The 72,089-nt window shown below is 39.9% G+C and overlaps 1 long non-coding RNA gene across 1 annotated transcript; it reads right to left on the reverse strand.

Annotated features, from left to right (window-relative positions):
* Positions 1–23,646: 23,646 nt before the first annotated feature.
* On the reverse strand, positions 23,647–31,040 carry LOC144031611 (uncharacterized). The gene is made up of 4 exons (XR_013287562.1): positions 30,827–31,040; positions 30,676–30,749; positions 30,517–30,583; positions 23,647–30,423 (listed from the first exon to the last, which is right to left on the reverse strand). It is a non-coding gene; the product is annotated as an uncharacterized LOC144031611 (long non-coding RNA).
* Positions 31,041–72,089: the final 41,049 nt, after the last annotated feature.

Below are 72,089 nucleotides of genomic sequence, written 5' to 3' on the forward strand. Positions count from 1 at the left end.
CACAGCCGAGTTGTAGACGATTAAAAAGGAAAATAAAATGCTAAAGGAAACGGTCTTAGATGTTCAATCCCGTAGTATGCGGGAAAATCTAATATTCTCAGGTATATCCGAAAATTCTCCAGATAATCCAGAGGGTGAGATAAAAAAATTCATGACATCATCGCTAAAGATCCCACAGGAGACGGTAAATAATATCTCTTTTCACCGTGTACACCGGCTCGGAGCTCGTAAGGGCAATAAGCCCCGTCCTATTATTGCTAAGTTCGAACATTTTAAACATAAAGAATTGGTAAAAAGTAAAGGACGGGAGCTCAAAGGGACATCTTTCGGGATGAATGATCAATTCCCAAGAGAGATAAACGAGCGGCGAAAAGTACTGTTTCCTATAATGAAACAAAATAGACAGGAGGGTAAACGGACTTCGATGGTCGTTGATAAATTATATATCGACGGCCAGCTATTCCGAAACCCAACCTCGACCCCTTGGCTGTTCTAACTGACAATTGGTAGAGCCGAGCATTGTGTGATTATTTGACGTATGTATGTGTATGTATATGTGTATATATGTATATATATGTATATGTATATGTATGTATATGTATATGTATGGATAATGGGTTACGAAATAGAATATGAATTTATATTATGCATAGGCTATATAGTAATAATAATAATAATAATAATAATATAAAAATATATTCTTTAAAAAAAAAATTAATAATAATAATAATAATCTCGCTTAGGTCACCATTTACTGGTGTATTGTTATGTTGAATCCCCCACAGATTTCCTTCACACTCACTTCCCCCCACGTTTCTTCACTATTATACTTATCTACTTGCTATCTCTCTCTTTATATAAATTATATAAATTGCCTAATTACTCTTTTGCTATCCTACAATATGTTAATATTAATAAGCAGCTTATATAGATGTATACATAAGACTGAGTCTATATTGCTTGTATGCAGAAATTAGTTCTGGTCTCCTGGAATGTGTGTGGCGCTCGCTCCCAGGCAAAAAGAATAAAAATTTTAGACCATCTCTCAAAATTTAAGGCAGATATTTGTCTCCTACAAGAAACCCACTTACAAAAATCAGAAGAAAAATTATTTATAGATAAAAATTTTAGTCAAGTTTACTCTGCCTCCTATAATAGTAGACAAAGAGGTGTCTCTATACTTATACATAAGAATTTATTCTTTACTCTAAATAATATAGTAACAGATTTAGAGGGCCGATATATTATTATCCAGGTAACTATATTTAATAAAGTATATACAATTGGTAATTTATATGCCCCAAATAATGATGACCCTGATTTTTTCCATGAATTTTTCTCTCGGTTACTCGATTTAGCAACAAATTCTACTATTATTATTGGAGGTGATTTTAACACGGTCTTGAACCCGTTAATAGATCGTTCTAATAATACGATATATACAAGGCGATTAGGATCCGCTAAAGTAATAGATGAATATATGGAGGATTTTGGCCTCAGCGATGGCTGGAGACTTCAAAACCCAACTAAGAAGGAATTTACTTTCTTCTCTGCTGTGCACCGATCATTCTCAAGAATTGATTTTTTCCTTACAAATAATTCTATTGTTGATAAAACTGCTATAAAAATACATTCTATAATTATAAGTGATCATGCACCAGTCTCCCTCACTCTACAAATTGACTCTACCTTTAAACCTCCCCCGATATGGCGTTTTAACATCTCATTACTGAAAGACGTAGAGTTTGATAAAATTATTAGAAGGGAGTGGGCAGATTTTTTGGAAATAAATGACTCTCCAAATATATCTCCATCTCTTCTCTGGGAAGCAGGGAAAGCGGTAATTAGAGGGAAAATTATATCATATTCAACTTATAAAAAGAAACAGGATCAAAAATTAGAAAAATACCTGGAAGATAAAATTAAACAACTAACGGATGAATATGTATTAAACCCAAATAATCAAATATGGATAGAACTACAGAATATAAAAATACAGTTAGATAACATGTTATCTAAAAAGACAGAGTTTATAATACAACAGTTGAGATATAATAATTTTGAACATAATAATAAATCAGGTAAATTCCTGGCAAATCAACTTCAACGGAATCGGGAAAAATCTCTTATAACGGCTATTAAAGATATAAATGGTGAATGCACACAATCACCAGAAGAAATTAACCATATTTTTTATAACTATTATCGAAATCTATACACAGAAATTAATAGACCTAACCCTGAATATATTGAGGAATTCCTAAACAGCTTAAATATACCTCAGTTATCTATTGAACATAAAGATATTCTCGATACCCCGCTTACTATAGATGAGTTGTATCGTGCTTTAGACAGTATGCCTAATGGCAGAGCACCTGGTCCAGACGGCTTTCCGGCTATATTTTTTAAACATTTCTGGTTAATGTTTGCTCCATTATTTCTAAGAGTAGTAACTGAAATTAAAAGTAAAGGTGATATACGTCAAGATATGAATATAGCAGCAATTAAACTTTTATTAAAGCCAGAAAAAGACCCTACCCTCCCGTCAAGTTACCGACCGATATCACTAATTAATACCGATATTAAAATTATCGCTAAGGCCTTGGCATCTCGATTAGAGACGGTAATCTCGACAATTATTCATAGTGATCAAACAGGTTTTATTAAAGGTCGTCATTCTACTAATAATATTAGGAGACTCTTTAACTTGATTAGTATGTCACAGCGGTATGATAAAAAGGCAGTTGTTATTTCGCTGGACGCAGAAAAAGCATTCGATAAAGTTAACTGGTCCTTCCTCTTTGCTGTCTTAAATAAATTCGGCTTCGGGGAGTCATTCATTCAATGGGTCTCAATATTATATGATTCTCCTAAAGCTACAGTTACTACTAATGGGATTACATCACAGAGTTTTACTTTACAAAGGGGAACAAGACAAGGGTGCCCAATTTCTCCTTTATTATTTGCTATATTTATTGAGCCGCTTGCATTAGCTATACGTCAGGATAGACGGATCCAAGGAATCCACTCCGGGACAATAGAACATAAAATTAATCTATATGCCGATGATATATTACTCTATTTAGAAGAACCTGCTATCTCGCTAGGGGAAGCATTTAAATTAATAACTAAATTCTCTCACTTATCAGATTACTCTATTAACTGGACAAAATCAACATTATTACCTATTACAGAAAATTCATGGAATCCTACAAGTCAGGATCCACACTACTCCTTTCCTACAGGTAATTTAAAATACTTAGGTGTTAAAATTTCACCTAAGTTAACTGAATTAACTTCTTTAAATTTTTCACCATTATTGGATAGTATCCGTAGTGACCTGGAGCGCTGGAATAATCTTCCGATCTCTTTAATAGGACGGATAGCTACTATAAAAATGAAAGTTTTACCAAAGATTAATTATTTATTTTCAATGATTCCATTTAAACCTACGTCTAACTGGTTCCAATCGCTGGACTCTGCTATCATAAAATTCTATTGGAATAAAAAAAAAGCCAAAATTAGTCTATCTACTCTTCAGGAAAGTAAATCTAAAGGAGGTTTAGAGGCACCAAACTTTATGTACTATTATTTAGCTAATCAACTACAATATCTTGTGCTATGGACACAACCCAACAGAGATACTAACTGTTGGTTGGAATTGGAGCAGAAGGATTGTAATAATCTTAGACTGTCAGATTTACTCTTTATTACAAAATCAATAAGACGACATAATTGTTTTAAAAACCCAATGATAGCCGCCACCCTGACTGCCTGGTGGAAGGCATTAGAAATTACAAACTCCCAATTGGCGCCCTGTGGGCTCTCTCCCATTTGGCATAACCCCGACTTTCAACTTAATAATCAGTCGTTCCATTTAAGCCTATGGGAGCAGAAAGGAATTACACACCTTCATCATCTTTTCTCAGATAATAAGTTTATATCGTATACAAACTTGGTCCAGAAATATGAAATAAAAAAGGGAAATTTCTTACATTATCTGCAAGTTAAAAATATGGTTAAGAAACAAATCCCAACACTTCAGGATACGCTCCAACTGCCTGTCTTAGCTAAAGATATTATAAAGCTTTCTCCAACAACAATAAAGAAAATATCAAAAATATATAAGTTATTTTTATACACAAATAAAACGTACTTACCGACTTTAAAATGGGAAAAAGACTTGTCTATAGTTCCGGAACCAGACTTTTGGACCCAAATCTGTGAAAATGTATTTAAAATGACCAAACAGACAAATTTGCAACTTATCCAATATAAGATACTTCATAGAACATATATTACACAATATATGATGAAAAAAATGGGACTCTCTGACTCCGACATTTGTCTCCAGTGCTCACAAAACACTGCCGATACTTATCTTCATGCTTTATGGTCATGTACTCCAGTGCTGCATTTCTGGACTAAAATCTTGGGAAAGCTCGCTGATATATTAAACTGTAGGCTTCCTTTATCTCCAAGATTGTGTTTACTAGGTGACTTAACAATAACTGAGCTACCATGTAAACAATCTCAATCTATATTTATAGCCCTTACTATTGCTAAAAAAATAATCCTTGTCAATTGGAAAAATAAACAATCTCTAAATATCGACCACTGGTTAAACTTACTAATAAATTATATCTCAATGGAAAAAATCTCTGCCTTAAATAAAAATCAAGTATCAAGATTTAAACAAATATGGTCTATGTACATAGAATATTTTAATCTCAATTTGGCAACTTAATCCTGCCAAGATTCTGCCTGTTAACGAGAGCCACCACATCGTTACAACTTCTGTTTTCGCTGCTCCTGTATTTGGTATTTTGTATCTGATTGTTTTTATTTTTATATAGTCAGGAACCTAGTTGCTGCTAGTGGGCTCGAGCATACCACACTATACGACACTATACTCAATAACTCCTTAAGATCTATTTCTAGTGGGCACTAAGCATCAACACTTGGTGTTACTGCATGCTAATTAGTCAATTTTCTTGACGCCGTCCCCTGTGGTCGGGCGGGGGTGGTTCTGCCCCCCCGTTGTCTGCTCGGTGGCGGTTGCGTCTTGGCCGCTCCCTGGGCCCCCTGTGGGGTGCGGTGTTGGGGTGCTTCCCCTGGTGCCCGGGGCGGTGCCGTCCCGGCGCGGTCCGCTGCTCCGTGCCCGGCGCCGCGGTTCGGGGTGGGTGGGCCTCCGGTGTGCCCCGTGGTTACCTCTCCCCTCCCCCTTCCTCCCCCCCGTCGCCTCTCCCTCCTCGCCTCCTCCCGCCCATCCTCCTCTGCCTCCCGGTCCCTTTTCCCTTGTCGCCCTCCCTCCTCCTCTCCCCCCCCGCCTCCTGCCCTGCAGCCGCCCTTTCGCCTTCTTGTCGTCTTCTCCCCGCTTCCCCCGCCCCCCCCCCCCCCCCTTCCCTGTCTGCCCTGCGGCCCCTCCCTCTCCCTCTCCCTGGGCCTGGGGCTCCCTCCCCGGCCCGGGCGTCGGGCTCCGGGGGCCGGGCGAGGGTTTGGGGCCTGCCCCACTCCGGTATAACTCCTGGCGCCCCGGGCGGGCTCCGGTGGCCGGTGGGCTGTCCGGTAGCCCTGCTGCGCTGGCTGTCCGCCCATTGTGGTGCCGGGTGGATGAGGTGGGGGGCGGGTGGGGGGGGGGGGGGGTGCTGGGGGGCGGGCGTGCCACCTACACCCGCCGGGTTGGGTGAGGCCCCGCTGGTCGCTCCTCTTACTCACTTCACTAGCTTGCACTATACACTTTGTAAATATACACATAGGGCACACAACACATTTCTTGGTGGGGTGGGGAAGGGTGGAAACACCGTCTTCACCCTTCAACTCCCCTCCAATTTTAATGCACCTCACGTCCAAGGGGAGGGGTGAGTTGGGGCGGGGAGCCATCAGAGGGGATGGACTGCAGTGCCTGGCAGCGCTGTGGTCCCCCCCATTTGTGTCCCTGCCCCACCACTTTGTCCCTCCAGTCCCTTTTTTAATGCACCACACATATACATATTCATTTTTTTGGGGGGGATACGGGTGTGTCGGAGTAGGGGAAATTTTTTCCCTCTGCTCCGACTCACCTGCTCCCAATTTTAATGCACCACACGCACACACTTGTATATACACTGGGTGGGGCCACATTCACGGTGTAAGGGTAGAGCTCGCCAGTCGGCGAGCTGGCGGACTCAGTAACAGGGTTAGGTGTCACTAGTACTCTGGCGTGACGACCGGGGCCTCTCCCCACCGGGCTCGGTGTTCTGGTGTTCCGCCTTCTCCCCTGGTGCTTCCTCCTCTGCTTCCCCCCTCCCGCCGCTGTGCAAATCTCGCGCGGCTGGAGGTGGGGTGGGCACATCTTCCCTCTCTGCGCTGCTGCCCGGTGCCGGTTTCCGGGGGGGGGGGTGGGGGGTTCTCGCGGGGGGCCGGGTTCGCGGGGGGGGGGGTGGCGGCCGTCGGGGGGGGGCGGCTTGTTTGGGGGGGGGTGGAGGTATGGGTGGGTGGGGGGTTGGGTGCTGGGGGTCGGGGTGTGTTCGGGGGTTTGGGGGTCGGGGGTGGTGGGGCCTGGGTCGTGGTGGATGGCGGGTTTGGGTGGGGTGCGGGGGGGTCGTGGGGGGATGGGGGCTGGGGACCGGTGGGGCGCTGTGGGGGCCCGCTGGGCCTCGTTCTGCGGCCTTGGGCTCGGGGGTGTGGGCCGGGGCTGGGGCGGGGGTGTTCCGGGTGTCTGGGTCGGCTCGCCGACCGGTGTCCGCTCGGGTGGCTTGGGGGTGGCCTTGGTGCTGCCGCGGCCTGGGGATTCCGGGGGGGGGGGGGGGGGGGGGGGGGGGTGCTCGCTTTGCTGGACCGCGGTTGACGGCTTCTTTCTTTGGTGGTGGTCCTTATGCATGCCAGATCCGTCGCACCAGCATCTACTGAAACTCAACAGAAGTACCCTCTCCCTCCCACAGCCCCTTGAATCAGTTGGTGCTGGTGTCTGTGGTTCTCACTTTGCTTTATCTATCCTTCCCTCCTTCCTCTCTTTAGTTTTTCCTCTGGTCACTTGAGATCTTAATTTATTAGAAGTATGAGGTTTCTGGGGTTGGCATAAGACTCCGGTTTTGTAACCACGCAGGAGGGGTCTTGTTGGTGCTGGACTTCACTTTGATGGATTGGATGTACTGGCTTCTATTGATCTCACTCTGCCTTATCGATCCTTCCCTCCTTCCTCTCTTTAGTTTTTCCTCTGGGCTCTTGAGATCTCGCTAAATTTGCTGGAATTTAGAGGCTTCCGGGGTTGGCGTAAGACTTTGATTTTGTAATCATGGGGAAGGCAGGAAGTGTTTGGTCGGTGCTGGATGTCACTTTGATTTACCTTTCTTTTCTCTTTATTTCTTTTTTTTTCTGACCTTTTCTCTGGTCTCCTGACCATTTAAATCTCACGACTCTGGCAAGATTCTGAAGTACCTGGTTAAGGCGAAGGGTAATGGGATATTTATAAGGTTTTAGGTGAATGAATGAGTATAAATTTATACGTATTTGCACGCACGCACACGCACGCACGCAAACGCACGCAAACGCACACACGCAAACGCACGCACGCACGCACGCAAACGCACGCACGCAAACGCACGCAAACGCACGCACACATACACACACACAAAAAAAACAAAAAAAAAAAAAAAAAAAAAAAAAGAGCAATGATGACGAGACGTTGAATCGGTAAGACTACCGAATGAACAATTCTGAGCTCTTCAAAAAAAAAAAAAAAAAAAAAAAAAAAAAAAAAAAAAAAAAATAGATGTCTTTAGGGCTGGACTCTCATCAAATGTGTGAAATTTTGAGAAGATAGGATCATCTCGGTCAAGTTAATGCAGCTTTTATTGTCACGAAAAATCTTCAGACTTTGCGTCACCGTAGCGGCCACGCCCTTTGGCGAAAAGTTACAATATTCGGTGTGGGGCATGATCAACATCTTAAGCCTTTTCTGACCAATTTTCAAATGGATCCCTTCAACAAGCTCAGCACAGTAGCTAAAAACGTAAAGTATGACATTTATTGTAACCACTAGGTGGCGCTATATGTATAACTGAATTTTATCATATAGATGTTTTCAGGCCGTGACTATTACGTTGCCTGAGAAGTTTGAGATTTTTTGGAGCTTGAACATGGGAGTTATTAAGCATTTGCTCTTTCTGGACAAATGAAATTTTAAAGGCAATATTTGATGCCCCGCCCCCGTCATATAGTATTTCAAAAAGGCAAGATGTTTTGCCCAGTTTTTCTCTCAGGTCTTGAGATGATAAATGCCAAGTTTGAAGTCAATTGGATGAAAAATGTTTGCAAAGGGGGAAAAAGCATGACCACAGTGAATGTGCCAAAATAGGCCAAAATTGGACATTAAAAAATTCATAGCTCACTTCCTGTACATTTTAGCTACATGGTCCCAATAGACTTTTTTGTGCGTCTCGGGGTGCTACACGTGCCTGCCAATTTTTGTTGCTCTAGCTCAAACGTGCCGGGCTTGGTTTTTATTTTTCTACGCTAGGGGGCGCTATCGAGTCGCATTGTTATGGCGACTTAATAATATCAAATTTTTCGCCGGGCCTGAGGAGTGTGCAAAGTTCGGTGAGTTTTCGTGAATGTTTAGGTACCCAAAATCGCGATCGTTTGCGGAGAATAAAGAAGAAGAAGAAGAAGAAGAAGAATAACTAGAGCTGCGAGCAGCTATAAAGGGCCCTCGCAGCCCGGGCCACGTTGGGGTCCTTGCACGTTGGGGTACTTGCACGTTGGGGTACTGGCACGTTGGGGTACTGGCATATTGGAAGCAAAATTTCTTTGAAAATGGCATAATAAACGTTTACATGTAGAATATTTTTTTTGCCAGTGTCTGTCAAGCTCAACGGATTTTGGTGATTGTTAAGACCTGCAAAAATCAGCGTCCTTATTTATTTTTAGGCAATGAGTTGCCCTGATTGGTATTTTTTTGTAAAAGTGTATATACACATCATCTCTCGTTGTACTCATTGCACAATGTTTACTTTTATTGTCCAAAGGGGCAATCAAAAATGAATAAAACAAAATGGAAACGTACATACGTTTGGATCGGTGTGAAGCCAGTGAACAATTTGAGTGGTGGAAACTAAAAGAATATTCATAAATGACTTAGTTATCACACTTAGAATGAGTGTACATTTTTTGTACAAAATACCGTATGTGGGGTATTTTTTTTATTTTTTTTATATAAGCCTCAACGGCTAGGTGGCGCTGTATTTATAACTGAATGTTGTCATAGAGATACCTTCAGGCCTTGATTATAAGCATACATGTCAAGTGTGGGATTTTTTTTGGAGCATGTACCGTGGAGTTATTAAGCATATCCTTCATTCACGATATTGCTTTTAATGTCCATAGAGGCTATCAAAAATAAATAAAAATATATATATGTTTGGATAAGTCTGATGCCAGTGAACATTTTGAGTGGTGGAAACTAAAAGAATATTCATAAATGACTTCGTTATCACACTTAGAATGAGTTTACATTTTTTGTACAAAATACCGTATGTGGGGTATTTTTTTTTCATGCCTCAAGGGCTAGGTGGCGCTGCATATATAACTGAATGTTGTCATAGAGATAACTTCAGGCCTTGACGATAAACATACATGTCAAGTTTGGGATTTTTTGGAGCATGTACCGGGGAGTTATCAAGCATATCCTTTTTCATTGCGAAACACAAATTTTGATGCCCCGCCCTCATCATATAGTATTTCGAAAAGTCAAAATTTTCCCCCCTGTCGTTGGCTCAGGTCTTGACATGGTCCAGGCCAAGTCTTAACTCAGTCGGATGAAACGTGTAGGAGAGGTGGGCAAAAGTCTGCCCCTGTGAATGTGCAAAAATCGTCAAAAATGGGACATTCAAAAATTCGTAGCTCACTTCCTGTTCATTTTAGCATATGGGTACAAGAGACTTTTTTGTAGGTCTTGGGCTCCCTCATACACCTGAAAATATTCGTCGTTCTTGCTTAAACGTACAACCGGGGCTGCTTCGTTAAAAATTTCGAGGGGGCGCTATTGAGTCATTTTTGTAAAAATAGCACAATCAACAATAAAATATTGCTCATTTTACCAGGCCAGATGTGTGTGCCAAGTTTCAGGAGTTTCTGTGCATGTTTAGACCCGCAAAACTGGCGTTGTTTTCTTGGCGAACAGCGCTTAGCCACGCCCACAGCAATTCGCGAAAACTCACAAACTTCGTGTTGTGACATCATGAAGGCCGAAACCCTCATCTGAGCAAATATGAGGTAGGTCCAGTTAACGTGTTTGGAGAAAAACGTAGAAGAAAATTCGTAAGAAAAAAAATTGCCACTAGGTGGCGCTATCAGTTAGATGAAATGTAAGTTAGTAGATGTCTTTAGAGCTGGACTCTCATCAAATGTGTGAAATTTTGAGAAGATAGGATCATCTCGGTCAAGTTAATGCAGCTTTTATTGTCACGAAAAATCTTCAGACTTTGCGTCACCGTAGCGGCCACGCCCTTTGGCGAAAAGTTACAATATTCGGTGTGGGGCATCATCAACATCTTAAGGCTTTTCTGACCAATTTTCAACTGGATCCCTTCAACGAGCTCAGCACAGTAGCTAAAAACGTAAAGTATGACATTTATTGTAACCACTAGGTGGCGCTATATGTATAACTGAATTTTGTCATATAGATGTTTTCAGGCCGTGACTATTACGTTGCCTGAGAAGTTTGAGATTTTTTGGAGCTTGTACATGGGAGTTATTCAGCATTTGCTCTTTCTGGACAAATGAAATTTTAAAGGCAATATTTGATGCCCCGCCCCCGTCATATAGTATTTCGAAAAGGCAAGACTTTTTGCCCAGCTGTTCTCTTAGGTCTTGAGATGATAAATACCAAGTTTGAAGTCAATGGGATGAAAAATGTTTGCATAGGGGGAAAAAGCATGACCACAGTGAATGTGCCAAAATAGGCCAAAATTGGACATTAAAAAATTCATAGCTCACTTCCTGTACATTTTAGCTACACGGTCCCAATAGACTTTTTTGTGCGTCTCGGGGTGCTACACGTGCCTGCCAATTTTCGTTGCTCTTGCTCAAACGTGCCGGGCTTGGTTTTTATTTTTCTATGCTAGGGGGCGCTATAGAGTCGCGTTGTTATAACGACTTCATAATATCAAATTTTTCGCCGGACCTGAGGAGTGTGCAAAGTTCGGTGAGTTTTCGTGAATATTTAGGTACCCAAAATCGCGATTGTTTGCGGAGAATAAAGAATAATAATAATAATAATAATAATAATAATAATAATAATAATAATCTTTACAAAAACAATAGGGACCTCGCAGCAGTCGCTGCTCGGGCCCTAATAATAATAATTTTTACAAAAACAATAGGGACCTCGCAGCGGTCGCTGCTCGGGCCCTAACTAGAGCTGCGAGCAGCTATAAAGGGCCCTCGCAGCCCGGGCCACGTTGGAGTCCTTGCACGTTGGGGTACTTGCACGTTAGGGTACTGGCACGTTGGGGTACTGGCACGTTGGGGTACTGGCATATTGGAAGCAAAATTTCTTTGAAAATGGCATAATAAACGTTTACATGTAGAATATTTTTTTTGCCAGTGTGTGTCAAGCTCAACGGGTTTTGGTGATTGTTAAGACCTGCAAAAATCAGCGTCCTTTTTTATTTTTAGGCAATGAGTTGCCCTGATTGATATTTTTTGTAAAAGTGTATATATACATCATCGCTCGTTGTACTCATTGCACAATGTTACTTTTATTGTCCAAAGGGGCAATCAAAAATGAATAAAACAAAATGGAAACGTACATACGTTTGGATCGGTGTGAAGCCAGTGAACAATTTGAGTGGTGGAAACTAAAAGAATATTCAGAAATGACTTAGTCATCACACTTAGAATGAGTTTAAATTTTTTTGTACAAAATACCGTATGTGTTTTTTTTTTTTTTATATAAGCCTCAAGGGCTAGGTGGCGCTGTATTTATAACTGAATGTTGTCATCGAGATACCTTCAGGCCTTGATTATAAGCATACATGTCAAGTGTGGGATTTTTTTTGGAGCATGTACCGTGGAGTTATTAAGCATATCCTTCATTCACGATATTGCTTTTAATGTCCACAGAGGCTATCAAAAATAAATAAAAATATATATATGTTTGGATAAGTCTGATGCCAGTGAACATTTTGAGTGGTGGAAACTAAAAGAATATTCATAAATGACTTAGTTATCACACTCAGAATGAGTTTACATTTTTTGTACAAAATACCGTATGTGGGGTATTTTTTTTTTATGCCTCAAGGGCTAGGTGGCGCTGCATATATAACTGAATGTTGTCATAGAGATAGCTTCAGGCCTTGACGATAAACATACATGTCAAGTTTGGGATTTTTTGGAGCATGTACCGGGGAGTTATTAAGCATATCCTTTTTCAGTGCGAAACACAAATTTTGATGCCCCGCCTTCATCATATAGTATTTCGAAAGGTCAAGATTTTTCCCCCTGTCGTTGGCTCAGGACTTGACATGGTCCAGGTCAAGTCTTAACTCAGTCAGACGAAACGTGTAGGAGAAGTGGGCAAAAGTCTGCCCCCTGTGAATGTGCAAAAATTGTCAAAAATGGGACATTCAAAAATTCGTAGCTCACTTCCTGTTCATTTTAGCATATGGGTCCAAGAGACTTTTTTGTAGGCCTTGGGCTCCCTCATACACCTAAAAATATTCGTCGTTCTTGCTTAAACGTACAACCGGGGCTGCTTCGTTAAAAACTTCTAGGGGGCGCTATTGAGTCATTTTTGTAAAAATAGCACAATCAACAATAAAATATTGCTAATTTTACCAGGCCAGATGTGTGTGCCAAGTTTCATGAGTTTCTGTGCATGTTTAGACCCTCAAAACTGGCGTTATTTTCTTGGCGAACAGCGCTTAGCCACACCCACAGCAATTCGCGAAAACTCACAAACTTCGTGTTGTGACATCATGAAGGCCGAAACCCTCATCTGAGCAAATATGAGGTAGGTCCAGTTAACGTGTTTGGAGAAAAACGTAGAAGAAAATTCGTAAGAAAAAAAATTGCCACTAGGTGGCGCTATCAGTTAGATGAAATATAAGTCAGTAGATGTCTTTAGGGCTGGACTCTCATCAAATGTGTGAAATTTTGAGAAGATAGGATCATCTCGGTCAAGTTAATGCAGCTTTTATTTTCACGAAAAATCTTCAGACTTTGTGTCACCGTAGCGGCCACGCCCTTTGGCGAAAAGTTACAATATTCGGTGTGGGGCATGATCAACATCTTAAGGCTTTTCTGACCAATTTTCAAATGGATCCCTTCAACAAGCTCAGCACAGTAGCTAAAAACGTAAAGTATGACATTTATTGTAACCACTAGGTGGCGCTATATGTATAACTGAATTTTATCATATAGATGTTTTCAGGCCGTGACTATTACGTTGCCTGAGAAGTTTGAGATTTTTTGGAGCTTGAACATGGGAGTTATTAAGCATTTGCTCTTTCTGGACAAATGAAATTTTAAAGGCAATATTTGATGCCCCGCCCCCGTCATATAGTATTTCAAAAAGGCAAGATGTTTTGCCCAGTTGTTCTCTCAGGTCTTGAGATGATAAATGCCAAGTTTGAAGTCAATTGGATGAAAAATGTTTGCAAAGGGGGAAAAAGCATGACCACAGTGAATGTGCCAAAATAGGCCAAAATTGGACATAAAAAAATTCATAGCTCACTTCCTGTACATTTTAGCTACATGGTCCCAATAGACTTTTTTGTGTGTCTCGGGGTGCTACACGTGCCTGCCAATTTTTGTTGCTCTAGCTCAAACGTGCCGGGCTTGGTTTTTATTTTTCTACGCTAGGGGGCGCTATCGAGTCGCATTGTTATGACGACTTAATAATATCAAATTTTTCGCCGGGCCTGAGGAGTGTGCAAAGTTCGGTGAGTTTTCGTGAATGTTTAGGTACCCAAAATCGCGATCGTTTGCGGAGAATAAAGAAGAAGAAGAAGAAGAAGAAGAAGAAGAAGAAGAAGAAGAAGAAGAAGAATAATAATAATTTTTACAAAAACAATAGGGACCTCGCAGCGGTCGCTGCTCGGGCCCTAATAATAATAATAATAATTTTTACAAAAACAATAGGGACCTCGCAGCGGTCGCTGCTCGGGCCCTAATAATAATAATAATAATAATAATAATAATAATAATAATAATAATTTTTACAAAAACAATAGGGACCTCGCAGCGGTCGCTGCTCGGGCCCTAATAATAATTTTTACAAAAACAATAGAGACTTCGCAGCGGTCGCTGCTCGGGCCCTAATAATAATAATAATAATAATAATAATAATAATAATAATAATAATAATTTTTACAAAAACAATAGGGACCTCGCAGCGGTCGCTGCTCGGGCCCTAATAATAATAAGAAGAAGAATTCCTACAAAAACAATAGGGCCTCGCAGCGGCACCGCCGCCGCCGCTGCTCGGGCCCTAATAATAATAATAATAATAATAATAATAATAATAATAATAATAATAATAATAATAATAATTCGAACGAAAAACAATAGGGACCTCGCAGCGGTCGCTGCTCGGGCCCTAATTATGGTGTTTTAAATTTGTTAAACAGAAACAAGAGGACTTCAGACATTTTGCAACTTGCCTTACATGCGCATGTACAGTTGCACTTTTCCTCAGCGCTCCATTGACGCAAACGCTCCCTGTCCTACCTCCTTTTTTTGTTCCACCTCCCGTAAACCAGTGCCGACGCAGTGCTCTTGGCAAAATAACACACGATGATCGGGTGGCGTCTTGTCAAGTTCAGGCTTGTAGTGTGACGACGCGCCCGGTCCACAACACAGAGTGAATTTATTGGCTAATTTGACAGCACGAATGTTGTGAAAGACAAAAAAAATCGTGTAGTTGCCCGTCCTGCTACCGATTAACTGTGGATGAGAACGCAAACTTGAATTTGCAAGTTATAGGAATCAATTTAATATACTTTCCTCGTGGCATTATGATAATGGTGGTAAAAAAAAATTGTAATTTCAATAAAAATGTTGATAATAACTCTATAATAATAATAAATTTTAATGGTTAATGCGGGTGTATGTGACACTGGTAGACCTCCATTGGTATAATTGGTATAATAACATTCCAGATACTTGTCCCAAGTGTGTGGAACATAGGGGTACATTACTGCATTGTATGTGGCAATGTCAGAAAATAGTATTGTTTTGGAAGGAAGTGAAAAATGTAATGGAAAAGATTATCCTTAAATCTGTACCAATGGATCCCAAGTTGTTTTTGTTCGGCCTTTTCCCTGAGAGACATACTTTTCTCACAATGAACGGATACTTTTGGACTTATGTTTGCTCAATGCCTATCTCTTTCTTGGAAGAAAAGTTCCAGACCAACGTTGGAACAATGGAAATGCCAAATGTTAGTAACTCAGACTTAAGACTGAGACTTAGACTTGACTTTATTGCAATGAGAACAGATAATAAAATAAAAAAAATAATTAAATCAATCAATAAATAAGGTTATTACACCAGAGATTGAATTAATAATAACAATAATAATAATAATAATATGAAAAATAAGAATTCAATCAATCAATAAGGTTATTACACCAGAGATGATTTAATAATAATAATAATAATAATAATAATAATAATAATAATAATAATAATAATAAGAAGAAGAAGAAGAAGTAAAATAAAATAAATAAAAATTCAATCAATCAATAAATAAGGTTATTACACCGGAGATTGAATTAAATAAATTAAAGTACAGTAAAGTGCCATATTTGTGAAGTGAAGTGCACGCTACACCCTCCTCCCCCCAGTGAGGAGTTGTAGAGTACAATGGTACGGTGGACAAAGGAGTTCTTTAGTCTCTTCCATTAGAAAGAATTACATATGTGTTGAAGGGCAAAAAGAACACATTTGAAGCGATCTGGAAGCCTTTTATTTCATTCATAAAGAGACGATGACGTTAAGTAGATTGTATTTATGGTTATTTAAATTGTATAAGAATATTTAGGGCTCAAGTTAGTGTTATGGGTGCTTATTTTGTTTTTTGTTTTTGTTTCTTTGTTTATTTTGTAAGTATTGTATGATATCCTGGCTTGTATTTGCATTGTTTTGGGAAAAAAAAAGAATAAAAACAGTTCTGGGAAAAAAAAACAAAAAAAAAAACGATAATGCAAGCCTAAATGTCAAAGGGAAGTAGTCAAGCTTGCGTTGACGCCACCATGTAGACAGATTTCAAAGTAAAATTCACCAAGGCTGTTGCATTGGTCTCAATGTATTATTTGATCAGCTTTATTTTGAAGTTTGCTTTAGCGTAGGCGCCGTGTTTGCGGCTTCCCTGACATGTCTTTTTTTTTTTTTTTTTTTTTTTTCCTTCTTCTTTTAAGAGCTCAGAATTGATCATTCGGTAGTCTTACCGATTCAACGTCTTGTCATCATTGCTCTTTTTTTTTTTTTTTTTTTTTGTGTGTGTATGTGTGCGTGCGTTTGCGTGCGTGCGTTTGCGTGCGTGCGTGCGTTTGCGTGTGTGCGTTTGCGTGCGTTTGCGTGCGTGCGCGTGCGTGCGTGCAAATACGTATAAATTTATACTCATTCATTCACCTAAAACCTTATAAATATCCCATTACCCTTCGCCTTAACCAGGTACTTCAGAATCTTGCCAGAGTCGTGAGGTTTAAATGGTCAGGAGACCAGAGAAAAGGTCAGAAAAAAAAAGAAATAAAGAGAAAAGAAAGGTAAATCAAAGTGAAATCCAGCACCGACCAAACACTTCCTGCCTTCCCCATGATTACAAAATCAAAGTCTTACGCCAACCCCGGAAGCCTCTAAATTCCAGCAAATTTAGCGAGATCTCAAGAGACCAGAGGAAAAACTAAAGAGAGGAAGGAGGGAAGGATCGATAAGGCAGAGTGAGATCCATAGAAGCCAGTACATCCAATCCATCAAAGTGAAGTCCAGCACCAACAAGACCCCTCCTGCGTGGTTACAAAACCAGAGTCTTATGCCAACCCCAGAAACCTCATACTTCTAATAAATTAAGATCTCAAGTGGCCAGAGGAAAAACTAAAGAGAGCAAGGAGGGAAGGATAGATAAAGCAAAGTGAGAACCACAGACACCAGCACCAACTGATTCAAGGGGCTGTGGGAGGGAGAGGGTACTTCTGTTGAGTTTCAGTAGATGCTGGTGCGACGGATCTGGCATGCATAAGGACCACCACCAAAGAAAGAAGCCGTCAACCGCGGTCCAGCAAAGCGAGCACCCCCCCCTGGAATCCCCAGGCCGCTGCAGCACCAAGGCCACCCCCAAGCCACCCGAGCGGACACCGGTCGGCGAGCCGACCCAGACACCCGGAACACCCCCGCCCCAGCCCCGGCCCACACCCCCGAGCCCAAGGCCGCAGAACGAGGCCCGGCGGGCCCCCACAGCGCCCCACCGGTCCCCAGCCCCCATCCCCCCACGACCCCCCCGCACCCCACCCAAACCCGCCATCCACCACGACCCAGGCCCCACCACCCCCGACCCCCAAACCCCCGAACACACCCCGACCCCCAGCACCCAACCCCCCACCCACCCATACCTCCACCCCCCCCCAAACAAGCCGCCCCCCCCCCCCGACGGCCGCCACCCCCCCCCCGAGAACCCGGCCCCCCGCGAGAACCCCCCCCCGGAAACCGGCACCAGGCAGCAGCGCAGAGAGGGAAGATGTGCCCACCCCACCTCCAGCCGCGCGAGATTTGCACAGCGGCGGGAGGGGGGAAGCAGAGGAGGAAGCACCAGGGGAGAAGGCGGAACACCAGAACACCGAGCCCGGTGGGGAGAGGCCCCGGTCGTCACGCCAGAGTACTAGTGACACCTAACCCTGTTACTGAGTCCGCCAGCTCGCCGACTGGCGAGCTCTACCCTTACACCGTGAATGTGGCCCCACCCAGTGTATATACAAGTGTGTGCGTGTGGTGCATTAAAATTGGGAGCAGGTGAGTCGGAGCAGAGGGAAAAAATTTCCCCTACTCCGACACACCCGTATCCCCCCCAAAAAAATGAATATGTATATGTGTGGTGCATTAAAAAAGGGAATGGAGGGACAAAGTGGTGGGGCAGGGACACAAATGGGGGGGACCACAGCGCTGCCAGGCACTGCAGTCCATCCCCTCTGATGGCTCCCCGCCCCAACTCACCCCTCCCCTTGGACGTGAGGTGCATTAAAATTCGAGGGGAGTTGAAGGGTGAAGACGGTGTTTCCACCCTTCCCCACCCCACCAAGAAATGTGTTGTGTGCCCTATGTGTATATTTACAAAGTGTATAGTGCAAGCTAGTGAAGTGAGTAAGAGGAGCGACCAGCGGGGCCTCACCCAACCCGGCGGGTGTAGGTGGCACGCCCGCCCCCCAGCACCCCCACCCTGACATGTCTAACCCCGGGTTTACACCGGTTGCGGTTGCGGTGCGGCTGCGGTGCGGTGCGTCTTGACTGCGTGCTCCGGACGGGTCAATTTTTTGGCCAATCCACACCGGCTCCGCACAGCTGCGGTCCGGCAGCTCCGTCGCCGACCACTTCCCGCCGTGTCTCGCGTGACCGCGCGCGATCATGTGGCATTAAAAACAACGACAAACACACAGAAAGTCTGTGCTCAACAGAGAAGCAGAAAGAGAGGTGGACTTTTATTATTTTGTGGCTTTCTACCTCCATGATAAACCTCTCCTCGTCCATGTTCGCTGGTGTCTAAACCGTGAATGAGCACCTCGCACGTTAACTCCAGGCCCGTCTACGCCCACATCACGTTTTGCTAAGCATGCTTGCGGGATAGGATCTGGCGAGTGTTTTACCTTGAAAGGTAACCGGAAATTTATTTTGAAACTGCGTCGGTCTTCCTGTCCCCCTCGATGTGTTTTGTGCTAGCTTGCCATTTGCCGGAGGCCTACCGCAGCGGCGTCCGGCAAAAATAGAAAATAGGCTACCCTTGCGGAAGGGCTGCGGCACGCCGCAGCTGAGACGCAGTCGACACGCAACGCACACGCAAGCGGTGTAAATGATGCATTTCTGCTGAGCAGGCAGTGAATGTGTTAAAAGCCGAGCGTATCACGCGACTCACTCGGGAGGAAAAGCCGAGCATACCTGAACGCGACTCACTCGGGAGAAAAAGCCGAGCATACCTGAACGTGACTCACTCGGGAGAAAAAGCCGAGCATACCTGAACGCGACTCACTTGGGAGCCGAGCTAACTCGAAAGCCCAGGATGCTTTCTCCGTAGCACATTCGTGTTTAAAGTTCGTTCAGAGCAGACCTGTTCATTGTTATTTACACAAATCGGACTGTTTTTTTGTTTTTTTTGTTTTTTTGTTTTTTTTAAAGTTTTGCATCGTGTATGAGCCCCTAATCATGGGTCCAAAGAAAGCAAGTGCATTTTGTTTGTTTTTTTCATCATTTTAGATAGGATGTCTTCTATTAAAATAAAACAGTGTCTATTTCTACCCTTTTCTATTTATGGTAAACAGTATACAATGCAGTTTATGGTGTAAAATAGTTAAAAAAAATAAAATAAAAAAAACTTGTAACGGATTAAAATTATTTACATTAATTATAATGGGAAAATTGTTTCGGATTTTGAACAATTCGCTTTTGGAACAGCCTTCTGGAACGGATTATGTTCGAAAGCCGAGGTTTGACTGTATATATATATATATATATATATATATATATTAGGGGTGTGAATTGCCTAGTACCTGACGATTCGATTCGTATCACGATTCACAGGTCACGATTCGATTCGATACCGATTAATCCCGATACGAATGGTCACGATTCGATACCGATTAATCCCGATACGAATTTATAAGTCGATTGTTGCGATTTTTTTCCATTCAAATTTAGAAAATACTATCAGTAAATTTGTACATGTACACTGTAAGATTTGTATGAATATATTTATCTAAAACTTGAGGCTTATAACCGTGAGCCACTGTACACAAACAGTTTGCAATCTGTTTCACATTTGAACAGCATTAAAATAAAAATATTAAGGCTTAATGTGCCGTTCATATAACATTCTTCCATGCTCAAGGTGTGAATCCTAAAAAAAAAAAAAAAAAAAAAAAAAAAAAAAAAAAAAAAAAAAAAAATCGATTCTGCCCATTATTGAATCGATTCGAGAATCGCGCGATGTAGTATCGCGATATATCGCCGAATCGATTTTTTTTAACACCCCTAATATATATATATATGTGTATATATATATATATATATATGTGTGTGTGTGTGTGTGTGTGTGTGTGTGTGGGTGTGTGTGTAGTGGTTGGGAAGGTGTGTGTTATTTCCAGTAAGAGTTTGGCTAAACTGCAGGCGAAAATGTAGCCCTGAAGTGGACTCTGGGTTTCATTTCAATTTGCAATGGTAATAAAAACAAAGTCCTAGCACCACAAGTGTGCCATTTCCTATATGTTTTGGATATGAAATGGGATTAATGTTCTAAGTGTGATTAGAAGTCTTAAACACAATTAATTGGATCAGACTCCAGTAACCCAGGGATTTGGAATGTGATGGTGGTGGAATGTAAGCATACGTGTGTCAGGGTGTTTCTGGACATATTCCAGCTGAACCAAGTGAACAAAAAGCACTAACTGTACAGGATTTTCCCTTTCACTCCAGTGTGTGCTGTTTTGGTATTTTTTGTGACCAAGTGCCTCTCCTCTTAGCAGTTTCTCATCGCCAGCTTGTCTCAGAGCAGATTGAACACAGCTGAGAATGTTGGTCTGGGTCTGCAGCCGACAATCCTGGGGGAATATGCAGGAACCACAAGGCTGGACTCGGCTCGCCCCCCTATGACTGAAAAATGCCATGCACCCAGGCAGAGGTCCAGGTGGATTGAATTGAGAGGTGAATAATATGGGGGTTATTTCAAATGATCTGTTAAACCCCTGATTCTTAATCAAGGGTGCCACTCTACCAACAGCAATTATTTAGTCATACATCAGTAATTAAATGCCAGGTGTTTAACTGGTCCCATTTTTTGTTGTTTTTTTTTTCTTCCAGGGGTTGAGGATGTCGGGGGTTGGGACTGTCAGCGCAGCAGGAGAAATTATGCCTTGTAAAGCATCGTCGTCTGGCTGCTGACAAACAAATGGTGTTTGTATTATTTGACACTATTTCAGCCTATGCACTCGTGCTTGAGCTCTGAGCAACGAGCAAGTTGGCAACTTTGCTCTTGTCAGCATGAACCAGAATACCTCACACAGGGAGCAGACCTTCACTTGTTTGAGTGCTGAATAAATACAAGCCAGCTCTGACAGACAACCAATGTCAAACTGGTTTACAATGCCAATGTAGTCAAAAACCAGAACCTAGTACTCACATGTTATTACCACTGCATTGCCTGTCACGCGGCTAATTGGAAAACCACAGGGGTGTGATGTAATCCACCATCGAGTACACGTAAATATACAATCATCACAGTTCAAGGAGCAGGACAATCAAATAAATGCAGAATTACAGACATAGTGAGGTGCTCTTCACAGTTTCTCATATCGATCTCATGCACAGTAAATTTTAGAGAGTAAATTTGACTCTATTTAGAATGGGACCAAATGGAGTCAGTTTTAAATGAATATTTACACTTGGAAGAGAGTATAATAAAATAAAAGTCACTCAAGGGTTAAGAAACAAACTCACAACCTTCATCTTGGGAGACAGCCAATCTACTCACTGAGCCACGCAGCTCCTTCTGTGTTTTAGTATATCACACGTGTCAGCTGGAATCTTTGTAACTTCAAGACCAAAAATGACATTTTTGGACTCCTCTTGGATATAAGCAAGAAGGAGGAGGAGGGCATACCTCAGGTGGTAGTTTGGCAGTCTCAAAGCTGAAGACATGAGTTTGTTCCTCAACACTTAAGTGACTATTTTATTTTGGGGGTTTTTAGCTCTTTGACTGTCAGCCATTTTCAGAAAAATTCACCTCATAATGCCAGCTGATTTAGAGCATTTTGACTGATGTTTCAAGGCCCACAGAAAATTGTGTGTTAGGACTATGCAAACACAGAGACTACCAAATGAAAGATTGAAGTCTCATCTTTCATCAGAAAAAAAGTGTGTTTCTAGTTTATTCCGCTTTTCCGTAAACTGCAGTAGAAAACAGGTTGGTTTAAGCGAAATCCTGTCTTTTGGACGAAAATTCTGAGAAAAGAGGCTTTTTGTGAAAAGATGTATTTCATGCACATCTTTGATTTTGACGCTGTTGTTTCTTTCTTTTGTACACCACAAACACCTGAAGAGTGTTTTCCTTCGATAAAACACTAACACCGACAATAAAAGGTGTTGTTGTTTTTTTATGGTAAATAAACAATTTATTTACAGTAAACGGTATAACAATTTGACTATCTTGACAAACTAACTTGCAGTGAAAAGGAAGACTGTTGGTTGCCAGCCCACTTCATTCCAGTCGGAATTTTTCAGTCAATGATCTGCAAATACAAATTGAAATGATCGTATTGTAATTATTTATATGGCAGGAGTGTGATGTAAATACTGTATATATTTACCTTTCTTCTTGGATCTGGTGGGAGTTCCTGGCTCTTTGAGCTGTAAATAACAGAAATAAAACCTCCGCTGACGAACGCTTAAGCTCACGAACTTTTCGCCTCAAGAACATTAAATTCGCGAGCATATAGTCTCTGCTGACGAACTAGTTTTCGGAGGACGAACCAAACCACGCGGTCGAACAGCCATGGTGGCGGCCACGAGAAGCTGACGCACGCTCACGGCGTCCCAGTTCGTCACCCCCTTTCTTTGAGTGCGGACGCGGTTTGTGTTTGAGACATTTTGGACCATATTGAGTGTACTTTTGCTATTATGGGACCGAAAAAGACCCCACCACAGGCTAGTGTTAAGCCTAATGCTGCGTTGTCACCAAACGCGAGGGACGGCGATTCGGCGGCGCGTTTGCATTGTAGTCAATGGAGTTTGCGCCACTAAAAAAAGCGAAAGTGCTATCACGTACCTCAAAAAAGGAGAAAATAGTGCCACGGCTGTTTAGTCCCAGGAAAGAAGTGAAAGTAGTTGCCGGTGCTCACTTTTTGTTGACTCGCTAAAGTGCTCCACTTCCTTGTTCACTAAGGGACACGCCTCCTCCGCTCTGGTGAGTACGAAAGCGCGAATGAGCGGCAACCGTTCCATAAACACTACGTGGTGAAACGCTCGCGAATGAAGTCTACCATTGCTACCATCCTTAAGAACTACCATCACAAAGGTAAATAAAATGACTTTATTATACAATACAGTTTATTTCTTTAATTACAATACAATAGCACATTTATTATACAGAAAATAAGGTATGTTTTTGTGTAGTTTTAAGGCTTATTTAGTAGAAAATTATGTTTTATAGGGACCTGGGAACGGATTATTCTCATTTTAATGGTTTCTTATGGGAAATAAATGTTCGGAAGACAAACTTTTCGCCTTACACACACTTTCTGAGAACCAATTATGTTCGTGAGCTGAGGTATCACTGTATATATGTGGCCAGGCTTGTGTAAGGACTGGACCAAGCACAAAATAATTTTTTTACGTGGGCTTTATTCCCAACTGAACATAAAAATGTACAGCATTAATAAAAGAAAAACTGAGATATCTGATGACTAGGATTAATCTCAAATACTAGCTGTATTTTTATAAACGAAAAAAGGCCTCACAATCTGACAGACAACAACAGTATTATAGGAAAATAGTCAGTAATAGACAACAGTAGTGACTTGCTGGAAAAGAAAACAAAAACACAAATGAATATTTTCTAAGCCACCGTTTTCGAAGCCACAGTCCAATATTTTTGGAAGAACAAATACACTTACTTAATGTGTTTTCAGCATGGCATGTGTGAGTGAGACACACGTGGAACACACACGTTAATTCTCCCCTCTAAACAGCATACAACAAAACAGTGTGCTTTTACATTCACAGTTCACATAACATCACATTTTCATCATTTTGAGCAGTTCAACACCACTTACGCTGCACCGCTATTCATATGACCGTCGGCACTGCAGTGATCAATCTCCCCGAAACACGAGTTTTCACTGTACAACTATCATCCAAATAGTACAGCATTAATCAAAATAAATCGCTTCTTCTGCTTATTCGTACCCCATTTTAATCGATTACCTTGAAATCTGCCGGATTACAACGGTGTCTCCAGGTAATTTTGTTAGGAATCTGCAGTATAAACGTAGCTCAAAGACCATCTATGTTCGCGGGCATTTCGTTCTCCCTCCCTTCCTGATTCCAGTCCAGCTCACGCTACACGTTCTCGCGTGACTTTGCACAGGGCTCCTCTTAAAGTGACAGTGCTACAATTTTCATAACAGACAGCAGTCACTGCATCAGTCAAACTTTAGTCCACCTGGTAACATTCTCCCCTGCTACCAGTCAACGTCCTCGTTGACACGGTCATTCCCCATCCTGTCAGGTTCGTGGTATAGCGGACCACCCCAGCTAAAATCTGGAAAATACATCAGGACTAAACGACATAGCATTGCATGCTGAAGCAGGTAGGTTGAACGGATTATTGTGTCTCCCAGCTGTTTTCCTCTGACTTCTCCGTGGAACAGGGTCCATCCACACTCACAGTCTCTCCCCTTCCCGGTGTCGGAGCAGGCACAAATCTTGGTGTTTCCTCGAGAAAGCTGACATCTGATGTGGCATGGAGGTTTGCAAGTGTGTCATCCTCCAGCCCTTCACTTCTATCCTTCTCCAGTGCGAACTCCTCTTCCTCCTCAGAACCACTCTCTGATACACCATCACCGCGTTGCTGGGTCGCTTCCTCATCAGCAGCTGGCTCTCGGAATTCTTCCATCAACACAAACTCAATATCGTCCGCTTCACTTGCAGACTCCGGGACAGGGACAGGATCACTGACAGGCGCTTGACGACATTTTTTCTGTTCTGGTACTGGTCCCATAATTGGCCGGAGGTTGGACCTATGTACCCTCTTTGTCAGCCCTCCATCGTGAGGTTCCACTGTGTAGGTGGTTCCCTGAACATCCCCAACCTTGTACACGGTCGATGCCCATGCATCCTGGATCTTATTTCTTCCTAGAGGCCTGAAACGTAGGTACACTAGCTCACCCACATCAACAGGTGGACAGTACACTTTCTCCTGTTGCCGGGCTACTCTCTCTGCTGCTTTGTGCTCTGTTATCTTCCTTGCCCTGGCATGTGCATCTCTGAGTCTGTCCTGGTGTACAGCAAGCCAGTCAGGTTTGTCATCAGTGACTTGTTCTTGGCCTAGCAGTGCATCTACTGGAAGGTGAGGGTGGACGCCAAACAGCAAATAATAGGGGGAATGTCCTGTCGTTGAGTGTGGGGTCACATTATATGCATATACAAGCTCCGACAGGTGTTCAGGCCAACGTCGTTTCTTCTCAGGGGGAAGTGTGCGTAAAAGGTCATGTAAGGTTCTGTTGAATCGTTCACACTGCGGATTGCCTTGTGCGGGTGGTGGGGCGTAGTTCGAGTTTTTTTTACTCCGTACATTTTGCACAGCTCAGCTACCACGGCACTCTCAAAATTCCGGCCCTGGTCTGAATGCAGGCGCTCTGGCACCCCATACTTGAGGAACCATTCTCTTAGAATGACTTTTGCAGTGGTATCCGCCTTCTGGTCTCGGACAGCAAAAGCCTGGGTGAACTTGGTGAATACATCGGTTATCACCAACACACTTTCACGACCATCTGTAGCACGTTCAAGTGTCGTGAAATCCACAGCAACAACCTCAAGTGGGCGGGTCGCCAAGAAGGGAGTTTGAGGGGCCCGAATATTTGGTTGTGGCATTTTCGTCAGAACACACCTTTGACACGTTTTCACCCACTGCTCAACATCTTCATGCATGCCTCCCCAGAAACATTTTTGCCGCAGAAGACCTAATGTTCGCTCAATGCCCTGATGTCCCATGTCGTTGGGAACACTTTTCAACACTTTGTCCTTCAGACAGGCAGGTAGCAACAACTGGTAGCATTCTCCTAGATGAACATCATCGATCACCCTGTACAAAAGTCCATCTCTTTCCTTAAGACGTGCCCATTGCTTCAACAAAGTGCGCACTGGTTTGGAAAGGCCCATTCTTTCTCTATAGGCTGGTTTCCTCTGTCTGCTCCAAAAGCTTCGCAACACTTTGATGGTTGGATCAGCATCTTGAAAGTCTTTGAGTACTCCCTTAGAATACCCAGGCAACGTGGGAGTGTTAGCTCGAGCATCGTTCATTGTCTCACTTGTCTCAGATGCCTGCAACTGCCAGATCCTGCATTGTTCAACTCCGGCCGCAACTAAATTGGGTTCTAAAGCAGTCCCGGTCCTCAGTGAGCTGCATATTGCAACACAGCCGTCATACTCTGCATCTTCACTGGTTGGTTCTGGCTCACCAGCCTCCGGACGACGTGAAAGAGCATCAGCAACCGTATTACATCTGCCGGGACGGTACTTCACCTCAAAATCGAAAACTGACAGCTGGGCCATCCACCGCTGTTGAATTGGTCCCAATTCAGCAGTGTGAAGGTGACAGAGGGGGTTATTATCTGTAATGACAGTGAACTTGGAACCTAGGAGATAACTCCTAAACTTTTCAGTGACTGCCCATTTTAGTGCTAGGAGCTCGAGCTTCATGCTGCTATAATTTTGATCATTCTTCTCAGCCCCCCTAAGTCTGCGGCTTGCATAGGCTATCACCTTCTTGTGGCCCCTTTGCTACTGATATAGAACCGCAGCCAACCCTAAATTACTGGCATCTGTCTCGAGGATGAAAGGTGAAGTGAAGTCTGCATAACCTAGGGTGGGCGCGCTGGTGAGTCTGTCTTTCAAAACCTCAAACGCCTGCTTACACTGAGGTGTCCATGCTGACCTGAGTAACTGGTTGGCCTTGGCCTGGCTATTTTCTTGCATGCAAGTACTAACAGCATCATGAAGGGGTCCTGCAATCTTGGAAAAGCCTTCGACAAATCTCCGGTAGTAGCTACAAAAACCCAAGAAAGACCTGAGCTCCTTTACAGTACTGGGGACAGGCCACTTCTTCACGGCACTTATTTTGTCGGGATCTGTGCTTATGCCTTGGGCGGAGACTTGGTGCCGCAAAAATTTCACCTCAGTTTGGAGGAAGTGGCATTTCTCAATCTTCACTTTAAGCCCAGTCTCCCTCAGTCTCTTCATTACTGTCTCTAGCCTCAGTAAGTGGTCGGGAAATGTTGGTGAAAAGACCAGCAAGTCATCCAAATAGATCAATACAATCTGAAACACTAGGTCACTCATTGTAGCCTGCATAAGGCGCTGAAAAGTGGCGGGCGCATTACACAATCCGAAGGGCATTCTTAAGTACTCATATAGACCGAATGGTGTGGTGAATGCAGTTTTGTGTTTATCTTTCTCATGTACTGCCACCTGGTGGTACCCACTTACAAGGTCAATTGTGGAAAAGAACTGTGCGCCACTCAGAGCATCCAGGCTTTCATCAATGCGAGGAAGTGGAAATGCATCCCGCCTGGTTTTCGAGTTGAGTCTCCTGTAGTCAACACAGAGCCTCAAACTGCCATCTGACTTTTTCTGACTAAGACGATTGGTGAGGCATAGGAACTTGAACTCTCCTGGATCACGCCTTTCCTCAACAGCATTGATATGTGCTCTCGGACTTCCTGATACTGATTAGGTGGTATGCGACGGTAGGCTTGGTGGACCGGGATCTCATCCACAACAGGGATTTCATGCTTAACTCGATCAGTAAATCCCAGGTCCTCATCATGCACAGCAAAAACATCTGCCTACTTTTCCAGGAGCACCCGTAACTCTGCCTGCTGTGCTGGCGTGCCACCTAGGTGCAGTTGATCCAGTAAGCCTTGCACGTCACTGTTTGACTTTTGAACATCTTTTGGACTGACTGTTACTTCTTCATGGTCGGCAGAAATGCGCTGAAATTTCACTTCATAGGGATCACCTTCAATGCACTGACACTGACTGAGAAGACCTAGCCTGGTTTTAGGAGTCAACCAGATGTCCTCTGGAGAAAGGTTGATTACTTGGACAGGAAACACAGGACTGTAGGAGGAGATCACAGTGGGCATGGCCAGCAATCCTCTTGGCAGCGGGGTATTTCCAGGCTCAAACAACGTGCTGGCATTGTTGTTGGACAACCTGTTAAGGCCCCTTGCGTAGACTGTTGTGACAGACAAAGATGGCACACGTACTTTGCTTCTGCCTGATACACGAGCCGTGGATACCTTCTCCACCAACTCAGCCTCTTGCACTCGTTGGAAGGCCTCCCTCCAGGCAAAATCCAATTCGCCCCCCACGGCATTGTCAAACTGTGCTAGCGCCAACTGTCTACATCGCTTGGTAATGTTCATTCCAATAATTCCTGGAAGAGACTGGTCTGTTTCAGCAGAGTTGTCTTGAATTATTAGGAACCCACACTCAGGAATCGTTATTCCCAGAGCCTCCATATCCAACTCCACATAGCCTAGATAGGGGAGAGGCAACTTTTTTGCTGCCGTTAGTCTGAGCCACTTAGTAGTACAGTGCATATCTTCATCTCCTCCATGAAGATGATTTCTGAAAAAAAGTTTCTGTCAGGGTGCTTACATTGCTTCCCGAGTCAAGAATGCATCGCAAGGGAACTCCGCCTATCTGGACATCTACTTCAGGGCACTCGCCTACAGCCCGCTCCAGGAAACGTTCTTTGGTCAAAACATTCTCAGAGCCTTCAGACTTGCCCCTCACTGCCCGGCTCACAGCAATGGAGGGTTCCCGTTTCCCTGGACTGGTGGGCTGGGCACAGCAGGAAATTGGTACGGCGGTTTGTGCGGCACCGGGCACTATCTAGCCATATGTCCAACCCCTTCACACCGCAGACAGATTGGTTGACCATCGCTCGTATACTTGGGTTGAACTTTAGGTCGACCACCCCTAATTCCCCCCGCCGAACTGGTATCAGTCATGGTAAGCCCCCAAACTGCATTAGTCAACTCACTAATAGCCCTTCCCTGCTGCGTAATTATTTTAACGACTTCCTTCAGTGTTACCGACAAGTCAGTCTGTACATTACTGGTCAGGTCATTCGTCTCTGGAGTCATCTTTATGGTCACCCACTAGGTTTCTGTTCCTTGCCACACTAGTGCTGCGCTGTTGGTCTTCAAGGGCCCACATTATTGCCTCATCTCTTACATCAAATAGGCTACTGTCTGGTCTCTCCCTAATGAACCTGCGCAGCTCCCGCCTAAGGGTGGAGTCTCGCACTCCCTCAATGAATTGATCTCTTAGAGCTAGCTGAGCATCGGCTACCGCATCAGGGGACTGCTGGAGAGCGGAATTTAGCAGCTGTGAGAGTGCATGTGAAAAATTGCGCAAATCCTCTCCATCTAACTGTCTACGAGCATAGAAAGCATGCAGGAGTTGTGGTGTAGTGCATTTTTCTCTGAAAGCTCCCCGCAAATATGAAAATATCTCGCTGGGCTGCCTAGGTTGCCCCCGTGTGCAAATTTTGACCTCCTCTAATGCTGAATCCTTTAACAGGGAAAGAATAAAGTCTATTTGGTCTTCCCCCTGTAGGCCCCTTGTTCTTATGGCTCGCTCAACTTCCTCAATAAACTCATCAACAGTGTTAACATCTTTCCCATTTTCGCCACAAAAAGGTGCAATGTGTTTTTCCTTTGGAATATAGACAACGGACCTTGTTTGAACATTACCCAAATTGGCAAGACTTGACATTACTGCATCATGTCTTCGACTGAGTTCCCTAATTTGTGACTGTAATTCAGCAACATGGTTACCTCCATCTCCAGAATGTAAAGAACTCGTGTCATCATGGCTGGTTCCTGCCAAGGCAGGAGCTGCTTGCCTGTCCTCCTCTGACATGGTGTCTGTTCTAATATTTTCCACGTAGCGATCGGATACAGTCACAGTCAAGAGATGTCTTCTTCCCGCAGCCTTGAAGACTTCCTTGCTCCCAGCGCCCGCCGACGATGCAAACACGTCTCACGTCTAGCAGCACCAACCAGATTTTGCCCACCAAGGCGTCACTCTGTCTCGAACGCTGCTATCAGGACTGGGCCACTTCCCGCCACTACTGTTGTCTATTATACCCTACCTCACTATCCACGAAAATCTCAGAATTTAATAGGGAATCCCACTTCTGACACCAAAATTGTGTGGCCAGGCGTGTGTAAGGACTGGACCAAGCACAAAATATTTTTTTTTACGTGGGCTTTATTCCTGACGGAACATAAAAATGTACAGCATTAATAAAAGAAAAACTGAGATATCTGATGACTAGGATTAATCTCAAATACTAGCTGTGTTTTTATAAACGAAAAAAGGCCTCACAATCTGACAGACAACAACAGTATTATAGGAAAATAGTCAGTAATAGACAACAGTAGTGACTTGCTGGAAAAGAAAACAAAAACACAAATGAATATTTTCTAAGCCACCGTTTTCGAAGCCACAGTCCAATATTTTTGGAAGAACAAATACACTTACTTAATGTGTTTTCAGCATGGCATGTGTGAGTGAGACACACGTGGAACACACACGTTAATTCTCCCCTCTAAACAGCATACAACAAAACAGTGTGCTTTTACATTCACAGTTCACATAACATCACATTTTCATCATTTTGAGCAGTTCAACACCACTTACGCTGCACCGCTATTCATATGACCGTCGGCACTGCAGTGATCAATCTCCCCGAAACATGAGTTTTCACTGTACAACTATCATCCAAATAGTACAGCATTAATCAAAATAAATCGCTTCTTCTGCTTATTCGTACCCCATTTTAATCGATTACCTTGAAATCTGCCGGATTACAACGGTGTCTCCAGGTAATTTTGTTAGGAATCTGCAGTATAAACGTAGCTCAAAGACCATCTATGTTCGCGGGCATTTCGTTCTCCCTCCCTTCCTGATTCCAGTCCAGCTCACGCTACACGTTCTCGCGTGACTTTGCACAGGGCTCCTCTTAAAGTGACAGTGCTACAATTTTCATAACAGACAGCAGTCACTGCATCAGTCAAACTTTAGTCCACCTGGTAACATATATATATATTGTAAGGGAAATCGGTCCAATTAATTATTAAATCAATAATTGTTAATTATTAAATTGATAATCAATTGGCTCATTAATTGAAGGAGACTCAAACTTAATATTTAATTTAGTTGAGCTTGCCTGCGGAGCACCACATCTCTTTTTGATAATTTTATCAGGATAACAGATGAGAACCTCGTTGAATCAGTCATTAAAATGAAGGTTGTGCCCTTACTACAATTTTGTGAGTTCTTTGTTCAGCTTAGAGGTCACTATAAATTGATGAAACACACACACAGTAAACCAGGGGTTGAGTTTTGTGCACGTTTATTCTCTAACCTAGGTGGGATAATCTACTTAGAATTTAAAGAAGCAAAACTAACTACTATGATAGGAAATGAAACGAGAACTAAAATAATAAAAATAATCAAAGGAGAAGAAAAGAAGAAAAGAGAAACGGTCTTAACCAAGGTGATGGATTTCTTAAATCAACCCAACATGGGACCCACAATCAACCTAGTTTGCACCAATTTGTAATCTGGCGAAGGCCTGCAGTTGCACTTACAGATGGGGTTGGTCTGAGAAGCAGGACCCTGGATGGAGACTTGCCAAGCCCGTTTGAAGATAGAATGGAGAAGGTTCAGTTCAGGAGAGGGAGAGACAGGTCGTCCGGCTGGCCAACTGAGCGTCACGGGGTCAACCTGCTGGCTGGTAAGAGGCCCTCTTGGTTGAGGCCTCGGTGCTTGGGAAAAGCACCATCCGTTGAGCCTTTGCAGGGACTAAAAGCAGCGTGTTTCGCTGCGCCTGTCGCTACACGCGATGGGTTTTGTGCGTTGCCGTGTGCTGGAAGTTAAGCTAGCTGGGCTAGCCCTTTGTCTGGCAACCACGCCGATGGAGACCCGGAAAGAGAAGCAGCGAAAAGAGCGGAGCCAAAGAGCAGCGAAAAGAGAGAGGTAGCAGCAAGCAGGGAGCGTGCTTTTAAATTGGGAGGGCGGCGGCCTCCACACCAGGGGTCCGGTGAGACCAAAGTGGAAAGTTACCAGCTTAGAGAAGGTTTTGGTAGAGACTAATCAGATTGAATCTGGATCCCATGTTTGTTGAGATTCTAAGGTCAGAATTCAATCAATGCAACACGTACAATTGAATACCTCAAATGAAATGTTACCTAGCTTACACTGTTAAAACGTGCATACACATGAAAGTTTAGTGGAGAATCTGCCACTGCAATGGAACATTTTCATGACATTTCATGGAGTCAACATTTCACAAATGGCAAACATAACATTTCATAATTCATTGTTCTGTTGCAAAATAAGAAAGTCAAGTTTCTAAGAAGGCTTTTACTGTCCTGATTTGTGTGTGTGTGCGCGTGCGCGTGTCAATCAGAGCATTTGTGGCTGTTTGTGGGGGATGTTCTTGTGCTCCCCACCCCCCACAGTGGCATGTTCAGGCCACAGGAGCTCAATTCCTTTGGAACTGAGGTTGCAAAAAGTTACAACCGGCCGATAATCGTTACAATATATATATATATATATATATATATATATATATATATATATATATATATATATATATATATATATATATATATATATATATTCGTGCTCTCAAACGATTACATTTTTTAATCTGATTAATCACACTTTTTAATTTTGATTAATCACGATTAATCAGCTAAATTACTTGAATATTCGCGTAATATAAAATAAATACAAAATACCATAATATTTTGACATTAACGCATTTTATTATCTGAATGTCATTTGCAAACATTGATTAAATGCATGTACCCAATTGCATGCACGCGTGTATTGCTCAAAACGTAACAGCATCGTATCAATTGGGTGCATTTCAGAAATTAAATTGCAAAGAACGTGCTGAATACTGACGTAAATTTAGTTAGAGCATTCTAACTAAATTCAGCATTCTAAATTGCAATTCAGCAATTATTAATTAATTAAAGGCAAATTACTTTTGTTTTAGCTAAAGTCCCGTCGGTGTTGTTTAAAGCGAAATTTACCACCGAGCACACCAACTGGAGTCACCCCGCTCATTTTGGAACAACAAGCGTAGGAAATGCCGTGCATTGACCTAATCACTGACCTGCGCAGCCTTCAATGTAACCATCCGCGGTTACGTTCAAGGCTCAAGTGTGGTAAAAAAAAATCTGCGTTAATACGTGATTAATGCAACATTTTTCTGAGATTAATTAATCTATTAACGCTTTAACTTTGACACCCCTAATTTATATATACATACATACATATATATATATATATATATATATATATATATATATATATATATATATATATATATATATATATATATATATTGTAGCGATAATTGGGTCGTCTTTTAGACGAATTAATAATCTGGACGTTACGGAGGTAAATTGTATTTACCTCGATAACCTCTAGGGGCACCACGTTGGCTTTGCTTTGGGTTAACAGGAGCAAACAACGACCAAAATCCTTTCTTCATCAGTCATTTATAATCTAAAGTCGCCACACTCGATATTCAGTGGTTCGTTGTACTAACAAAAGAATAATAATCCACTCTGAAACACAGATGACTTGGGCAGAATAGAGTTAATAAAACATGCATTTATTCACGATTGCTACACTACAGAATCAAAACACTGCCTAACTAACTATCCTACCGTCAGGAGAAAAGAAATCAAATAAAGTTAATCAAAATAGGGAAAGAATACGAACGAATAAGGAAACAGGAAAAATAGAAATTTAACTTGCCAGGTCTGTGATATGTTTCAAATGTAAGTTGCACACAGCGGTATGCCGAATTGGAGGAAATCAAATGTGCACTTACGAGTTGGATACTGCGTAGAACGAGCAGAAACGGGAGGTCTTTGGAAAAGGGGGAAAAATAGTCAATGTTCGTTCAAAAAGGCAAGAAAAATCAAAAAGGGGCTATTCCACAGGGGAGCAAGGGAGCCGCTCGGGGGCTGACGTAGTTGCGCGGCTCGTCCCTTCATTGGTCGGCGAGATGTTTCCCCGGCGAGTTTGGTTCTGCCGGACAGCTGTCCGACTCCAGGTGTTGGAGCTCGGTTCGCGGCGTGCCTGCGTATGGGGAAGACCCGCAGTTGGAGGTGCGCTTGCACAGCGGCGGGGCGCCACCGAATAGCAGGTGAGATGCGGTGCGGCTTAGGTGCACAACCTTGAGTCCGGCGGTATGTTGCAAGTGTCCCCCGGGGCCGCGGAGCTCGCTGCTGGCGGACAGTCACCGATGGTGGAAAAAAAAAAAGGAAAACAAAGAAAAAGGGAGTGAAAGAGTCTCTTTGGGGTCAGCGTTGCAGTTTGCACCTGCTTTGGCGTGGCGTGGAGCGAGCGTCGGCTCTCGTGGCAATGGTAAAACTGTATACAATGTACCTCTTGTCAAAATTTGATGGATGACCAATCAGGACCAATCAGAAGCCGTTATTTTGAATTAAGCCCCGCCCCCTTCCCGCCCCCCATCCAATCAGAACCGTTATTTTGAATTAAGCCCCGCCCACTTCCGCCTTCTCAACCAATCAGAAGTCGTTATTTTGAATTAATCCCGCCCCCCTAACCAATCAGAAGCCGGGGACACCACCTGTCAAAATTTGACAGGTGCCCCACCCCCTCAGCCAATCAGAAGCCGTTATTTTGAATTAAGCCCCGCCCCCTTACTGCCCCCCTAACCAATCAGAAGCCGAGGACACCACCTGTCAAAATTTTATAGATGTCCCCTCCCCTCCCCCCCCCCCCCCCCCACACACACACACACACACACCACAGCCCACCGCCTCCCTCCCCTTGTACATGTGTTTCCGGTAGATAATGTCGTGACCCCATCACCCCTCCCCTCACCCCCCCTGAAGTCGTGGCGCTCACCCGAGTCGTGCAGGAAGCGCGCCCCCCCACCTTCCTGATACTTATCACTCGAATTAATCCCCACCCCCTTCCCACACCCCTAACCAATCAGAAGCCGGGACACCACCTGTCAAAATTTGACAGATGTCCCCGCACCCCTCCCCTCACCCCCCTCCTGTACCCCCCGCCCACCGCCTCCCTCCCCTTGTACATGTGTTTCCGGTAGATAATGTCGTGACCCCATCACCCCTCCCCTCACCCTCTGAAGTCGTGGCTCTCAACCGAGTCGAGCAGGAAGCGCGCCCCGCCTTGCTGATACTCATCACTCGAGTCGTGATACAGGCCCCCCGTACCCCTCCCCTTACCCCTCTGAAGTCGTGGTTCTCAACCGAGTCGAGCAGGAAGCGACCCCCGCCTTGCTGACACCTCTCACACGAGTCGTGTCACAGGTCCCCCCGCACCCCTCCCCATGTAAAATAGTGTGAGGCTCTATTATTCGAGTGAAAGTGTTGTGAATAATAAAAAAAAATGTAAACCATTTGCTTCATGTTTTTTAAAATAAATAAAAGAAACTTACCGGTGTTTCCGGGTGTGAAGTTGCATATCCTTTGACGGGTTTTTCTTTTTTTTAAAAAATAAAGGACATTGTAGCGGGGTTGGTTTCTAACTGAAGGAGGTGAGGGGAATACAAACGAAAAAATAAAACGATATAGGTTCGTTATTTTTAAAAAGACTAAAAAGAGATTTCTGAACCGCCTGCACGTTCGTCGCTTGAAGACGTCTGACATTGTAAAAAAGCTAAATGGGGGGTGGCGGAGAGGAGTGACTCCCTCTCCCATGGTGAACGGCGTCATCTTTTGGACTGACAGACGTGGAAGGTAGGTATTAGAATGTGATAAGTTTGTCTGTATTTTTAATTTTAAATAGAGTGAGGTGTGAAATTAATCGGTTGATGTTTTGTGCGATGTATTTGATAGCAATGCAATAAAGAAATTTTGGCAGGATGAACACAATAAAGTTAGTCTAATTTTGTCTACAAAAGTAAATTAGGGTATTAAAATGTTGATAATGATTGTAAAACCTAAAAATTTTATTCAAAGGTATTCAATTTGTAAATTATACATTTTGGATGGAACAATTCAAGGCATTAGAGTAGCCTTTAAATATTAAGTGGGGTTAATTTTAAATTTTTGGGGACTGCAGATCGAAACTAGCATCGTACTAAATCTGCCGCAGCCATCTTTTTAATGTTACTGAACACTGTCCTTATAATAAACTAAACTCAACTCATTTACGTTTCGGTCACAAATGACACGTTTTATTTTTACATGGTATCTATTACAAGACGACGGATGCTAGAATTTGTACATTTTGTATATACGTGATGTTTACAGGTATGCTTAGACGTGTATGTTTTTATTATTTTATGTTTATGATGTGTATAAGAGTACGCTGTTTCGGGAGGGACGGGAAAATTTGTTTACCTTTTTTTTTGTGTTTAAAAAAGATAATAATTGTACTAGTTTAAAAAATACTGATTTCTGGAGAGATTCTGTAATCACAAACTCAGGCAGGAACTGCATGTGGACATTATTGGTCAGACGTCTGACAGCGTGTGTGTTTTTTTTTGTTTTTTCCCCTTAGTAAAACAGACTGTTATATCTGATGCTTTAGTCTGAAGTATACTTTGTATTATCACACAAGCGATTCTATACCTTCTTTTTAAAACTAAGAGAATTGAAAGTATGAAACTTTGAGTTTCTTGATACGTTAAAAGATTTATACTCTATTTAACCCTTAATCTTTAATCTTAAAGCTGTTCTTTGCAACAATTTAACCAAAGACATCTTCTTCTTATTAGAAGATTAACACCTTAGTCTCTTACAAAGGGTATTCCTGTAAGCCCTTGGCTAATAGTTTTTTAGAAAGGATCCACGGTTTGAATTTATGACGCCATAGATGCATTATGTATATGAGGAAGGGTGTGTACAGTTTTATTTTAGGGCTGTAGCAATTCAAAATGGAATTTTCCACATTTACCAGATTTAAAGACACACTTATATGTTATCCTAAATGTTACAAGCGATTCTATACCTTCTTTTTTAAAACTAAGAGAATTGAAAGTATGAAACTTTGAGTTTCTTGATACGTTAAAAGAGTTATACTCTACTTAACCCTTAATCTTAAAGCTGTTCTTTGCAACAATTTAACCAAAAACATCTTCTTATTAGTAGATTAACACCTTAGTCTCTTACAAAGGGTATTCCTGTAAGCCCTTGGCTAATAGTTTTTTAGAAAGGATCCACGGTTTGAATTTATGACGCCATAGATGCATTTGTACATGAAGAAGGGTGTGTACACTTTTATTTTAGGGCTGTAGCAATTCAAAATGGAATTTTCCACATTTACCAGATTTAAAGACACACTTATATGTTATCCTAAATGTGATTCACTGTGCAAAATAATAATACTAATGACACTAAATCACGAAAATACCAATAATTCCTACAAAACAAAAGAGGAACCTCACGGCGAGGCGTTGCTCATGTTCTAGTTGTAAACCTGCTTTGGGCATATACATTTTCTACAAATGTACCACTGAGAATATTTACGAGCTTGTAAATAAAATACTAAAGGGGCACCAACATGAAAAATTAAATTTTTGGAGCTTTTAGCTGTGTTAAAATACTCTTACCTCACCAAATACATGACCGAATTGGAGTTTTCCTCCATTCTCCCCTCTCTGAGAAATTCTGCTCTACAAAACACCAGCCCCACCCAACCTGAGAAAACAAGCTGTTGGCGGTCTTTGACATCATAAGGTTACCCTCTCTCACGTTTTTGTTGTACGTGTGGCTATGTATTTTATGTTTTTGAGCTGTTGTATATAAGATTGCGTTGTACATAAGAATTTTACCCTCTCTTACGTTTTTGATGCGTTACAAAACTAATAAATGTACTGATTAAAAAAAAAAAAAAAAGGATTAGGCTTAGAGAAGGTGTTGGTGGCACTCTCATGAGCAGAGTGCGCAAGTTGTTTTAGCTCCTCTGCAGATGCGTACTTGTATAAACGGTTATTTTTCTGTTTCTAGTTTTGTTACCGCAAGTGCTATAATTTGTGTCTGTACGATTTTTATCGGATGTCTCTATGTATTTTTGTTGTTGTTTAAGTTTATGAGGTTTGTATATACGAATGCGCTGTGTGAAAATGGGTTTTACCCTCTATCGTTTTTGTAATATTTAAAAAAAAAAACAACTAATAAATATACTGTTTTTTTTGTTTTTCTTAAACTGATTTATGAAAAGGACTTGTAATCGCAAACTTTTTTTTTTTTAAAGCAGTAACTGATTTAGGAGGAGGAGGGGCAATGTATTGTGGGGATCATACTTTTTGAAATCTTTAAGCTGTTGTTTGTAAGAGTCTTCTATCTTGATGTTAGCCTTTTTATCTGAATATGTATGAATGAAATATCTTCTAATTATTAGCTCGGATTCTTTCAATGGATACCCCTGTAACCCTTAGGTTAGTAGTTTTTTAGAAAGTATTCGGGTATGAAATATGTTTTTATTATGTTAGGGATATGGTGCGTACGTGAAGAAGGGTGATGTAGTTTTATTTTTGCTTTGTTTTGTTTCCGTTTTAGTTTTTTAGGTGGGTGAAGGCATCGTTTTAAGGTGCCAGGTGTATTTTGTGCAAATAATATAGGGATACTTACTTTTTATTTTTGTGTGTACTTGTATAAACGGTTATTTTTCTGTTTCTAGTTTTATTACCGCTAGTGCTACGTTTTATAATTTGTGTCTATATGATTTTTATCGGATGTCTCTATGTATTTTTGTTGTTGTTTAAGTTTATGAGGTTTTGTATATACGAATGCGCTGTGTGAAAAAGGGTTTTACCCTCTAACGTTCTTGTAATATTAAAAAAAAACTAATAAATATACTGTTTTGAAATCTTTAAGCTGTTGTTTGTAAGAGTCTTCTGTTTTGATGTTAGCCTTTTTATTTGATTATGTATGAATGAAATATCTTCTAATTATTACCATGGCTTCTTTCAACGGATACCCCTGTAAGGCTTAGGATTGTAGTTTTTTAGAAAGTATTCGGGTATGAAATATGTTTTTATTATGTTAGGGACATGGTGCGTACGTGAAGAAGGGTGATGTAGTTTTATTTTTGTTTTGTTTCCGTTTTAGTTTTTTAGGGGGATGCAGGCATCGTTTTATGGTGCCAGGTGTATTTTGTGCAAATAATATATGGATACTTACTTTTTATTTTTGGTTCTGTTTTGTTACCGATAGTGCCTTGTTTCGTGAAACCTTTATGGTGTTTTTTTTGTTTTTTTTTTAACTTCCCCCTCGAGGACAAATAAAACGTCTTTAGACTTATCGCTAGCGAAGATGTAGCACGTTTAACACTCTAAATAGTTTTATCGCTGTACGACGTATTCGAACTAAGAGATCCCAAGTCTTTGTGAGTTTTTTTTTTTCTTTTAAATACTTAGAAATACCCATTGTTAAATTAGCCTATAAAATATTATTGAATATGATAGTCTGTAAGATTAGCTATGCTAAATCACCCCTGTGGTTAAAACACAAAACTACGAGATTTAATCAGAGCGTAGCAATCTACCGCGAGGATCTTTTTTAATCTTAAAACCGCTCTTTGCAGCAATTTACCTAAACATATAGTAAACAAACGTGTATCTTGTCTGACTATGGGACATTTAACTTTTGATTGAACGATTTATTTTTTTCCTTACGAATCGCGCTTACTTTCCGATGGTACGCGTAGGTAAATAATTTTTTATACGCATATTTACACATCGGGACTCTTTAATTTACCTACTACGCGTGCGTTTTGTTTTTTTGTTTTTTTGTTTTTTGTTTTTTTTTGTTTTTTTTTGTTTTTTTTAGGAATTTAGGAGAACACGCAAAGTCTACCCAACAAGGCCGGAGGCAGGACTCGATCTCACAACCCTCTATGCTAAGAAGCCAGCTAACGTACCGCCCTGATTGTGAAATAACAGCTACTATATTACTTGATTTAATTGAATAATATTATTTAAGACGTCTACCCGTCTAACGCTTTAAAAACAGCGATATAATTCAGATAAAAATATTATTCGTACTATATTGTTTTTTTTACAATAGTTTCTGAGTTCTCACAATAGATGATCGATGACACTATTTTATAGTTTTATGTTTTTCTTACCGGTATGATTAACTTGTATTACATTTATGACGTTTCGCTATCATCTTAAAACACATCTTTGGATCGTTTTAAGGTGGCCGGTGTATTTTGTACAAATAATATATGGATACTTATTGATTTCTGATCAATTTTTACTCGTATATTTACCTACTTTTGCTTTTAGGCGTATGTTAGTTACTTGTATATGAGTGCGTATTCTAACTTTCCCATTCACTTCCTGGTTCCATTCCATCACCCCTGCGAGCCCCGGACTCGTCTACTTAATATCACTAAAGTCTGTTCAAAAATCATTGGATACCCTGTCAGAGCCTTATCTTCCTTTTGTGACCGAATCCTGCTCGATCCCTCTCAAAGCCAGCAGGTTGACCCCGTGACGCTCAGTTGGCCAGCCGGACGACCTGTCTCTCCCTCTCCTGAACTGAACCTTCTCCATTCTATCTTCAAACGGGCTTGGCAAGTCTCCATCCAGGGTCCTGCTTCTCAGACCAACCCCATCTGTAAGTGCAACTGCAGGCCTTCGCCAGATTACAAATTGGTGCAAACTAGGTTGATTGTGGGTCCCATGTTGGGTTGATTTAAGAAATCCATCACCTTGGTTAAGACCGTTTCTCTTTTCTTCTTTTCTTCTCCTTTGATTATTTTTATTATTTTAGTTCTCGTTTCATTTCCTATCATAGTAGTTAGTTTTGCTTCTTTAAATTCTAAGTAGATTATCCCACCTAGGTTAGAGAATAAACGTGCACAAAACTCAACCCCTGGTTTACTGTGTGTGTGTTTCATCAATTTATAGTGACCTCTAAGCTGAACAAAGAACTCACAAAATTGTAGTAAGGGCACAACCTTCATTTTAATGACTGATTCAACGAGGTTCTCATCTGTTATCCTGATAAAATTATCAAAAAGAGATGTGGTGCTCCGCAGGCAAGCTCAACTTAATTTAAATATTAAGTTTGAGTCTCCTTCAATTAATGAGCCAATTGATTATCAATTTAATCATTAACAATTATTGATTTAATAATTAATTGGACCGATTTCCCTTACATAATATATATATGTAAAGGACGGCAAATGTCAAAAACTGATTTATGGCACCCCCCATAAAACTTTATGGCACCCCCCATAAAACTTTATGCCCCCCCCCCCATAAAACCATTCATAACCTAGCCCTTTGAAGTATGCCCCGCCCCCATCCGCTTTCTTAACCAATCAGAAGCCGTTATTGTGAAATAAGCCCTACCCACTTTCCACCTTCTTAACCAATCAGAGGCCAAGGGCAGCTCCTGTCAAAATTGATTGATGACATTCTGCACCCCCCTCCCCACCCCCCCTCATCGTCTTAACCAATCAGAGGTCGGAAGCCACCCCCCCTCATCGTCCTAGCCAATCAGAGGCCGAGGGCAGCTCCTGTCAAAATTGATTGATGACCTTCTGCATCCCACAACAACAAGCACATGTTTTCCGGATCCCCCCACCCTTCTGCACCCCTTCAACAAATATGTGATTCCGGTCACCCCCCTAACACCCCCCCATCAATTGTATACGTACTTCCTTTGACCCCCCACCAACAGCTTTGTTGTCTGAGAGGAAACTCTCTCAACAGTTCTACCAGCTGATAACCATAAATCGTTTTCGTCCTGATAAAAAACTTTTTTTTTCATCTTACAGGAAGAATCCTACCAGCTTTTGAAGTAGCAAGGGGGGAAACGCGCCCCTGTATTCAAATACTGATAATGCTCCCCACTTTGAAGTATAAAGTGTATCAAACGTGGGAAACGGCGACCCCCCTCAATACCACGGCCAAACTTCACACCCGGGAACCCCCTCTATCGGGCATGTGCGTGCGTGAATGTAAAATAGGACGTGGCTCTCTTATTCGAGTTAAAGTGTTTTGAATATTAAAAAATGTAATCTATTTGTTTTATGTTTTTTAAATAAATAAAAGAAACTTACCGGTGTTTCAGAATACGAAGTTACGTCTCCTTCGATGGGTTTTTTCTTTTTTTTTTTTTAAATAAAATAAAAAAATAAAAGGGGCGTCTGTCTCTAACCGATGGAGTTGGAAATACAGGCGAAAAAATAGATTATTCGTGCGTAAAGGGCGGTTATTTAACCCATTTCAGAACAACAAGCCCTATTCCTCGACTGACATTGTAAAAAAGCTGAAACCGATGGAGAGGTCTGAGTGTCACCCCCCGCGGTGAACAGCACCATCTAAAGGTCAAAGGATGTTACAGCCTATTATTAAGAGAGGGAGGGAGGTATTAGAATGTGATAAGTTTGTCTGTATTTTTAATTTTAAATAGAGTGAGGCATGAAATTAATCGGTTGATGTTTTGTGCGTTGTATTTGATAGCAATGTAATAAAGACATTTTGGTAGGATGAACACAATAAAGTTAGTCTACAAAAGTAAATTAGGGTATTAAAATGTTGATAATGAATGTAAAACCTAAAAATTTGATTCAAAGGTATTCAATTTGTAAATTATACATTTTGGATGACGGAACAATGTATGGCATTAGAGTAGCGAAAATTTGTTTACCTTTTTTTTTTGTATGTGTGTTTAAAAAAGATAATTGTACTAGTTTTAAAAAATACTGATTTCTGGAGAGAATATGTAATCACAAACTCAGGTAGGAACTGCATGTAGACATTATTGGTCAGACGTCTGCTTCTTTTTAAAACTAAGAGAATTGAAAGTATGAAACTTTGAGTTTCTTGATACGTTAATAGATTTATACTCTACTTAACCCTTAATCTTTAATCTTAAAGCCGATCTTTGCAACAATTTAACCAAAATCAGCTTCTTATTAGTAGATTAACACCTTAGTCTCTTACAAAGGGTATTCCTGTAAGCCCTTGGCTAATAGTTTTTTTAGAAAGGATCCACGGTTTGAATTTATGACACCATAGATGTATTTGTACATGAAGAAGGGTGTGTACACTTTTATTTTAATTTTAATTAGAGTGAGGCGTGAAATTAATCGGTTGATGTTTTGTGCGTTGTATTTGATAGCAATGTAATAAAGAAATCTCGGTAGGATGAACACAATAAAGTAAGTATAATTTTGTCTACAAAAGTAAATTAGGGTATTAAAATGTTGATAATGAATGTAAAACCTAAAAATTTGATTCAAAGGTATTCAATTTGTAAATTGTACATTTTGGATGACGGAACAATGTATGGCATTAGAGTAGCGAAAATTTGTTTACCTTTTTTTTTGTGTGTGTTTAAAAAAGATAATAATTGTACTAGTTTTAAAAAATACTGATTTCTGGAGAGAATATGTAATCACAAACTCAGGCAGGAACTGCATGTAGACATTATTGGTCAGACGTCTGCTTCTTTTTAAAACTAAGAGAATTGAAAGTATGAAACTTTGAGTTTCTTGATACGTTAATAGATTTATACTCTACTTAACCCTTAATCTTTAATCTTAAAGCCGATCTTTGCAACAATTTAACCAAAATCAGCGTCTTATTAGTAGATTAACACCTTAGTCTCTTACAAAGGGTATTCCTGTAAGCCCTTGGCTAATAGTTTTTTAGAAAGGATCCACGGCTTGAATTTATGACACCATAGATGTATTTGTACATGAAGAAGGGTGTGTACACTTTTATTTTAGGGCTGTAGCAATTCAAAATTGAATTTTCCACATTTACCAGATTTAAAGACATACTTAGATGTTATCCTAAATGTTATAAGCGATTCTCGTTGCAACAATTTAACCAAAATCATCATCTTATCAGTAGATTAACACCTTTGTCTCTTACAAAGGGTATTCCTGTGACACCATAGATGTATTTGTACATGAAGAAGGGTGTGTACACTTTTATTTTAGGGCTGTAGCAATTCAAAATGGAATTTTCCACATTTACCAGATTTAAAGACATACTTAGATGTTATCCTAAATGTTATAAGCGATTCTCTTTGCAACAATTTAACCAAAATCATCTTCTTATCAGTAGATTAACACCTTTGTCTCTTATAAAGGGTATTCCTGTAAGCCCTTGGCTAATAGTTTTTTTTTAGAAAGGATCCACGGTTTGAATTTATGACGCCATAGATGCAATATGTAAATGAGGAAGGGTTTGTATTGTTTTATTTTAGGGCTGTAGCAATTCAAATTGGAATTTTCCACATTTACCAGATTTAAAGACACACTTATATGTTATCCTAAATGTGATTCACTGTGCAAAATAATAATACTAATGACACTAAATCAAGGCGAGGCGTTGCTCACGTTCTAGTTGTATACCTGCTCTGGGTATATACATTTTCTACAAATGTACCACTGAGAATATTTACGAGCTTATAAATAAAATACCAAAGGGGTACCAACATGAAAAATTAAATTTTTGGAGCTCTTAGCTGTGTTAAAATGCTCTTACCTCACCAAATACATGACCGAATTGGAGTTTTCCTCCATTCTCCCCTCTCTGAGAAATTCTGTTCTACAAAACACCAGCCCCACCCAACCTGAGAAAAAAAAAGCTGTAGGCGGTCTTTGACATCATAAGGTTACCCTCTCTCATGTTTATGGTGTACGTCTAGCTATATATTTTATGTTTTTGAGCTGTTGTATATAAGATTGTGTTGTACATAAGAATTTTACCCCCTCTTACGTTTTTGATGCGTTATAAAACTAATAAATGCGCTGATTTTTTTTAAAAAAAGGATTAGACTTAGAGAAGGTGTTGGTGGCACTCTCATGAATAAAGCGCGCAAGTTGTTTTAGCCCCTCTGCAGATGCGTGCACGTATAAAATGTTATTTTTCTGTTTCTAGTTTTGTTACCGCTAGTGCTATAATTTGTGTCTATACGATTTTTATCGGATGTCTCTATGTATTTTTGTTGTTGTTTAAGTTTATGAGGTTTGTATATACGAATGCGCTGTGTGGAAACGGGCTTTAACATCTATCGTTTTTGTAATATTTAAAAAACTAATAAATATACTGTTTTTTTGTTTTTCTTAAACTGATTTATGAAAAGGACTTGTAATCGCAAACTCTTTTTTTAAAAGCAGTAACTGATTTAGGAGGTGGAGGGGCAATGTATTATGGGGATCATACTTTTTGAAATCTTTAAACTGTTGATTGTAAGAGTCTTCTATCTTGATGTTAGCCTTTTTATCTGAATATGTATGAATGAAATATCTTCTAATTATTAGCTCGAATTCTTTCAATGGATAGCCCTGTAACCCTTAGGTTAGTAGTTTTTTAGAAAGTATCCGGGTATGAAATATGTTTTTTTTATGTTAGGAATATGGCGCGTACGTGAAGAAGGTACGTCTGGCTATGTATTTTATGTTTTTGAGCTGTTGTATATAAGATTGCGTTGTACATAAGAATTTTACCCCCTCTTACGTTTTGATGCGTTATAAAACTAATAAATGTACTGATTTTTTATTTTTATTTTATTTTATTTTTTTAAAGGATTAGGCTTAGAGAAGGTGTTGGTGGCACTCTCATGAGCTGAGTGCGCAAGTTGTTTTAGCCCCTCTGTAGATGCGTACACGTATAAAATGTTATTTTTCTGTTTCTAGTTTTGTTACCACTAGTGCTATAATTTGTGTCTATACGATTTTTATCGGATGTCTCTATGTATTTTTGTTGTTGTTTCAGTTTATGAGGTTTGTATATACGAATGAGCTGTGTGGAAATGGGTTTTATCCTCTTATCGTTTTTGTAATATTTAAAAAAACTAATAAATATACTGGGTTTTTTTTGTTTTTCTTAAACTGATTTATGAAAAGGACTTGTAATCGCAAACTTTTTTTTTAAAAGCAGTAACTGATTTAGGAGGAGGTGGAGGGGGAATGTAATGTGGGGATCATACTTTTTGAAATCTTTAAGCTGTTGTTTGTAAGAGTCTTCTGTCTTGATGTCAGCCTTTTTATTTGATGATGTATGAATGAAATATCTTCTAATTATTACCATGGCTTCTTTCAATGGATACCCCTGTAAGGCTTAGGATTGTAGTTTTTTAGAAAGTATTCGGGTATGAAATATGTTTTTATTATGTTCGGGACATGGTGCGTACGTGAAGAAGGGTGATGTAGTTTTATTTTTGTTTTGTTTCCGTTTTAGTTTTTTAGGGGGGTGCAGGCATTGTTTTAAGGTGCCAGGTGTATTTTGCGCAAATAATATATGGATACTTACTTTTTATTTTTGGTTCTGTTTTGTTACCGATAGTGCCTTGTTTCGTGAAACCTTTATGTTTTTTTTTGTTTTTTTTTGTTTTTTTTTAACTTCCCCCTCGAGGACAAATAAAACGTCTTTAGACTTATCGCTAGCGAAGATGTAGCACGTTTAACACTCTAAATAGTTTTATCGCTGCACGACGTATTCGAACTAAGAGATCCCAAGTCTTTGTGAGTTTTTTTTTTCTTTTAAATACTTAGAAATACCCATTGTTAAATTAGCCTATAAGATATCATTGAATATGATAGTCTGTAAGATTAGCTATACTAAATCACCCCCTGGGTTTAAAACACAAAACTACGAGATTTAATCAGAGCGTAACAATCTACCGCGACGATCTTTTTTAATCTTAAAACCGCTCTTTGCAGCAATTTACCTAAACATATAGTGAACAAACGTGTATCTTGTATGACTAAGAGACATTTAACTTTTGATTGAACGATTTATTTTTTTTCCTTACGAATCGCGCTTACTTTCCGATGGTACGTGTAGGTAAATAATTTTTACACGCATATTTACACATCGGGACTCTTTAATTTACCTACTACGCGTGCGTTTTGTTTTTTTGTTTTTTGTTTTTTTTTGTTTTTTTTTGTTTTTTTCAGGAATTTGGGAGAACACGCAAAGTCTACCCAACAAGGCCTGAGGCAGGACTCCATCTCACAACCCTTTATGCTAAGAAGCCAGCTAACGTACCCCCCTGATTGTGAAATAACAGCTACTATATTACTTAATTTGAATGAATAATATTATTTAAGACGTCTACCCATCTAACGCTTTAAAAATAGCGACATAATTCAGATAAAAATATTATTCGTACTATATTGTTTTTTTTTACAATAGTTTCTGAGTTCTCACAATAGGTGTTCGATGATACTATTTTATAGTTTTATGTTTTTCTTACCGGTATGATTAACTTGTATTACATTTATGACGTTTCGCTATCATCTTAAAACACATCTTTGCATCGTTTTAAGGTGGCCGGTGTATTTTGTACAAATAATATATGGATATTTATTGATTTCTGATCAATTTTTACTCGTACATTTACCTACTTTTGCTTTTAGGCGTATGTTAGTTACTTGTATATGAGTGCGTATTCTAACTTTCCCATTCACTTCTTGGTTCCATTCCATCACCCCTGCGAGACCGGACTCGTCTACTTAATATCACTAAAGTCTGTTCAAAAATCATTGGATACCCTGTCAGAGCCTTATCTTCCTTTTGTGACCGAATCCTGCTCGATCCCTCTCACTCACTTCATCGAATGTTTGAGTGGCCTCCATCATCTCAGCAGGCTGAGACGCCCCACTCTGACGAACACACCGACGAAGAAGGAGGAGGACTACATTTGTCCCCAGATCACTAAAATCTCTTGAACAGTGACCCCCCATCCCAGGCCAAATTGCAACAGACTGACTGACACGTAGCACTTTAGTGTGAAGCACGGAGCACTTTCTTTTGTTTTTTTTATTGTTATTTATTATTTTTCGTATTTGTTTTTTTTTGTTTTTTTTTTTTTTTTTTAATGTTCATTGGTTTCATGTTTTGTTTTTTTAACTTCCCCCTCGACGACAAATAAAAGCGTTTTTGAATTGAATTGAATATTTAATTACTTGTGGTATTTTATTCATTTTTAAGTTATCTGGTTTACTTGGTATAATTTTAAGCTGTATGATGTATTTTATGTTAATATATGGATACTTATGTACACATCTACTTCTTATTCATTTCAGATCCGTTTTTATTCGTATATTTACCTACTTTTGATATTAAGTTTACGATGGCTTAGACTGTTTGAATGCGCTGTATAAAATAAACTCGAGTTGAGTTAGTTAGGTACTGTTTTTTTTTGTTTTTTGTTTTTATAAAGTCAAATTATTACCTTTATGAAACTTTTTAGTTCTCCTTACGCTTTACTATGAAATGTTTCAAAATACTCGGTCCCTCCAAAACAAAGCAAAACAAAACGTGTTTACACATTTTTACGGATTTTAAAAAATTCTAGGCGTGACTTTGCCGAGTATTAAATGCCCGTTTGTATTTTTATTGAATGCGTACGTATACCGTTAAAATTTGTAATTCATATTTACCTACTCGATTCCTGTATTGACTAATTATTCGTGAGGCTAACGTTTTACAATTTAAAGTTATTCCGAGAGTTTACTCTCTAGCGACGTCTTTACACGCTTTAAACGTCGGCTTAGACCCCTTGTGTCTTTACTGATGAATATTATCGTTAAATATTTTATCCCGGATTAAAACAGGGGGGACTTATTCAAAGATGTTTTATTTTACGGTAAATGTTTTTATAATAGTCGCATATTGATTTTAATGTGCGAAGGAATCAAGGAGACTCTGACTTTCATTTTTTTTTTAAATCTGTTGTTTTAGCGCCACCAACCTTTTTTTTGGGGGGGGGTAAAAATCCACGCACCCCTCGCCACCTCCTTGCTCCACCGGAGGTATAAAACTCGATAAGAAAACAAACGACAAACATGATTTTAATCCGTACAGATATATTTTTTATTTAGTTACATGGGACGTCAACAAAAAGACATGATTCTAAAAAGGTGATACATTGTAAAGCACATCAAATAAAACATAGGGACGCACCTTGCTTTCAATAACAGTTTGGAAGTTTTTCATTTCATTTTTAGATTAAAAGACTCGTCATTGTCGTAACAATATTTAGCACAGTCAATAAACAATATCATGAGGCTCATCAAATGTCCCGCTTTAATATCATGGTTACACCAATTATTCAATACATATTCCAACGTGTTAGTCATGTTTACACGGTTCTTCAAATAACTTGGATGATAAAGATCTTACTATTTCATTCATCAAAATCATTTTCCAACAGTTTTGTTCTCAACGGATGTGTGTGAAATGGTTTTCTCTACAATTTCTATCCAATTATGCAAGCTTTCGAAAAAGATTCCCCCCACCTCACAGGTACCAATCTGCGATCAGATCTAGCTGTTCATGGCTCAGTCCTCCGTCGCAACAGTTATCGAGAACGATCTTAATTCTGTCTAACACCATACGCTCATGAACGTAGTCGTGTAGCACAAATTCTACGATGCGTTGGACTTCCTCGGTAGTCGTCTCACGATGGGTTATGGTTAAGATACGGTGAATCGTCGACAGAAAACGTCCGTTACACAGTAGTTTCATGATACCTTCAAAATTCCTAGCAAGATAATACGGTTCCCGATCATAAAATAAGCAGGGATGTCTTAATTGGCACGGTAATTTTAAATCACATCCGGAGCAATTCTCTCTGCTATATTTATGGATAGCGCTCATCAACATATAGCTAACAGTCTGCTTAATACAATTATATCTTGCATTTATTACCCAGACATCCGGCGAGTAGTTCCAAACCAATTCACCCTCTCTCTCCTTAGGCCCGGCAGAAGCCTTCGGTAGACTGGTTAGCGAGTCGTCGTCATCCACGGAGGTCTCAAGAGAGGAAACGTTACTTTCCGTACCGTCCTCAGTCGGGCGATCGTCGGGTTGAGGAGACCCGGGCGGAGGGTTGTTCTCCTCTTCCTCAGCAATAGGGTCTATCATCTGTAAATATAAACGTAGGTAACCCTCCTTTTTTATTATTATTATTATTATTGATGTTAGTAGGCTACATCGATTCGTCAAAAGTAGTTTACCGGGATGGATGCCGTAGACCCGAAGTCATTAGACAATGTTGAGGATAAGTTGCAAGCGGTCACGGGGCTGGAACTCCGGTAGGGTCCGTCGATAAAGGTTACGTTTGCCTCATCCTCTTCGACGTCCGAACGCTCAGGACTAGATGTTGTAAGATTTGGCGGCTCGCTGAAAATCTGCATACTTCTGGAGAGTCGTGGGGATGTCCAGATCGTTCTAACTCGATCCCCCGGAGGTGGTGGCACTGCTAAATCTCCTCAAAGATTATTAAACGTTCGCAATGTTAGGTTTTTTTTTTCTCGAAGGGGGAGTGTTAGATGATGGCCGAACGGTCTTTATTAGCACGAGACCCCCACAGGGGGTGTGGATTTTTACCAAAAAAAAAAAAAAAAAGGTTGGTGGCGCTAAAACAACAGATTTTTTTTAAAATGAAAGTCAGAGAGTCTCCTTGATTCCTTCGCACATTAAAATCAATATGCGACTATTATAAAAAACATTTACCGTAAAATAAAACATCTTTGAATAAGTCCCCCCTGTTTTAATCCGGGATAAAACATTTAACGATAATATTCATCAGTAAAGACACAAGGGGTCTAAGCCGACGTTTAAAGCGTGTAAAGACGTCGCTAGAGAGTAAACTCTCGGAATAACATTAAATTGTAAAACGTTAGCCTCACGAATAATTAGTCAATACAGGAATCGAGTAGGTAAATATGAATTACAAATTTTAACGGTATACGTACGCATTCAATAAAAATACAAACGGGTATTTAATACTCGGAAAAGTCACGCCTAGAATTTTTTAAAATCCGTAAAAATGTGTAAAAACGTTTTGTTTTGCTTTGTTTTGGAGGGACCGAGTATTTTGAAACATTTCATAGTAAAGCGTAAGGAGAATTAAAAAGTTTCATAAAGGTAATAATTTGACTTTATAAAAACAAACAAAAAAACAAAAAAACAAAAAACAGTACCTAACTAACTCAACTCGAGTTTATTTTATACAGCGCATTCAAACAGTCTAAGCCATCGTAAACTTAATATCAAAAGTAGGTAAATATACGAATAAAAACGGATCTGAAATGAATAAGACGTAGATGTGTACATAAGTATCCATATATTAACATAAAATACATCACACCGCTTAAAATGATACCAAGTAAACCAGATAACTTAAAAATGAATAAAATACCACAAGTAATTAAATATTCAATTCAATTCAAAAACGCTTTTATTTGTCGTCGAGGGGGAAGTTAAAAAAACAAAACATGAAACCAATGAACATTAAAAAAATAAAATAAAAAAATAAAAAATAAAAAAATACGAAAAATAATAAATAACAATAAAAAAAACAAAAGAAAGTGCTCCGTGCTTCACACTAAAGTGCTCCGTGTCAGTCAGTCTGTCGCAATTTGGCCCAGGGATGGGGGGTCGCTGTTCAAGAGATTTTAGTGATCTGGGGACAAATGTAGTCCTCCTCCTCCTTCTCCGCCGCTGTCTTCGTCAGAGTGGGGCGTCTCAGCCTGCTGAGATGATGGAGGCCACTCAAACATTCGATGAAGTGAGTGAGAGGGATCGACCAGGATTCGGTCACAAAAGGAAGATAAGGCTCTGACAGGGTATCCAATGATTTTTTAACAGACTTTAGTGATATTAAGTAGACGAGTCCGGTCTCGCAGGGGTGATGGAATGGAACCAAGAAGTGAATGGGAAAGTTAGAATACGCACTCATATACAAGTAACTAACATACTTCTAAAAGCAAAAGTAGGTAAATGTACGAGTAAAAATTGATCAGAAATCAATAAGTATCCATATATTATTTGTACAAAATACACTGGCCACCTTAAAACGATGCAAAAATGTGTTTTAAGATGATAGCGAAACGTCATAAATGTAATACAAGTTAATCATACCGGTAAGAAAAACATAAAACTATAAAATAGTATCATCGAACACCTATTGTGAGAACTCAGAAACTATTGTAAAAAAAAAAAACCAATATAGTACGAATAATATTTTTATCTGAATTATGTCGCTATTTTTAAAGCGTTAGATGGGTAGACGTCTTAAATAATATTATTCATTCAAATTAAGTAATATAGTAGCTGTTATTTCACAATCAAGGCGGTACGTTAGCTGGCTTCTTAGCATAAAGGGTTGTGAGATCGAGTCCTGCCTCAGGCCTTGTTGGGTAGACTTTGCATGTTCTCCCAAATTCCTGAAAAAACAAAAAAACAAAAACAAAAACAAAAAACAAAAAACAAAAAACAAAAAACAAAAAACAAAAAAACAAAACCCACGCGTAGTAGGTAAATTAAAGAGTCCCGATGTGTAAATATGCGTGTAAAAATTGTTTACCTACGCGTACCATCGGAAAGTAAGCGCGATTCGTAAGGAAAAAAAATAAATCGTTCAATCAAAAGTTAAATGTCCCTTAGTCATACAAGATACACGTTTGTTCACTATATATTTAGGTAAATTGCTGCAAAGAGCGGTTTTAAGATTAAAAAAGATCGTCGCGGTAGATTGTTACGCTCTGATTAAATCTCGTAGTTTTGTGTTTTAAACCCAGGGGTGATTTAGTATAGCTAATCTTACAGACTATCATATTCAATAATATCTTATAGGCTAATTTAACAATGGGTATTTCTAAGTATTTAAAAAAAAAAAACCTCACAAAGACTTGGGATCTCTTAGTTCGAATACGTCGTGCAGCGATAAAACTATTTAGAGTGTTAAACGTGCTACATCTTCGCTAACGATAAGTCTAAAGACGTTTTATTTATCCTCGAAGGGTAAGTTAAAAAAACAAGAAACAAAACAAAACATAAGGGTGTCACGAAACAAAGCACTATCGGTAACAAAAATAAAAAGTAAGTATCCATATATTATTTGCACAAAATACACCTGGCACCTTAAAACGATGCCTGCATCCCCCTAAAAAAAAAAAAAAGCTAAAACGGAAACAAAACAAAAATAAAACTACATCACCCTTCTTCACGTACGCACCATGTCCCGAACATAACATATTTCATACCCGAATACTTTCTAAAAAACTACAATCCTAAGCCTTACAAGGGTATCCAATGAAAGAAGCCATGGTAATAATTAGAAGATATTTCATTCATACATCATCAAATAAAAAGGCTGACATCAAGACAGAAGACTCTTACAAACAACAGCTTAAAGATTTCAAAAAGTATGATCCCCACATTACATTGCCCCTCCACCTCCTCCTAAATCAGTTACTGCTTTTAAAAAAAAAGTTTGCGATTACAAGTCCGTTTCATAAATCAGTTTAAGAAAAACAAAAAAAAACTAGAGCTGCGAGCAGCTATAAAGGGCCCTCGCAACCTGGGCCACGTTGGGGTATTTGCACGTCGGGGTACTGGCATGTTGGGGTACTGTCAAATAGGAAACCATCTAAATTGTAAACGTTTTTGCCATGCTTTGTGTTTTTAAAGTTTCATGGAAAGGCCAAAAACGATGCACAATTAACAAAATAAAATCAAAATGGATTGGCACATGGCTATATAGAATACTTTTTGAATATATTCGGCATGCCTGCCAATATTCACACATCTAGCTGAATCATATAATCGGAAAGACTTCATAAAAATGTCTAGAGGGCGCTATTGAAGTATTTATTGCAAATTTAATAAGAAATCTCTAAAATATTCATGCTTATGACAAGCCTGATGTGTGTGTAAAGTTTCATGAGTTTTTGCACATGTTTAGATCAAAAAAAAAAAAGCAGCATTTTACTTGGCAAACAATCCATCGCCATGAAACGGCGTGCGACAAAATAAATAACTTTCGATCACTTTGTATCTTAAACATCTTAAGATGAAGCACACCAAGTTTGAAGACAGTCGGATAAATTTTGTAGGAGGAGTTCGTTAAAATATGACCCCTAAAAAAGGCCACAAAAAATGGCTACAAATCCCAACGTAAATCAAAATGGCGGACTTCCTGTTTGGTTTAGCAGATGGTTCCAAGAGACTTTTTTGTACATCGTGGGCTCTTATGTATGCCTCTAAATTATCATAGCGCTAGGTGAAACGTACAACCGGGAATGCTTCGTTAAAGAGGAGTTTTTTACCACAAAATGTGATGACCGGCCCCTACGGGACTTCCTGTTGGGTTTAGCACATGGCACCAAGAGACTTTTTTGTACATCGTGGGCTGTTAAATTTGTCTCCAAATTTTCGTAGCTCTCGCTGCTTCGTACAACTGGGAATGCTTCATTAAGAGGGAATTTTTTTCCTTTGCAAACTGTGCATGCCACGGCAACAGCGTGCGACGAAATAAAAAGCTTTCAATAACTTTTCATCTTCAACATCTTAAGATGAATCACACCAAGTTTGGAGATGATCGGATAAACTCCGTAGGAGGAGTTCGTTAAAATAAGACCCCTATGAAATGGCCCAAAAAATGGCAACACGTTCCAAAGTAAATCAAAATGGCGGACTTCCTGTTCGGTTTAGCATATGGTTCAAAAAGAGTTTTTTGTACCTTGAGGGCTGTTACATATGTCTTCAAATGTTGGTAACTCTAGGTGAAATGTACAGCCGGGAATGCTTCATTAAATAAGAATTTTGAAACACAAAATTTGATGCCTCGCCTCTGGCGGACTTCCTGTTAGGTTTAGCATATGGCACCAACAGGCTTTTTTGTAGATCATAGTCTGTTACATATGTGTACCAATTTTCGTGGCTCTCAATTAAACGTACCACCGGCAATGCTTTGTTAAGTAAGAATTTTGAAACTGTAAATTTGATGCCCCGCCACCGTCATATAGTATGTCAAAAACTTTAGATTTTTTACCATGATGTTGTCCCAGGTGTTGAGATGGTACAGCCCAAGTTTGAAGTCAATCGGGTTAACCGTGTTGGAGAAGCGGGCAAAAGTATGACCCCTGTAAATGTGCAAAACTGGGCCAAAATTGGACATTCAGATGATCATACCTCACTTTCTGTCTATTTTAGGGTACACACATCAAAGAGGTTTTTGTTCATCTGGATGTGCTACGGGTGCCACACAATTTTCGTCGCCATAGGACAATCGTAGCGGGACAGGGATCCGTTAAACCTATGTAGGTGGCGCTACAGAGCCATTTTTCTGTTATCATGTATGGCGACTTTTAAATATCAAATTTTTCGCCAGGCCCGATCTGCGTGTAAAGTTTGGTGAGTTTTCGTACATGTTTAGTGACTCAAAAATGTGGTTGTTTGCGGAAAAGAATAACAACAAAGAAAAAGAATAATAACTAGAGCTGCGAGCAGCTATAAAGGGCCCTCGCAACCTGGGCCACGTTGGGGTACTTGCACGTCGGGGTACTGGCATGTTGGGGTACTGTTTCATAGGAAACCGTCTAAATTGTAAATGTTTTTGCCATGCTTTGTGCTTGCAAAGTTTCATGGAAAGGCCAAAAATGATGCACAATTAACAAAATAAAATCACAATGGTTTGGCACATGGCTATAGAATAATTTTTGTAGGTATTAGACTGATAGGTGTGCCTCCAAATATTCACACATCTAGCTGAATCATATAATCGGAAATACTTCATAAAAATGTCTAGAGGGCGCTATTGAGCCATTTATTACAAATTGCACAACAAATCTCTAAAATATTCATGTTCTTGAGAGGTCTGATCTGTGTGCAAAGTTTTGAGTTTTCGCTCATGTTTAGACTTTCAAAAAAAAAAGTATTTTTCTTTGCAAACAATGCATCGCTAGAGCAAAGGCGTGACAAACAATTTCAATAACTTTTCATCTTAAATATCTTCAGATGAAACACGCCAAAGAATGAAGACGATCTGATAAGTTTTGTAGAAAATATGAGGCCTATAAAAGGCCCCAAAAAATGGCTACAAATAGCAAAGTAAATCAAAATGGCAGACTTCCTGTTTGGTTTAGCATATGGCTTTAGAAACTTTTTTGTCAGTCTTAGGCTGATAGGTATCCCAATTTTTACAAATCTAGCTGAATCATACATTTCCAAAAGCTTCATAAAAATATCTATAAGGCGCTATTGAGCCATTTATTGCAAATTGCATAAGAAATCTTTAAAATATTCATGTTTATGACAAGTCTGATGTTTGTGTAAAGTTCCATGAGTTTTCGCTCATTTAGACAAAAAAAAAAAAAAAGCAGCATTTTACTTGGCAAATAATGCATCGCTATGGCAACGGCTTGCGACAAAATAAAAAAAACTTTCGATAACTTTGCATCTTAAACATCTTAAGATGAAACACACCAAGTTGGAAGACAGTCGGATAAATTTCGTAGGAGTTCGTTAAAATGTGACCCCTAAAAAAGGCCTAAATCAAAATGCCGGACTTCTTGTTTGGTTTAGCACATGGTTCCAAGAGACTTTTTTTGTACATCGTGGGCTCTTATGTATGCCTGCAAATTATCATAGCGCTAGGTGAAACGTACAACCGGGAATGCTTCGTTAAAGAGGAGTTTTTTTTAGCTCAAAATGTGATGCGTTTAGCACATGGCACCAAGAGACATTTTTGTACATCCTGGGCTGTTACATATGTCTACAATTTTTCGTCGCTCTAGCTGCTTCGTACAACTGGGAATGCTTCATTAAGAAGGATTTTTTTCCTTTGCAAAAAGTGCATGCCACGACAACAGCGTGTGACGAAATAAAAAACTTTCAATAACTTTTCATTTTCAACATCTTAAGATGAATCACACCAAGTTTGAAGATGATCGGATAAACTCTGTAGGAGGAGTTTGTTAAAATATGACCCCTATGAAATGGCCAAAAAAAATGGCAACACATTCCAAAGTAAATCAAAATGGCGGACGTCCTGTTAGGTTTAGCATATGGTTCAAAAAGAGTTTTTTGTACCTCGAGGGCTGTTGTATACCTCTACAAATTTTGGTAACTCTAGGTGAAACGTACAGCCGGGTATGCTTTGTTAAAGAGGAGTTTTTTTTAGCTCAAAATGTGATGCCCGGCCCCTGGGGGACTTCCTGTTGGGTTTAGCACAGGGCACCAAGAGACTTTTTTGTACATCTTGGGCTGTTACATATGTCTACAAATTTTCGTAGCTCTAGCTGCTTCGTACAACTGGCAATGCTTCTTTAAGGATATTTTTTTTCCTTTGCAAACAGTGCATGCCATGACAACAGCGTGCGACGAAATACAAAGCTTTCAATAACTTTTCATCTTCAACATCTTAAGATGAATCACACCAAGTTTGAAGATGATCGGATAAACACTGTAGGAGGAGTTCGTTAAAATAAGACCCCAATGAAATGGCCAAAAAAATGGCAACACGTTCCAAAATAAATCAAAATGGTGGACTTCCTGTGAGGTTTAGCATATGGTTCAAAAAGAGTTTTTTGTAGGTCATAGCCTGTTACATATGTGTACCAATTTTCATAGCTCCAGATTAAACGTACAACCGGCAATGCTTCGTGAAGTAAGAATTTTTAAACTCTAAATTTGATGCGTCGCCGCCATCATATAGTATATCAAAAACTTTAGATTTTTTACAATGATGTTGTCCCAGGTGTTGAGATGGTCCATCCCAAGTTTGAAGTCAATCGGGTTAACCGTGTAGGAGAAGCGGGCAAAAGTATGACCCCTGTAAATGTGCAAAACTGGGCCAAAATTGGACATTCAGATGATCATACCTCACTTTCTGTCTATTTTAGGGTACACACATCAAAGAGGTTTTTGTTCATCTGGATGTGCTACGGGTGCCACACAATTTTCGTCGCCATAGGACAATCGTAGCGGGACAGGGATCCGTTTAACCTATGTAGGTGGCGCTATGGAGCCATTTTTCTGTTATCATGTATGGCGACTTTAAAATATCAAATTTTTCGCCAGGCCTGATGTGCGTGTAAAGTTTGGTGAGTTTTCGTTCACGTTTAGCGTCTCAAAAATGCGATTGTTTGCGGAGAATAATAATAATAATAATAACTAGAGCTGCGAGCAGCTATAAAGGGCCCTCGCAACCCGTGCCACGTTGGGGTATTTGCACGTCGGGGTACTGGCACGTTAGGGTACTGTTTCATAAGAAACCGTCTAAATTGTAAATGTTTTGCCATGCTTTTTGTGTTTGTTCACATTGCTATGGAATGCTTTGTCGAGGTATTCGGCTGATAGGTATGCCTCCCAATATTCACACATCTAGCTGAATCATATAAAAAAAAAAATTCTTTGCAAACAATGCATCGCTACAGCAAAGGCGTGCCACGTTGGGGTACTTGCACGTCGGGGTACTGGCACGTTGGGGTACTGTCAAATAGGACAAGGACCATCTAAAATGTTTTTGACAAGCCTTGTGTGTGCAAAGTTTAATCAAAACGCAAAATATGGTGCGCAATTCCCAAAATAAATTCAAAATGGCGGACTTCCTTTTAGGTTTAGCATACGGCTACAGAATACTTTTTGTAGGTCTTAAGCTAATAGGTATGCCTCCCAGTTTTCACAAATCTAGGTCAAGTCATCTTTAGTTGTGTATCGCTTGAATCATACAATTGGAAATGCTCCATAAAAATGCATAGAGGGCGCTATTGAGCACAACGTTGGGTTACTTGCACGTCAGGGTACTGGCACGTTGGGGTACTGTTACATGGAACAAGGACCATTTAAAATGTTAGTTTTTTCCATGCCTTGTCTGTGCAAAGTTTAATGAAGAAGGCCAAAAATTATGTATAATTCCCAAAATAAAATCAAAATAGCGGACTTCCTCTTTGGTTTGGCAAATGGCTACATAATACTTTTTTGTAGGTCTAGCATAATCATACAATCGGAAATGCTTCATAAAAATGTCTAGAGGGCGCTATTTATTGCAAATTGCACAATAAATCTCTGAAAATTCATGTTCATGACAAGTCTGATGTGTTTGCAAAGTTTCATGAGTTTTCATGTGTATAAAAAAAAAAAAAAGCAGCACTTGACAACTGTTACATGGAACAAGGACCATTTAAAATGTTAGTTTTTTCCATGCCTTGTCTGTGCAAAGTTGAATGAAAAAGGCCAAAAATGATGTATAATTCCCAAAATAAAATCAAAATAGCGGACTTCCTCTTTGGTTTGGCAAATGGCTACATAATACTTTTTTGTAGGTCTAGCATAATCATACAATCGGAAATGCTTCATAAAAAGGTCTAGAGGGCGCTATTTATTGCAAATTGCACAATAAATCTCTGAAAATTCATGTTCATGACAAGTCTGATGTGTTTGCAAAGTTCCATGAGTTTTCATGTGTATAAAAAAAAAAAAGCAGCACTTGACAAACAATGCATTGCTATGGCAACAGCGTGTTACAAAATAAAAAACTTTCGATTACTTTGCATCTTAAACATCTTAAGATGAAACACACCAAGTTTGAAGACAGTCGGATAAATTTTGTAGGAGGGGTTCGTTAAAATATGACCCCTGAAAGTTTTTCCTTGCCCGGTTGGAGGGTTAGATCAGGGGATGTCGCAACTTGTTTGTGGTTAAGTGCTACAGAAGTAAATGTGTCTTAACAACCTCATGATTGAATGTGTTTTCAATTCTCTAGGATGTGATTGGATTGTATCAATTAAATGTTCTTATAACTGATTCAGTGAGTAGTAAAAATAGTGTGTCAAGTATAATGACATGAAATATAAGGAATACAAAAAACAAAACAAGAACCCTCTAAATTACACATTTTGTTCCAGGCTTTATGTGCGTGCATAGTTTGAGTATACACCTAGGTTTAGGCCAGGAGTGTTCAAACCTTTTGCAAAGAGGGCCGGGTATGGTAAGGTGAAAATGTGTGGGGCCTAATCAACCATTTAGTTTAGCCTGACATCATTTTTTTACATGCATATGTAAATATATATATGTGGACAAATGTGTACATATGTCTACAAATTTTTGTAGCTCGAGCTGCTTCGTCCAACTGGGAACGCTGCATTAAGAAGGATTTTTTTTTTTCCTTTGCCAACAGTGCATGCCACGACAACAGTGTGCGACGAAATAAAAAGCTTTCAATAACTTTTCATCGTCAACATCTTAAGATGAATCACACCAAGTTTGAAGATGATCGGATAAACTCTGTAGGAGGAGTTCGTTAAAATAAGACCCCTATGAAATGGCCAAAAAAATGGCAACATGTTCCAAAGTAAATCAAAATGGCAGACTTCCTGTTAGGTTTAGCATATGGTTCAAAAAGAGTTTTTTGTACCTCGAGGGCTGTTACATATGTCTTCAAATTTTGGTCACTCTAGGTGAAACGTACAGCCGGAAATGCTTCATTAAGTAAAAATTTTGAAATGCAAAATTTGATGCCCTGCCTCTGGCGGACTTCCTGTTAGGTTTAGCATATGGCACCAACAGGCTTTTTTGTAGATCATAGTCTGTTACATATGTGTACCAATTTTCGTAGCTCTAGATTAAACGTATAACCGGCAATACTTCAGATGAAACATGCCAAAGAATGAAGACAATCTGATAAGTTTTGTAGAAAATATGAGGCCTATAAAAAGCCCTCCAAAAATGGCTACAAATAGCAAAGTAAATCAAAATGCCGGACTTCCTGTTTGGCTTAGCATATGGTTCTAAAAGACTTTTTTGTACATCGTGGGCTCTTATGTATGCCTCCAAATTATCATAGCGCTAGGTGAAAGGTACAACCGGGAAGGCTTCGTTAAAGAGGAGTTTTTTAGCTCAAAAAGTGATGCCCGGCCCTTGCGGGACTTCCTGTTGGGTTTAGCACAAAGCAGCAAGAGACTTTTTTGTACATCGTGGGCTGTTACATATGTCTACAAATTTTCGTAGCTCTAGCTGCTTCGTACAACTGAGAATTCTTCATTAAGAAGAATTTTTTGCCTTTGCAAACAAGTGCATGCCACGACAACAGCGTGCAGCGAAATAAAAAGCTTTCAATAACTTTTCATCTTCAACATCTTAAGATGAATCACACCAAGTTTGAAGATGATCGGATAAACTCTGTAAGAGGAGTTCATTAAAATAGGACCCCTATGAAATGGCCCAAAAAATGGGAACACGTTCCAAAGTAAATCAAAATGGTGGACTTTCTGTTAGGTTTAGCATATGGTTCAAAAATAGTTTTTTGTACCTTGAGGGCTGTTACATATGTCTTTAAATTTTGGTAACTCTAGGTGAAACGTACAGCCGGGAATGCTTCATTAAGTAAGAATTTTGAAACTCAAAATTTGATGCCCCGCCTCTGGCGGACTTCCTGTTGGGTTTAGCATATGGCACCAACAGACTTTTTTGTAGGTCATAGTCTGTTACATATGTGTACCAATTTTCGTAGCTCTAGGTTAAACATACAACCGGCAATACTACGTTTAGTAAGAGTTTTGAAACTCTAAATTTGATGCCCCACCGCCGTCATATAGTATGTCGAAAACTTTAGATTTTTTACCATGGTGTTGTCCCAGGTCTTGAGATGGTACATCCCAAGTTTGAAGTCAATTGGATTAACCGTGTAGGAGAAGCAGGCAAAAGTATGACCCCTGTAAATGTGCAAAAATTGGCCAAAATTGGACATTTAAATACTCATATCTCACTTCCTGTCTATTTTAGGGTACACACATCAAAGAGGTTTTTGTTCATCTGGATGTGCTACAGGTGCCACACAATTTTCATAGCCGTCGGACAATCGTAGCGGGCCAGGGATCTGTTTAACCTATGTAGGTGGCGCTATGGAGCCATTTTTCTGTTATCACCTATGGCGACTTTAAAATATCAAATTTTTCGCCAGGCCTGACGTGTGTGTAAAGTTTGGTGAGTTTTCGTTCACGTTTAGTGTCTCAAAAATGTGATTGTTTGCGGAAAAGAATAATAACAAATAAAAAGAAGAAGAATAATAAGAATTCCTTGAAAAACAATAGGGACCTCGCAGCGGTCGCTGCTCGGGCCCTAATAATAATAATAATAATAATAACTAGAGCTGCGAGCAGCTATAAAGGGCCCTCGCAACCCGGGCCACGTTGGGGTACTTGCACGTCGGGGTACTGGCACGTTGGGGTACTGTCAAATAGGACAAGACCATCTAAAATGTTTTTGACAAGCCTTGTGTGTGCAAAGTATAATCAAAACGCAAAATATGGTGTGCAATTCCCAAAATAAATTCAAAATGGTGGACTTCCTTTTAGGTTTAGCATACGGCTACAGAATACCTTTTGTAGGTCTTAAGCTAATAGGTATGCCTCCCAGTTTTCATAAATCTTGGTCAAGTCATCTTTAGTTGTGTATCGCTTGAATCATACAATTGGAAATGCTCCATAAAAATGCATAGAGGGCGCTATTGAGCACAACGTTGGGTTACTTGCACGTCAGGGTACTGGCACGTCGGGGTACTGTAACATGGAACAAGGACCATTTAAAATGTTATTTTTTTCCATGGCTTGTCTGTGCAAAGTTTAATGAGAAAGGCCAAAAATGATGTATAATTCCCAAAATAAAATCAAAATAGCGGACTTCTTCTTTGGTTTGGCAAATGGCTACATAATACTTTTTTGTAGGTCTAGCATAATCATACAATCGGAAAGGCTTCATAAAAATGTCTAGAGGGCGCTATTTATTGCAAATTGCACAATAAATCTCTGAAAATTCATGTTCATGACGAGTCTGATGTGTTTGCAAAGTTTCATGAGTTTTCATGTGTATAAAAAAAAAAAGCAGCACTTGACAAACAATGCATTGCTATGGCAACAGCGTGTTACAAAATAAAAAACTTTCGATTACTTTGCATCTTAAACATCTTAAGATGAAACACACCAAGTTTGAAGACAGTCGGATAAATTTTGTAGGAGGGGTTCGTTAAAATATGACCCCTGAAAAAGGCCACAAAAAATGGCAACAAATCCCATCATAAATCAAAATGGCAGACTTCCTGTTTGGTTTAGCACATGGTTCCAAGAGACTTTTTTGTACATCGTGGGCTCTTATGTATGCCTGCAAATTATCATAGCGCTAGGTGAAACGTACAACCGGGAATGCTTCGTTAAAGAGGAATTTTTTAGCTCAAAATGTGATGCCCGGCCCCTGGGGGACTTCCTGTTGCGTTTAGCACATGGCACCAAGAGACATTTTTGTACATCCTGGGCTGTTACATATGTCTACAATTTTTCGTCGCTCTAGCTGCTTCGTACAACTGGGAATGCTTCATTAAGAAGGATTTTTTTCCTTTGCAAAAAGTGCATGCCACGATAACAGCGTGTGACGAAATAAAAAACTTTCAATAACTTTTCATTTTCAACATCTTAAGATGAATCACACCAAGTTTGAAGATGATCGGATAAACTCTGTAGGAGCAGTTTGTTAAAATATGACTCCTATGAAATGGCCAAAAAAAAATGGCAACACATTCCAAAGTAAATCAAAATGGCGGACGTCCTGTTAGGTTTAGCATATGGTTCAAAAAGAGTTTTTTGTACCTCGAGGGCTGTTATATACCTCTACAAATTTTGGTAACTCTAGGTGAAACGTACAGCCGGGTATGCTTTGTTAAAGAGGAGGTTTTTTTAGCTCAAAATGTGATGCCCGGCCCCTGGGGGACTTCCTGTTGGGTTTAGCACAGGGCACCAAGAGACTTTTTTGTACATCTTGGGCTGTTACATATGTCTACAAATTTTCGTAGCTCTCGCTGCTTCGTACAAATGGGAATGCTTCTTTAAGGATATTTTTTTTCCTTTGCAAACAGTGCATGCCATGACAACAGCGTGCGACGAAATATAAAGGTTTCAATATCTTTTCATCTTCAACATCTTAAGATGAATCACACCAAGTTTGAAGATGATCGGATAAACACTGTAGGAGGAGTTCGTTAAAATAAGACCCCAATGAAATGGCCAAAAAAATGGCAACACGTTCCAAAATAAATCAAAATGGCGGACTTCCTGTGAGGTTTAGCATATGGTTCAAAAATAGTTTTTTGTAGGTCATAGCCTTTTACATATGTGTACAAATTTTCGTAGCTCTAGATTAAACGTACAACCGGCAATGCTTCGTGAAGTAAGAATTTTTAAACTCTAAATTTGATGCGTCGCCGCCGTCATATAGTATATCAAAAACTTTAGATTTTTTACAATGATGTTGTCCCAGGTGTTGAGATGGTCCATCCCAAGTTTGAAGTCAATCGGGTTAACCGTGTAGGAGAAGCGGGCAAAAGTATGACCCCTGTAAATGTGCAAAACTGGGCCAAAATTGGACATTCAGATGATCATACCTCACTTTCTGTCTATTTTAGGGTACACACATCAAAGAGGTTTTTGTTCATCTGGATGTGCTACGGGTGCCACACAATTTTCGTCGCCATAGGACAATCGTAGCGGGACAGGGATCCGTTTAACCTATGTAGGTGGCGCTATGGAGCCATTTTTCTGTTATCATGTATGGCGACTTTAAAATATCAAATTTTTCGCCAGGCCTGATGTGCGTGTAAAGTTTGGTGAGTTTTCGTTCACGTTTAGCGTCTCAAAAATGCGATTGTTTGCGGAGAATAATAATAATAAGAATAATAATAATAACTAGAGCTGCGAGCAGCTATAAAGGGCCCTCGCAACCTGGGTCACGTTGGGGTACTTGCACGTCGGGGTACTGGCACGTTGGGGTACTATCAAATCGGACAAGGACCATCTAAAATGTTTTTGACAAGCTTTGTGAGTGCAAAAGGCCAAAGATGGTGTGCAATTCCCAAAATAAATTCAAAATGGCGGACTTCCTTTTAGGTTTAGCATACGGCTACAGAATACTTTTTGTAGGTCTTAAGCTAATAGGTATGCCTCCCAGTTTTCACAAATCTAGGTCAAGTCATCTTTAGTTGTGTATCGCTTGAATCATACAATTGGAAATGCTCCATAAAAATGCATAGAGGGCGCTATTGAGCACAACGTTGGGTTACTTGCACGTCAGGGTACTGGCACGTTGGGGTACTGTTACATGGAACAAGGACCATTTAAAATGTTAGTTTTTTCCATGCCTTGTCTGTGCAAAGTTTAATGAAAGAGGCCAAAAATGATGTATAATTCCCAAAATAAAATCAAAATAGCGGACTTCCTCTTTGGTTTGGCAAATGGCTACATAATACTTTTTTGTAGGTATTAGGCTGATAGGGGTCTGTCCTAATTTTCACAAATCTAGCAGAATCATACAATCGGAAATACTTCATAAAAATGTCTAGAGGGCGCTATTTATTGCAAATTGCACAATAAATCTCTAAAAATTCATGTTCATGACAAGTCTGATGTGTTTGCAAAGTTTCATGAGTTTTCACACATGTATAGATAAAAAAACAAAGCAGCACTTTACTTGGCAAACAATGCATCGCTATAGCAGCAGCGTGCGACAAAATAAAAAACTTTCGATAACTTTGCATCTTAAACATCTTAAGATGAAACACACCAAGTTTGAAGACGGTCGGATGAACTTTGTACGAGGAGTTCGTTAAAATATGACCCCTGAAAAAGGCCACAAAAAATGGCAACAAATCCCATCGTAAATCAAAATGGCAGACTTCCTGTTTGGTTTAGCACATGGTTCCAAGAGACTTTTTTGTACATCGTACATGTATGCCTGCAAATTATCATCGCGCTAGGTGAAACGTACAACCGGGAATGCTTCGTTAAAGAGGAGTTTTCTAGCTCAAAATGTGATGCCCGGCCCCTGGGGGACTTCCTGTTGGGTTTAGCACATGGCACCAAGAGACCTTTTTGTACATTGTGGGCTGTTACATATGTCTACAAATTTTTGTAGCTCTAGCTACTTCGTACAACTGGGAATGCTTCATTAAGAAGGATTTTTTTCCTTTGCAAAAAGTGCATGCCACGACAACAGCGTGCGACGAAATAAAGAGCTTTCAATAACTTTTCATCCTCAACATCTTAAGATGAGTCACACCAAGTTTGAAGATGATCGGATAAATTCTGTAGGAGGAGTTCGTTAAAATAAGACCCCTACGAAATGGCCCAAAAAATGGCAACACATTCCAAAGTAAATCAAAATGGCGGACGTCCTGTTAGGTTTAGCATATGGTTCAAAAAGAGTTTTTTGTACCTCGAGGGCTGTTATATACCTCTACAAATTTTGGTAACTCTAGGTGAAACGTACAGCCGGGTATGCTTTGTTAAAGAGGAGTTTTTTAGCTCAAAATGTGATGCCCGGCCCCTGGGGGACTTCCTGTTGGGTTTAGCACAGGGCACCAAGAGACTTTTTTTGTACATCTTGGGCTGTTACATATGTCTACAAATTTTCGTAGCTCTCGCTGTTTCGTACAAATGGGAATGCTTCTTTAAGGATATTTTTTTTCCTTTGCAAACAGTGCATGCCATGACAACAGCGTGCGACGAAATACAAAGCTTTCAATAACTTTTCATCTTCAACATCTTAAGATGAATCACACCAAGTTTGAAGATGATCGGATAAACACTGTAGGAGGAGTTCGTTAAAATAAGACCCCAATGAAATGGCCAAAAAAATGGCAACACGTTCCAAAATAAATCAAAATGGCGGACTTCTTGTGAAGTTTAGCATATGGTTCAAAAAGAGTTTTTTGTAGGTCATAGCCTGTTACATATGTGTACCAATTTTCGTAGCTCTAGATTACACGTACAACCGGCAATGCTTCGTGAAGTAAGAATTTTTAAACTCTAAATTTGATGCGTCGCCGCCGTCATATAGTATATCAAAAACTTTAGATTTTTTACAATGATGTTGTCCCAGGTGTTGAGATGGTCCATCCCAAGTTTGAAGTCAATCGGGTTAACCGTGTAGGAGAAGCGGGCAAAAGTATGACCCCTGTAAATGTGCAAAACTGGGCCAAAATTGGACATTCAGATGATCATACCTCACTTTCTGTCTATTTTAGGGTACACACATCAAAGAGGTTTTTGTTCATCTGGATGTGCTACGGGTGCCACACAATTTTCGTCGCCATAGGACAATCGTAGCGGGACAGGGATCCGTTTAACCTATGTAGGTGGCGCTATGGAGCCATTTTTCTGTTATCATGTATGGCGACTTTAAAATATCAAATTTTTCGCCAGGCCTGATGTGCGTGTAAAGTTTGGTGAGTTTTCGTTCACGTTTAGCGTCTCAAAAATGCGATTGTTTGCGGAAAAGAATAATAACAAAGAAAAAGAAGAAGAAGAATAATAATAAGAATTCCTTCAGGAACAATAGGGACCTCGCAGCGGTCGCTGCTCGGGCCCTAATAATAATAATAATAAGAATTCCTACAAAAACAATAGGGCCTCGCAGCGGCACCGCCGCCGCCGCTGCTCGGGCCCTAACTAGAGCTGCGAGCAGCTATAAAGGGCCCTCGCAACCCGGGCCACGTTGGGGTACTTGCACGTCGGGGTACTGGCACGTTGGGGTTCTGTCAAATAGGACAAGGACCATCTAAAATGTTTTTGACAAGCCTTGTGTGTGCAAAGTTTAATCAAAACGCAAAATATGGTGTGCAATTCCCAAAATAAATTCAAAATGGTGGACTTCCTTTTAGGTTTAGCATACGGCTACAGAATACCTTTTGTAGGTCTTAAGCTAATAGGTATGCCTCCCAGTTTTCATAAATCTTGGTCAAGTCATCTTTAGTTGTGTATCGCTTGAATCATACAATTGGAAATACTCCATAAAAATGCATAGAGGGCGCTATTGAGCACAACGTTGGGTTACTTGCACGTCAGGGTACTGGCACGTTGGGGTACTGTTACATGGAACAAGGACCATTTAAAATGTTAGTTTTTTCCATGCCTTGTCTGTGCAAAGTTTAATGAAAAAGGCCAAAAATGATGTATAATTCCCAAAATAAAATCAAAATAGCGGACTTCCTCTTTGGTTTGGCAAATGGCTACATAATACTTTTTTGTAGGTCTAGCATAATCATTCAATCGGAAATGCTTCATAAAAATGTCTAGAGGGCGCTATTTATTGCAAATTGCACAATAAATCTCTAAAAATTCATGTTCATGACAAGTCTGATGTGTTTGCAAAGTTTCATGAGTTTTCATGTGTATAAAAAAAAAAAAAAAAGCAGCACTTGACAACTGTTACATGGAACAAGGACCATTTAAAATGTTAGTTTTTTCCATGCCTTGTCTGTGCAAAGTTTAATGAAAAAGGCCAAAAATGATGTATAATTCCCAAAATAAAATCAAAATAGCGGACTTCCTCTTTGGTTTGGCAAATGGCTACATAATACTTTTTTGTAGGTCTAGCATAATCATACAATCGGAAATGCTTCATAAAAATGTCTAGAGGGCGCTATTTATTGCATATTGCACAATAAATCTCTGAAAATTCATGTTCATGACAAGTCTGATGTGTTTGCAAAGTTTCATGAGTTTTCATGTGTATAAAAAAAAAAAAGCAGCACTTGACAAACAATGCATTGCTATGGCAACAGCGTGTTACAAAATAAAAAACTTTCGATTACTTTGCATCTTAAACATCTTAAGATGAAACACACCAAGTTTGAAGACAGTCGGATAAATTTTGTAGGAGGGGTTCATTAAAATATGGCCCCTGAAAAAGGCCACAAAAAATGGCAACAAATCCCATCATAAATCAAAATGGCAGACTTCCTGTTTGGTTTAGCACATGGTTCCAAGAGACTTTTTTGTACATCATGGGCTCTTATGTATGCCTGCAAATTATCATAGCGCTAGGTGAAACGTACAACCGGGAATGCTTCGTTAAAGAGGAGTTTTTTAGCTCAAAATGTGATGCCCGGCCCCTGGGGGACTTCCTGTTAGGTTAAGCACATGGCACCAAGAGACTTTTTTGTACATCCTGGACTGTTACATATGTCTACAATTTTTCGTCGCTCTAGCTGCTTCGTACAACTGGGAATGCTTCATTAATAAGATTTTTTTTCCTTTGCAAAAAGTGCATGCCACGACAACAGCGTGTGACGAAATAAAAAACTTTCAATAACTTTTCATTTTCAACATCTTAAGATGAATCACACCAAGTTTGAAGATGATCGGATGAACTCTGTAGGAGGAGTTTGTTAAAATATGACCCCTATGAAATGGCCAAAAAAAATGGCAACACATTCCAAAGTAAATCAAAATGGCGGACGTCCTGTTAGGTTTAGCATATGGTTCAAAAAGAGTTTTTTGTACCTCGAGGGCTGTTATATACCTCTACAAATTTTGGTAACTCTATGTGAAACGTACAGCCGGGTATGCTTTGTTAAAGAGGAGTTTTTTAGCTCAAAATGTGATGCCCGGCCCCTGGGGGACTTCCTGTTGGGTTTAGCACAGGGCACCAAGAGACTTTTTTTGTACATCTTGCGCTGTTACATATGTCTACAAATTTTCGTAGCTCTAGCTGCTTCGTACAAATGGGAATGCTTCTTTAAGGATATTTTTTTTCCTTTAAAAACAGTGCATGCCATGACAACAGTGTGCGACGAAATACAAAGCTTTCAATAACTTTTCATCTTCAACATCTTAAGATGAATCACACCAAGTTTGAAGATGATCGGATAAACACTGTAGGAGGAGTTCGTTAAAATAAGACCCCAATGAAATGGCCAAAAAAATGGCAACACGTTCCAAAATAAATCAAAATGGTGGACTTCCTGTTAGGTTTAGCATATGGTTCAAAAAGAGTTTTTTGTAGGTCATAGCCTGTTACATATGTGTACCAATTTTCGTAGCTCTAGATTAAACGTACAACCGGCAATGCTTCGTGAAGTAAGAATTTTTAAACTCTAAATTTGATGCGCCGCCGCCGTCATATAGTATATCAAAAACTTTTCATTTTTCACAATGATGTTGTCCCAGGTGTTGAGATGGTACATCCCAAGTTTGAAGTCAATCGGGTTAACCGTGTAGGAGAAGCGGGCAAAAGTATGACCCCTGTAAATGTGCAAAAATTGGCAAAAATTGGACATTTAAATACTCATACCTCACTTTCTGTCTATTTTAGGGTACACACTTCAAAGAGGTTTTTGTTCATTGGGATGTGCTACAGGTGCCACACAATTTTCATAGCCGTCGGACAATCGTAGCGGGACAGGGATCCGTTTAACCTATGTAGGGGGCGCTAAGGAGCCATTTTTCTGTTATCATGTATGTCGACTTTAAAATATCAAATTTTTCGCCAGGCCTGATGTGCGTGTAAAGTTTGGTGAGTTTTCGTTCACGTTTAGTGTCTCAAAAATGCGATTGTTTGCGGAGAAGAAAAAGAAGAAGAATAAGAAGAATTCCTACAAAAACAATAGGGCCAAGCAGCGGCACCGCCGCCGCCGCTGCTCGGGCCCTAATAATAATAATAATAAGAATTCCTTCAGGAACAATAGGGATATTTATTAGTTTTTTTAAATACTACAAAAACGACAAGAGGATAAAACCCATTTCCACACAGCTCATTCGTATATACAAACCTCATAAACTTAAACAACAACAAAAATACATAGAGACATCCGATAAAAATCGTATAGACACAAATTATAGCACTAGCGGTAACAAAACTAGAAACAGAAAAATAACATTTTATACGTGTACGCATCTACAGAGGGGCTAAAACAACTTGCGCACTCAGCTCATGAGAGTACCACCAACACCTTCTCTAAGCCTAATCCTTTTAAAAAAAAAATAAAAAAAAATCAGTACATTTATTAGTTTTATAACGCATCAAAACGTAAGAGGGGGTAAAATTCTTATGTACAACGCAATCTTATATACAACAGCTCAAAAACATAAAATACATAGCCAGACGTACATTCTTCACGTACGCGCCATATTCCTAACATAAAAAAAACATATTTCATACCCGGATACTTTCTAAAAAACTACTAACCTAAGGGTTACAGGGCTATCCATTGAAAGAATTCGAGCTAATAATTAGAAGATATTTCATTCATACATATTCAGATAAAAAGGCTAACATCAAGATAGAAGACTCTTACAATCAACAGTTTAAAGATTTCAAAAAGTATGATCCCCATAATACATTGCCCCTCCACCTCCTAAATCAGTTACTGCTTTTAAAAAAAGAGTTTGCGATTACAAGTCCTTTTCATAAATCAGTTTAAGAAAAACAAAAAAACAGTATATTTATTAGTTTTTTAAATATTACAAAAACGATAGATGTTAAAACCCGTTTCCACACAGCACATTCGTATATACAAACCTCATAAACTTAAACAACAACAAAAATACATAGAGACATCCGATAAAAATCGTATAGACACAAATTATAGCACTAGCGGTAACAAAACTAGAAACAGAAAAATAACATTTTATACGTGCACGCATCTGCAGAGGGGCTAAAACAACTTGCGCGCTTTATTCATGAGAGTGCCACCAACACCTTCTCTAAGTCTAATCCTTTTTTTAAAAAAATCAGCGCATTTATTAGTTTTATAACGCATCAAAAACGTAAGAGGAGGTAAAATTCTTATGTACAACACAATCTTATATACAACAGCTCAAAAACATAAAATACATAGCTAGACGTACACCAAAAATGTGAGAGAGGGTAACCTTATGATGTCAAAGACCGCCTACAGCTTTTTTTTTCTCAGGTTGGGTGGGGCTGGTGTTTTGTAGAACAGAATTTCTCAGAGAGGGGAGAATGGAGGAAAACTCCAATTCGGTCATGTATTTGGTGAGGTAAGAGCATTTTAACACAGCTAAGAGCTCCAAAAATTTTATTTTTCATGTTGGTACCCCTTTGGTATTTTATTTATAAGCTCATAAATATTCTCAGTGGTACATTTGTAGAAAATGTATATACCCAGAGCAGGTTTACAACTAGAACGTGAGCAACGCCTCGCCTTGATTTAGTGTCATTAGTATTATTATTTTGCACAGTGAATCACATTTAGGATAACATATAAGTGTGTCTTTAAATCTGGTAAATGTGGAAAATTCCAATTTGAATTGCTACAGCCCTAAAATAAAAGTGTACACACCCTTCTTCATGTACAAATACATCTGTGGCGTCGTAAATTCAAGCCGTGGATCCTTTCTAAAAAACTATTAGCCAAGGGTTTACAGGAATACCCTTTGTAAGAGACAAAGGTGTTAATCTACTGATAAGAAGATGATTTTGGTTAAATTGTTGCAAAGATCGGCTTTAAGATTAAGGGTTAAGTAGA

The sequence above is a fragment of the Festucalex cinctus genome, chromosome 12 (assembly GCF_051991245.1).
Source record: "Festucalex cinctus isolate MCC-2025b chromosome 12, RoL_Fcin_1.0, whole genome shotgun sequence".
Classification (NCBI taxonomy): Eukaryota; Metazoa; Chordata; class Actinopteri; order Syngnathiformes; family Syngnathidae; genus Festucalex; species Festucalex cinctus.